Genomic DNA, 72,089 nt, shown 5'->3' with positions numbered 1-72,089 from the left:
ATTGTATGTTTATTATGTTCTTGAAAAACCGTCAACATCATATAATTGTTAAAGTAATGATTTTGACATTTTAATGGTTTCTAAGCAAATATATTCTAAATAATATTATTGGCGTATTAAATTACATGCATAGTCTAATAAAAAAAATCATTAAGTTTTTCATTAGGATGAATGCATTGTTTTTTGAATGTTCTTCTTGTGTGTTTATTGTTTTTTTTTTAATAAATTTTGTAATGGTTTGGTTTATGTAATTTGACAAAAATGTTTATAACTTTGGGTTGTAATTTTATTGTAAATTTTTGTATTTTTTATTGTAATTTGTAACATATGGTTCGAGACTAGGGTAGGTGTTGCCTATTCGGCTCACCACTATTTGACCTAACATCATGATATAACCTAGCTCTCCTCTTAGTCTTGGAGTGGCCCAACGACAATTAGGTTCCGTTTAGACACCAACTATTCCTGAAGGCGAATAACCACAGTGAGGCCCACCACCCTCGACCCAGCCCAAGTCAGTGAGTTGGTGGTGCTAGACTGCTAGGCGGCGATGCTTCATAATGACAATAAGATAAGTTCCAGATAACATCTTCCTACAGCCACGGCCCACGGTGGTGGTCTTTCCGAGAATAAACTAGTAGAGGGGACGAAATTACCACATGGACGATTCATGTAACTTATCATATAGCTTCTTTTTTAAATTCTCAAAAGCAAATTTTAAAGTCATTATATACGTTCTCATGATTCCATGAACAATTCAAACTTTCACCATACGTGTCCTCCAGGAATGCTCCATAGAATTAAACTTGAATCTTGCTATATGCGGAACTTTGAAGTTTAAATAAAAGAACATTAGTATTTTTTTGCTTTTGATCAAAATTAGGAATATTTAAGGTTTAAAATTATATACCCTTTTGAACCTTGTAATTGCGACTACTTTAAGTACCTGTACTATATGTACATATTGTTCCACACAAAAAAGAATCATTAATATGACAAAAGTGACCCCATTTTGGGTTTCTTTTCAAGACTTTGATGCGTCAAAGGAACAAAATATATCCTTTTTTGTTAGTAGTATAATAGAATATATGGTTTGGATCCCAAAGAGGAACACATGAAAGTGAATATTTGAACATGAAAACGGATATTTGTTAAGTCAAATGGTAAAATATAAAAATAAGAAAAAAGAAACACATTTAAAAGACTTGATTAAAAATCAACTATTGTTAATCAATTTATGGATGTTGCAATGGAGTTTTAAGCAAAAAAAAAAAAAAAGGCCAATAATCGACATATATCTCTTTGATTACTAGTGACACAAATATTCATTTGATTTTTCTAATCTCACTAGTATTTACAAGGTCAAAAAACTCTTACACACATCGACTTAACAGTTTGTTAAATATGATTAGAATTGATATATCAAATGTGCACTAAACTAAACGAAAGGATCAAAGTTTTAAAAATCTCTAAACTATGACACAGACTACAAAGAAGTTTGTTTTCCATCTTTTTTTTTTTACCTTGAATAATAAATCAATGGCAAAAGGTGAATTCACCTTCTTGGACATCTTTTAACTAATCCTGTGGCTATTCTGCAGAAAAAGAAAACTAAAAGTTAATTTCTAAATGTTAATCAAGTAGTATTTGTTCTTATGGTAAAAGATAAAACATGCTACCTTTGGTACCTCAGTTAATTTTTTACTACAGTATGTATGGAATCCTTCCTTTAGCTTCCATTTGCAATATGAGAACAAACAACACTATACACCACATGCCATTTTCAAGCTGCTATCTTTATTCCCCCTATCTCATCAATCTTTGAGCTCTTATGCTGCAAAATTACATAATAAATCAACACAAAAACAAAAGAAAAAAAAAACAACACAAAACTATGTTTTGATGAAAGCTGTGCATCCAAATTACCTTACTTTTCTTCTGCCTGTGAATGTCATTAACATCTTCATTTCCATCATGCTTCCTTTTCTAAATTCAATTTAAAATAATCCCATTATATTAAATATTGTCCCAATAACTCCACATGTCTTAATGAATTAAGACACCAACCCTTTACTTATTTGCCATTCATTTTTCCACCCAACTCCCTAACGTTAAAATTGTTTGTCAAGGGTAAAATGGTCATTTAGTTTCATTCAGACGAATTGTTCAGTCTAGAAAAGAAACAAACCTTCTCATGGTGTTTCTTTGAGTGTTCAGCACCAGAATCATGATGACTACTTTTATCCTTCTTTTTATCCTTGTCTTTATCTTTACTTCGATCTTTATGTCTATGTTTATGTTTCCTGTGCTCTTTATCTTTATCCTTGTGTTTCTTATGCTTCTTTTCCTTATCCTTTACCTCACTCTTAGATTTTCCAGCTATAGTAGGCATCCCCTTCTCAGACTACAAAACAATCATTTAGATTAAATACCACAAAACTGTATTTGATTGAAGAAAATAAGAAGTCAACTTTCTTACAGATGGAAGGTCAACAGGTGCAGTCTCCTTGAGCTGAAAGGCTTCTCTGAGGAGGTCAAGGTCAAATGGTTGTATGCGTGTGTTTGTATCTCTAGAAAAAGATGTGTTGTATTGTAGGAGTTGATCCAACTGCATCCCTTCACCTTTTCTAATCTCTGTATCTCCAATAACATCATGAAGGTAATGTGTATCTGAAATTGACAAAGGAAGTGACTTCTTGCAGAAGAACTCATAGTGTGGTAACAATTTATAGTAACTTATAAGATCCACAGCACCAGTGAGCTCCCTTGGTCCTAGATTAAACAATTTTATTAATTAGTAACAAAGTTTCATAATTGTTCCATTGTTGTGAATTTTTTGGTGTGGTGATTATAGTATCAAACTATCAATGTCTTCTTGGCCTGTATTGACATTGTTTTAACTGGATATGAAGTGGCAAAAAAGAAAGTATTTGATCTTCAAGATTACCTCTACCAAAATTCTTGCTTTCAGGATCCATTGATCAGTGTCTTGTATGAGGATATACCATTATCACCTGAGAATTGATAGCAAGAATCGTAAATGGTCTTCAATATGAAATTCAGAACAAATATGTACACCATTATAATTTGGCTTTCATAGTTTCATACAGTATGTGCATACCAACGCACTAATTCTTCAGTAACTATTGAAGAAACTAAATATATTATCATCGATACTTTATGCATCATTTTCTTGGATCTGTAGCTATGTAGCTAAGTTATCAATGTTAGCAAGTCACACTTGGCTAAATATAATAGGACATGAATTGATTACAAGATATATCCATATGTTGGCCCCACTATAATGAAACTTTACAAGCCAAGCTTCTTAAGAGGATTGATAACAAGTATTTAAATTGCTTAGATTGGTGTGTTATTCTGTCAACCAGCTACTTATAAATCAAAAGACTAGACACATAAAATTGCTCAGAGTAAATGAACCAAATACATATCACGTATGAGCATATCATAGATCTCAAAATTTGGAAAATAAGAGCATTCGGCTAATGTAATGTACAAATTGCAAAAGTTTAAACTTTGGGATAAGGACAGAAAGCAAAAATGGGCACTATTCTATCAATCTTTGTGTCTATCCAAAAGAGAAACTACTATAACAAAACACGCAACAGTCATGTCCTCATGAGTCACAAAGTCACACTAAAAAGCTACAGTTTTCGAAGTTCCCAATAAGGAAAAAGCAACCCCAAAAGAGAAATATCAAAAACAACCAATTCGTGAATCTTATGATTTATCAACTTAACGCGAAAAGTCAAAATCATATTCTTTTGCTGTCAATATCTAAAACAACATTCATTTAAGCAATCTCCGATTTCAAACTGGACAACACTAAGTTAACTAAATTTCGAATCTCATCCAAAATTCCATCCCCCGGAAACCATTTTTTTACACTATTTCATACAATTCAACACCAGATTCCATATTTGCACACTAAATACTAAAATTTGTGCTTATTTCCTTAGCTTAGCATAAGATAGAGGTTGATCTCACTGTAGATCGAAGTAATGGGTTTCAGCAACTATGACTGTAGTTGTAGAAACTTGTAATGCGAAGAGGTTAACTTACCTGATTTGGAAGATGTACAGCTCAAATGGGATCAATTTGCGTCTAATTTTTGTATGTACTACGAAATCGATGGGTTTTTTTGGGTCTTTCTCGTCGTTTTCCCCTTAACCGAAATAAACCCTAATACGTGTCGAGAGAGTTGAAAAGATGGTGTTCTATCGCGGCGAGGAACTATAAATAGCAAGAGGATTAATCTCAAAGGGTTAAATTGACTATTCGCCTGCTTCCTGAAGTTGGATGGGAGACCTCGGTTTGTTGGGTTAATATGTCTTATTGTAATGTTTGTTTAATTTATGCAAGAAATATACGTGAGTTTTAGACTATATTACATGACTGTTCCTGTGTCTATATGATTGTTACACTTCAAGTCCAACTTTTTTTTTTCTAACCATCCAAACTCCTTTGTTGCTTTCACTAACGGTCCTTCCATCCATTTCCATTTGTTTGCCATGTTATGTAAGATCATGTGCCTCCCACACTAGGGCACAATGGTCTTTTGAGCGGAAGTAGGATTTCATATTAGATGTGGCATAATAGTGGCATATTTTTTTACGTAGTAGCATAGTAGTAGAAAAAAATTTAAAATTTATTACACTACATACACGAAAGTTGGACATTATATGTGCCACTATGGGACACGTAACATAACCATCCTGGACTTTTCATTCCCAGTCTCTCCATTACCTCCACCCCAAGTTGCAGTTAATTATTAAGACTTAAGCTTACGTCAAATTTGTCATCCCCAAACTTTTTCGGCTATTTATTTTCTTCTATATTGTGATGCATTTGCAATTTCATTGAAGTCCAAAAAAATACCAAACTACAATGAAATGATAGCTTTGTTTGCGAAAGATAGGGCTTCAGGGGTGTATGCTGAAACCCCGAAAGAGAAGAATGCTCGATTGAACAGGACTGGGGATATCAAAGTAGAAACAATTGAAGAAGTGGATCAGTTACTAGCAAGCAATAACATAACACTTGAGAAACAACAAGAAAATAATGATGATGATGATGATGGTCTTGATGATATTCAAGTGTTATCTCCTACATGTTTTTCACCGGTGCAAAATTCAAGTTCTAAGAAGTACAAAGGTAAAAAAAGGAAACATGAAATTGAAGATGAAGATGAACTTGAAGCTGAACCTGAATCGTTTGAAAAGGTTATTATGAGAGCAGTTAAAGATGTGGCTTCTGCTATGAGGGAGGGTAACAAAATCTTCGAAAACTCTCATCATCGGGTTTATACTGGTGATGAAATTTATAAAGAGTTAGAGCCAATGGATTTGAAACCCGATGAATTAGCAGAGACGCTCATGTTTTTGTCGCGAAATCAATCTGATGCGGGGACATTATTTAGAGTTCCATTTAAAATACGAAAAAGTTTGCTGAAAAAAATGATGGGGGCAAGGAAATGACTTACATAATTTTTTGATTTTTTATCAGTTTGAGTTCATACTTTTTGGTTTTTGGTTTGAGTTCATACATTGGAATTTGGTTGATTATTCTTGCATTGACTTTAAATTGGTTTCTTATGAATTTGTTTGATTATTCATAAATTTATGTTATTTTTGGTTTGGGTTTATTGACTTCTGTTTCATTTTATATTGGTTTTGTTTGAAAAAGTTAAAAGTTATACAAATGAAGAACATACTAGAATTGTGATTAATAATGAATTATGCATTAATGATTTTTGTATAAATAATCATGTGAAAAAAATAATTAAAGAAGTCGAGATGTAGGCAATAGTTGGCAAAAAAAAAAAAAAGTTTAGGCATAATTTTGTTTTCAAGAGAATCGTGTGGTATATATTTGAAATTATGGAAAAAATGTGACAAGGGTATAATTGTCCACTTTTAGTTTTCATTTCTTTTCCTTCTAACTCGGGAACACAAAGAAAAATAATTTTCCTTTCCTTTCTCTCGAACTCGGGAATAGAAAAATACACTTTACTTTCTTTTCCATTCTTTTCTTTTCTCTCCCCAATTCTCTTCTTTTCTTTTATTTCCTTTAAATGAAAATCGGGAACTGGGTGTAATGTTTGTTTAATTTATGCAAGAAATATACCTGAGTTTTAGACTATATTACATGACTGTTCCTGTGTCTATATGATTGTTACACTTCAAGTCCAACTTTTTTTTTCTAACCATCCAAACTCCTTTGTTGCTTTCACTAACGGTCCTTCCATCCATTTCCATTTGTTTGCCATGTTATGTAAGATCATGTGCCTCCCACACTAGGGCACAACGGTATTTTGAGCGGAAGTAGGATTTCATATTGGATGTGGCATAATAGTGGCATATTTTTTTACGTAGTAGCATAGTAGTAGAAAAAAATTTAAAATTTATTGCACTACATACACGAAAGTTGGACATTATATGTGCCACTATGGGACACGTAACATAACCGCCCTGGTCTTTTCATTCCCAGTCTCTCCATTACCTCCACCCCAAGTTGCAGTTAATTATTAAGACTTAAGCTTACGTCAAATTTCTCATCCCCAAACTTTTTCGGCTATTTATTTTCTTCTATATTGTGATGCATTTGCAAGAGTTAGTGTCGGTTATCGTTTGGTGGTAAAGTAAAGTGTGCTAGTAAGCAAACGGTAACAATAATGTTCACACATTGGAAAATCAAAGGTGATTGGACACACGAGGAAAGCTAGTACAATCTATGGTTTGTCTTATGTCATTGACATTGTTGATTGCTTTGTGGTTAATGTCGATAACCTTATATTAGATTGTATTTTGTATTTTGATATTATCTTGATGTTCATTTTAGTGTTCTAATTATACTCGTTCTTTTTTGTTGTCACAAGTAATAGCCTTTTTGGTATCTAATAGGATATAGTCCGGAAATACCTATATCCTTCCCAAATATACTGAAGCAACATGTTGCAAGGTCACTCGAAGTCACCTGCCTCATACGTCTCGAAGTTGCCCACTTATATACCGAACTGGCATGAAGACTCGAAAAGAAAAGAAAGACCAACGATAAAGTACAAAGTGGCGTCGAAACAGTAACAATAGTACATCGAAACCATGAGAATACAGTCTGTACGAGGATGTGTGGCTGACGGATCGTGGTACAGCCATATGACAGTTGTGTAACGGCATAAAAAGTACAACTAGTCGTACCTTCGAGCATAATTCCATAAATGCGATAAGATGGCATGACAGGGCCGATACGGGAAGAACTTGTTACCTCTTCCTCCTTCGCTATAAATAGGTAATCTGACTCGTCAAGGAGGGACGTACACAGAAGTCATACTTATCTCACTTATTTAACTCTCCACCCCTATAATTGATCGATAATATAGCCTTTCGCTAACTTAACCATCGGAAAGGTGTCCGGGATCTCATCTCGGTCGACTAGCTTACGATTTGTTTGTATTTTTCAGGTCAATCTATTTGCTCGGGTGAAACTAATCCAAGGGTGAAAGTGGAAGACGGACCCGATGGTACATCAAGTGGCGTCATCCGTGGGATCCCGCAACAAATAGTCGGTGCAAGCACACTAGCTGTTGGAGCGAGTCCCGTCGCGAGAATGCAAAACCTTGAAGGCCCAGAAGCAACTCCACGGGTCGCTAGTGTGGTGATACATCAGAACGTAGTCGTCGGAAAGTTTATCAGCGACGAGGGAGTGAATCTGCAAGGCAAAACGGCAGAAGAAATGGAGTTAGAAGAATTTGAAGCATTCAAAAGCTTTAGGGATATGAGGAAATTGCAAAGCGAAAGATAACTCCAGAAAGAGAAAGAATGGGATCGAGTTTCGGTCCACACAGACCAAACGGTAGACTCTGACGAAGAAGGAAAGGAGTCAAGCCCTCGCGAAAAAAGATCAAGCAAGAAGGAGAGAAATGCAGGTCGACTATCCAATGCAGAAGACGCTCATAAAAGACAAGAAACGTTACCCGAAGTAACAGAAGCAAAGCAATACAACCAGGCTTTCAACAACCTAAATTCCCACTCTCCTTTTACGGACGACATTAACGAAACGCCTATTCCCAAAGGATTGAAAGGGCCGAGGGTGCCACCCTATGATGGTACCGGAGATCCAGATGATCATGTGTCTAATTTCCAGTGGGCGATAAAAATGATACCAGTGGATCCAAAGTTATGGAGCCTGTATTTCACAGAAACTTTAGACGGATTTGCCCGATATTGACTTGCTAGCTTACCACATTGAAGTATATGGAACTTCGAAGAGCTGTGTCAAAAATTTTATAACGGTTTCATACAACAACGAAGGTTCCAACAACAAGTGCACGCGATATTCGCTTGTCAACAGTGTAACATCCCAATTTTCAAGCCCATTTTTTTTTTAATTAAGTAATTCTCGACTTAGTTTACCAAAACATTTCCCATGCCATATCACTTGCAAACAAGAATATAACAATGTGTCTGAAAATCATAATGTCAAAGTAAAATCAATCAGAGTACAATCCCAGAAAACTCCATGCGGAAATCATGTGTGTGTGATGCGCTGCTACACTGCCGGCTCCTTCCCCTTAGACGAAGAGGTACCTGAAACCAAACTAAAACTGTAAGCACAAATCTTAGTGAGTTCCCCCATCATACCACATACCATACAGACATATCGCATACATACTGCCGGGCAATTCTGGGGTGCCCGACCTACCCAGTACGGCCATTCTAGGGTGCCGACCTACCCGTGTCAAGCCATTCTGGGGTGCTGACCTACCCATGTCAAGCCATTCTGGGGTGCTGACCTACCCTTCGGTCCTATCAACCGAACCTCGGGGACTATTCCACCCCCTACTGCTACTATCACATATATCATAACATAAACATACTGTCAAACGTTTCTGGGGTGTCCGACCTACCCTTCGGTCCTAACAACCGAACTTGGGGACTTTTCCCTCCCTACTACCACTATCACATATAACATATCATGCCAGCATATAAACATATCATCACATACTGTCAGACATATCTGGGGTGTCTGACCTACCCTTCGGTCCTAACAACCGAACTCTACTACTGTCACATATAACATATCATGCCAGCATATAACATATCAGGTAGTAGCAAACCTAGATGATATCACAAAGACGATCATCTAACATACAATTCCTACTGGTGGGGCGGCATTGTGGCCGTAGACCCACAACTACTGGAAGGTAACTCACCTCGAACGAGTAGCTGCTGATAATCTGTGCGGGAAATCTCTGTCTGTTGCTGCTCCGGAAATCCTCCGGCTATAATCCCCACAAACACTTAATCAGAGTCTGATATCTATTCTTAGGGTAAAATGACCATTTACCCCTGACCAAGTCCAAGTCAAAGTCAAAGTCAACTTCCAGTTGACCCGACTCGCCGAGTTGGGCCGCCAACTCGTCGAGTCCCTATCTCTTCAACTGTCCTCATCCACGACTCTACTCGTCGAGTTGGGCTGCCAACTCGTCGAGTCCCTATCTCTTCAACTGTCCCCATCCACGACTCTACTCGTCGAGTTTAGCAACGACTCGACGAGTTCTCCTTCTAACACAACCTCGGATGAACCTTCATCCGACTCGTCGGGTGGTATGAACACTCGTCGAGTCCATCTTCATCCTATGAACATGTCCTGTCCTCGACTCGCCGAGTTGTATGAACAACTCGTCGAGTTCATCTTCAAGAGTTGGGAGATTGCCTTGGAGTCGTCGAGTCGGCTCATGCACTCGCCGAGTCCTATGAACTCCAGGACTATGGCTTATCCCAATACGTTTGGGTCACTCCCCTGGACCCTCTAAAACCTTTCTTTCACTCAACTGGGTCTCTTGAACCATAACAGAAAAAGGGAAGTCAAGCCTCGGACTCGCCGAGTCCCAAGAACGACTCGCCGAGTCGATACAGTCCCAAGCCTATTCCTTCGATTTCTGGTGTACAACCCTTATCCAAATGATAGATCTAGGCCCCTAAACTCGATCTAGCACGTAAAGTTACGAACTTTAGGTGCATGCATGGGACTTTGAGCCAAAAAGACTCTAAAAGAGGCTCTTAAGTTGCATGGGGGCTTCCATGGGTGCAAAAGCAACCCTTTTCTGCCTTGTAACTCTTCCATGGACCTAGATCCGAAGCCTCAACCCCCAACCATGCTTGCAATCATGGTTGGTTACCAAAAATGGCTTATAAAAGCCCTAAATCTCCCCAAAAAGGGATCTAACGAATAAGCAAGCAAGGTACAAACTTTATACCTTTCAAACACTGCAAATGATGCACCAAACTCGAATCCTTCGGTCTCCTCTTGATCCTTCTATGCTCTTCCTTCTTCCTTGTGGTCAAAACCCACAAAATCACTCAAAAGCCTTAGATCTTGCACCAAAACACTTAGGGTTTGCTATGGAGGGTTTCTGGGAGCATAAAGGGGCTATGGAGGCTGTATAAGGTTGTTTAAATAGGGTGCAAACCCTCATATTAGGGTTTTGTCCAGTCAGAGCCTACTCGTCGAGTCTAGGACCCGACTCGTCGAGTTCCATACTTAAATCCCGCGTCTCATCCCGCTTCTACTCGGCGATTTGGGCCTTCAACTCGCCGAGTCCCAGGCCAAAAATGAAAAATTACTTAAATAAAATACATACCAGGAACCAGGTGCTACAAACAGCGTGAAGGAGAATCGAATAAACCATACTTTAAGAGGTTTAATGAGATCAGTAGGAAAATGCCAACCCGGGACGACCCTATTATCATAGTGGCATTCACTTACGGGCTCCTAGAAGGGGAGCTATTTCGAAAGCAGGTAGGGTGAGAATGGGTTAATGCAGAATAAATGATACGAAAAGTTAATCGGTTCCTGAGGCAAGAAGCTGAGAGCGCTGAAAAAGCAATGATGGAAGGAAAGGCCATGGAGGGAAGAGGGAAAAGGGAAGAACGAATTAAAACATACCCGTCTCAACCCAATGGACAGCCTCGCCATAACTACAGGAGAAGGCCACACCAAAGCGAGAGGGGAAGGCAAAATGGTCGTTACCAGCCATATTGACAGGAAGCATATGAAGCTTATACTCCACAAAGCCCGAACAAGTACAACATAGATAAAAATAGAAAATATCCTCGAGACCCGAACAAGTACTGTGATTTTCACAAAAAGTTGGGTCATGCGATGGAGGATTGTGAAAGTTTAAAAAGAGAAAAGGTGGTAATTAAGAGTCGACGAGCGAACGTCAAAGAAAGACGGTACACCAAAGTATGATGCTGGAATTGCCATGGTACAAGGCGAAGAAGATCCCGGTGACGAGTTAACACGGAAGCGGAAAATGACTAGCATTGAGTTTAGTCTTCATGATCCAATACCTTTTGATCATAAAGGGACGGAACCTTTGATAATAAAGGTGGCGATAGGAAGAACGCTGATCAGAAGAGTTTACATGGATAACGGAAGTTCTGTCAACATAATGTACGAACATTTCTTGAGAGGACTGCCCTCGGACATCCAAAGATACCTCAAGCCTGCCACGGCTGCAGTGGTAGGGTTCGCAGGCCAGTCTGTGTGGCCAAGAGGGAAGATCTTGTTGCCCTTCACACTGGAAGACTATGGAGGTAACATTCGGAAAACCATATTAATGGAATTTGTAGTAGTACAGGTACTGTCTCCCTATAATATACTTTTTGGAAGAATCGGCTTGTGGAAGCTGCAAGTCGTCTCATCCACAGTGCATGGTTAAAGCAAAATTCCTACTAAGACAAGAGTGGCGATAGTTCAAAACACCACCACAAGACCTCCTGAACGTAGCCATGTTGTACGGCCAGAGCAAGTTGAGCCCATGGAAGAAGAAGGAATTTCTTTGGTAGATACAGAGGAGGTAGTTGTCAACGAAAACCACAAGGATCAGACAATTAAAATAGGGGTCAAGCTCCCTAGAGTGTTGTGAGAGGGTTTGATGACGATATTAAGAAAATATCAAGATATGTTTGCATGGGAACCCGCAGATATGATAGGTATCCCAAGGTCAATAATAGAACATCACTTGAACATCAGATCCTCATGCGTACCGGTGAAGCAAAAGAAGCGTATCATGGACAAAGAAAGAAACGAAATCGTCAATAAGGAAGTCGAAGCTTTAGTAAAAGTCGGAGTCATGAGGGTCACACAATTCCCAAAATGGATTGCCAGCACGGTGCTAGTAAAAAAAGCATATGAAACGATGAGAATGTGCGTTGATTTCACCGACCTCAATAAAGCTTGCCCGAAAGACAGCTATCCCCTTCCAGAAATAGAGTAGAAGAATGAGTCATTAGGAAGATACTGATGGAAATCTTTCTTGGATGCATACAAAGGGTATCATCAAGTGAAGATGGCCGCGGATGATGAAGACAAAACAACTTTCCATACTGAGAAAGGGACTTTTTGCTACACAAAGATGCCTTTCGGATGGTGGAATGTGGGGGCGACCTACCAACGGTTGGTAGACAAAGTATTCACGCAACAGGTGGGAAGAAACGTTGAGGTATATCTAGATGATATGGTGATAAGAGCAAGGATGATGATGATTTCCTGGAGGATGTGGAAGAGACTCTCAAAAGGCTACGACAGACCAACATGAAGCTCAACCCAAAGAAATGCATCTTTGGAGCACAAAGAGGGAAGTTCTTGGGCCATATTGTAATAGAAATGAGAATAGAGGAGAACCCTGAAAAGGTTGAAAGTTTGTTGAAAGCAACAACACCATGAACAATGAAGGAGGTACAAAGTCTTAATGACAAGTTAGCGGCATTGGGGCGATTCCTGGCTAAGTTAGTAGACTATACGATACCTTTCTTCCAACATTGAAAACATTCACAGGGAAGAAAGATATACTATGGTCGGATGAGGCGAAAGAAGAACTCCAAAAATTGAAGCGATGCCTCAAACAACTGTCAAACCTGGCAAGTCCTTTAAAGGAGGAAGTGTTAACAGTATACCTATCGGCGAGTCATGAGGCGATCAGTGCAGCGTTGGTTGCAAAAAGAGGAACGAAGCAAGTACCAGTATACTTCATTAGTAGGGTACTGCAAGGGGCGGAACGAAATTACTCTAAAGTAGAAAAGTTGGTCTTGTCTTTGGTATACACAGTCAGACGGTTACATAGATACTTTCAGGCACATCCCATCGAAGTATTAACCGACCAACCAATGAAGCAGGTTCTACTACAACCCGAACGTTCGGGAAGAATGACGAAGTGGGCGATAGAATTAGGAGAACATGACATCACATATAAACCCCGAATTAGCATAAAAAGGCAAACTCTTGTAGACTTCTTGATAGAAATGCCCGACGACCCGCTGCCATCAATGATGACTACTCCTAAAGATGATGATGAACTTCCAAAAGCCCCGAACCAAGCAACTAAAGAAACGTGGGTGCTATATACTGATGGGGCATCAAGCAAAAACGACTCAGGAGCAGGTATTGTTCTCACCGGCCCACATGGGGACAAGTAAACCTATGCCCTACGATTCACATTCAAGTGTTCGAACAATGAGGCAGAATACGAGGCTCTGCTAGCGGGGTTACGGTTGGCAAGGATCATGAACATCTCGCATCTTGAAGTGTTTAGTGACTCAATTTTGGTAGTCAAACAAATTAAAGGAACTTACGAAGTGAATGAGGCGCACATCGAAAAGTACCTGGCTCAAACACAGACATGGATCGCGAAATTTATCAGGATAGGTTATTCTACCTCATGGCTGAAATGTATCACAAATAAAGAAGAGGAAGTGGTAATGCAATAAGTACACTTGGGAATCTGCGGAGCGCATGGAGGGTCACGAGCAACCACCCAGAAGATCCTCCGGGCAGGATATTTCTGGCCTTCCATGACTCGCGACACAGAAGCGTTCATCAAGAAGTGCCTCGACTGCCAGATACATGCGAATGTACCAACACTACCACCACAATATATGATTAGCATCACAAGCCCTTGGTCATTCCTCCAATGCGGAATTGACATTGTCGGTCCTTTCCCTGAAGCATCGGGAGAGCTTAAATTCCTTATCGTAACAATAGATTACTTTACCAAGTGGGTTGAAGCTGAGGCGGTTGCAATCATATCCGGAGAAAGAATTATCAAATTTGTATGGAGACAAATTGTTTGTCGTTGCGGTCTACCCCACACCATCATAAGCGACAATGACAAACAGTTTGACGAGAATCCATTTAAGAAATGGTGCCAAGAAAAGGAGATTCATCAGAATTTCACCTCAGTAGCTCACCCACAGGCTAACGGTCAGGTAGAAGTGACGAATCGAACTTTAGTTAAAGGGACTAAGAAGAGGCTAGGAAAAGCTAAAGGGAATTAGACCGATGAATTAAACACGTATTATGGGCATACCGAACCAAGGTGCGGACACCAGCCAAAGAAACTCCCTTCTGTCTGGTGTATGGAACAGAAGCAGTCATTCCTATCGAAGTAACGATCCGGACCACGCGAACCAACAATCCACAGGCACAGTCAAACACATCGAACCTCCGAACAAATCTAGACCTATTAGAGGAGGAGCGGGAAGAAGCGGCCATATGACAAGCCAGTTATAAGTCACTAATTGAGAGACACTATAACACTAGGGTAAAGAAATCATCGTGTAAAGTAGGTGGTTTGGTTCTAAGCAAGAACGAAGCAAGCAGGCAAGAGCCTATTGGAAAATTGGGTCCAAACTAGGAAGGGCCATATCGAGTGATCGAAGTTCGACATAGTGGAGCTTATGTTCTGAAAACATTTTATGGGACACGCTTACCACGAACATAGAACATGCACAATCTCCGTAAATTCCACTTTTGAAAGCGGTATGCAAGATAATCGGAGGGAAAGGAATCAAGCGTCGACGACATTTTAGAATTCATAACTTTTACTGTTCTTTTTGATGTAATTCGATTACTTATTCTGAAATCATATCTTTCATTCCTTTCAATCCTATCGATTATGAATAATCAAGTCTATATCCTACAAACATCGCCATAATCCTCAAATTATGGCTCAATGTTCTTATTACTCGAACCTTAGGCTCAGACCTAATAGTTCGAGCAACTTACAAACATCGCCATAATCCTCCAAATTATGGCTCGATGTTCTTATTACTCGAACCTTAGGCTCATACCTAATGGTTTGAGCAAGTTACAAACATCGCCATAATCCTCCAAATTATGGCTTGATGTTCTTATTACTCGAACCTTAGGCTCAGACCTAATGGTTCGAGCAACTTACAAACATCGCCATAAACCTTCAACTTATGGTTCGATATTCCAATTACTCGAACCTTAAGTTCAAACCCAATGGTTTGAGCAATATACTAAACATAGCATCCGAGTTAACGAAGGGAGCATTTCAAGGTCTGACGAACGCTTTAGTCAATACAAAATTAGACACCAACTATTACCGATAGAAGAATAATCGAAAACACAAATAACTCTTACAATTACACAGGTAAGAAGAAAAAGGATTTGAGCAAATAGAGGAATATCACATTGTCATTTAGCAAAGTGTCATTACAAGATAACAAAAAACTACCCCACAACATTGGGAAAATAAAAGTTACGCTTACAAGTTCAAAAGTTCAAATCACAAGGAAAACAAACACAATTCCCGACCCCTAGCCTGATCCAACTTCATCTGCCCCAGATGAATCCACAACCTTCAACAATTTCTTCAAACCACCAACATCCATCTCCTCACTCTCCAGAGCAGAAACTAACGAGTACTTGTATGTTGTCATTTTAGCAGAACGTTCCATAATTTGACGTTGCGCATCTGGGTACGAGTACATAACATTTTTACCTTTCAACTCTTCGGGGTACCTTTCTTTCATTTCCATACAGGCTTGATGGAGACTGAGCAGGATAGCGGATGTCTGCAAGGCGACATTCACGACACCAAAGTCGCTTGAAGCCAACAAAGTCTTAACAAAGGTGGGGATTCCTTCCTTTATGACCCATCACAACTCCTCAACCTTTTGATTTGCTCCCGTCTGGTAACTTGTTGTATTATGCTCCATCAGAAGTTGTGAGTCGCTCAATGTGGCAATTCGGGCATCTTTCTCCAACATCAGGAGCTTCTCCGCGGCTAACTCCTCCTCTAGCAATTTAATACTCATATCTTTGCTAGAGCAGGCGATTTCCATCTAAGAAACCTTCTCAGTATATTGTGACTTCAGCGAATGGTACCGCTGAGAGATACCCTCGAGTTCTTTGACGGCAGATACGCGGCGACTCACAACATCATCCAATTTTAGTTGTAGATCTTGATTCAAAATTTTCAACTCCCCCTGTTGACCGATGGCTTGACTCAAATCTCTCACCAAACTTTGGTTTCTCCCTGACAAACCGACTACCTCTTCCCTCAACCCCTTAGCTTCTTCTTCTGTTTGCTCGTGAAGGGTCTGAAGTTGCTTCAACCCTTCCAAAGCTTCCTCAAACACGATTTGACACTGAGAAAGTTGCTCTGTACGCGCCCTTGTACGTGCATACACTTCGTTCAACACGTGCATTCCCTCCATCAAACATGATCGAGCCTTATCTAACGCTTCTTCATCAGACGCAACCCTCGTCTCAAAAGGGCTCTTGGGAACACTTGTCATAGAAAAAGGATGTTGGAACTGGGGAAGTGAAGCAACAAGAGTGACCAGTGTTGGCATCGTGGCCTCCTTTCCTGTAATAACAATATTTACGTAATGAATAAGCAAGTGGATCACATCAAAGATCTAAAACAAAAAAAAAACATCGACAAAGGGAGAAAGGGAACATACGACCCTTCGAGAGGGGAGGATTTGGGATACTGACTTCCATATCTACATATTTTTGTCTCCAAATGCTCTTCATTCCCAGTTGTGGTATCGGAGGGAATAGGAATAGGAATAACTACCTAGGAGTCGGTGGTTGATGCCATAAAGTGACCAAGTCCGGACCTTAAGAGCTTTTGTTGAAACACAGCCGCAACGGACAGACCCTTGGGATCTTCTTTCTCCAAAGGGGGATCCTCAGGGATCTTTTTCGGGAGGCCTCCAGTAACGGTCTCCGATTCTGGTTTGCCCGAGTGACGCACCTCCGCATCATCTTCCACGCGCTTCATCTCGCTGTCCGGCTCAATTAGACATTCGTGAAAAACAGCAGAAGCAGGATCTTCTGAGGCACACTCAGAGCTTATAAAATCGGAAGTCGGAGGATCAGATAGATCATTCAGGCTTCGGCTTTTTAATTCGCAACCAGATCGCTTCCGTTTGGGAGGGGACATCCCGATCAGTTGATCGTCTTGAGCACTCTTCGAACGCTTCTTTAGGACAAACCCTTTTGATGCAGCCCTCGTAAACATCGTAGGAGGCTTGCCAAAATCGGAGTCCAATTTCGCGCTCTTCGAGCGAAAGGGTAAGAGGAATAGGTCTAGAACCCTCTGCTCGAGAAATGTCTAGGGAAGAGTCCATGCTAAACTCTGACCTAGTCAGGGAATCCTACGTTATCACCTCCTCCGTCGCTACGCGGAGTTCGCAATCTGTCTCCGATGAAGTCGGTCAAGAAGGGTTACGTCTTTTCCCTCTAACATCTCCATCGGCTTCTTACCTAAACGGTTCCAATGGGGACTCATGTCAGCCATACCCAACGTCACTTCATCGGGATCCACCCATCGAACAAAATTGTCTGATGACCTCTCTGTTATCAGTTGCTCGTCGGACGATAACTCGGGGCTGGGGTCAGCGGCTCTGTCAGCGGTAGCGTATGCCATGGGGCTTGAGAAAGCAGAGACATGAACGAAAAAGAACTCCTCTTTCCAATACTTTATGGAGGTTGGAAGACCGTCACAAATTTCCACCAAACCATGGCGAAGAGAGAAAGAAACCCAATCCCCGTTGGACATCGGAATGTAGAAATGGCAAAACAGGTTGATGGTCGGCGACACATCCATAGCGACGCATAATAGGGTGAAGCAAAGGATCTTGCGAAAGCCGTTAGGGGTTATTTGGGCGATGTGCAGACCATAATAATCCAAAAACAGTCTCTAGAAAATCGAAAGCAGGAAGTCGTAACCCGGATTTGAAAAACACCTGGTAAACCCCCACAAAGCCTCCAGGGGGGTCAATAATGGCGTCGGTGGCCTCCGACAGGCGGGGATGGAATTTGGGGTCGATTACATACTTCCGAACGAGCATACCCATAGTCCGAACAGTTAACTTGGATTTTACCGTCCCAATGTGAGAAATCCCAGTGCTCGCCATATTCAGAAAAAAAAAAGAATGAGTCTAACTGAGATGGTGAATGGTGAAATGGATGATTCAATACCAAATATTTATAGTAAGTCTAGAACATATGATAATTAACGGGTAGACAATGTGGTTGGTGGGTACTGTAACCCTATTAAAGAAAAAGTAGTCGAAAAGACAGTTATAAGCATCATCATGAGGACTAGCATAACCGTCAGCACGTCACGTCGGATTTAATTTAGGAGTTTTTCGCCCTTATCGGATTACAACAGCTATAATGTCGTTTCTTCTAAAGTTTGCATCCCTACCCCACCGATTACATAGAGATACAAATTGGGGGGACTTAACAGGATATAGCCCAGAAATACCTATATCCTTCCCAAATATACCAAACCAGCATGTTGCAAGGTCACTCGAAGTCACCTGCCCTATATGTCTCGAAGTTGCCCACTTATATACCGAACTGGCAAGAAGACTCGAAAGGAAAAGAAAGACCAACGAGAAAGTACAAAATGACGTCAAAACAGTAGCAATAGTACATCGAAACCATGAGAAGACAATATGTACGAGGATGTGTGGCTAACGGATCCTGGCATAACCATATGACAGCTGTGTAACGACATACAAAGTACAACTAGTCGTACCTTCGAGCATAATGCCATAAATGCGATAAGATGGCATGACAGGGTCGATACGAGAAGAACTCGTTACCTCTTCCTCATTCACTATAAATTGGTAATCTGACTCGTCAAGGAGGGACGTACACAGAAGTCATACTTATCTCACTTGTTTAACTCTCCACCCCTATAATCGATCGATAATATAGCCTTTCGCTAACTTAACCATCAGAGCGTTGTACGTGATCTCATCTCGGCCGACTAGCTTACGATTTGTTTGTATTTTTCAGGTCAATGTATTTGCTTGGTGAAACTAATCCAAGGGGGAAAGATGGAAGACGGACCCGATGGTACATCAACAACTATCAACTTAGTGCCTAATAGATAAAATTGGCAGTTGTGCCTAATAGATAACATCGGTAGCTATGGACTTAGTGTCTGTTAGATAAACCCTGACAGTGACGGACTTCGTGCATTGTAACGACGTAAATTTTTCAAAACAATTTTTCCCTTTAAAAACATACTTTTATTTTCACGATAATCATAAAAACGTAATATATCCACTGTAACATAACAAACATGTCCCAAGATCTCATATACATAAATCCTCTCAGTGTGTACGGATCATGCCGGCGCCTTCCCGCGATCCTCGCTAGTACCTGAAACACATCACACAACAACTGTAAGCATAAATGCTTAGTGAGTTCCCCAAAATACCACATACAACACATACGCCACTCGAGGCTATAATACGACCCTTCGGTCGATGTGTCTCAGCGGGACCCCCCAGTCCCGTAGCTCGTCAGACCCTCTGGTCCAGTCATAGCTCGTTGGACCCTTCGGTCCGGTCTGTATCGTTGGACCCTTCGGTCCGGTCTATATCGTTGGACCCTTCGGTCCGGTCTATACAACACATAGCACACATATATCACAATGCACATAAACTCAAACATACACATAACACATAAGACCCTCCGGTCTGCACATAGATACCACTCTAGGTACTGTATAGTGAGAAGACTCACCTCGGGTATCTCGGATGATCTCGCACACGAATCTACTGATCTAGCCTCCGCCTAATCACATACACAATATCCTCAAATAAATAATGGCTCTCAAAGGCTAGATTAAATCCCCTTCTACGATCCCTCAGAATGGTAAAAGATCCTTTTACCCCTCCTTGACTCAAAAGTCCAACTGTTGACCGAAACCCTAAAAGTCAACGAAAGTCAACGGTCACACTTTGACCCGACTCGCCGAGTGCACTAGAGTGACTCGGCGAGTACACGCCTGCCCTCTTCGCCCCTGGTCCTCTCTTGACTCGCTGGGTCAACCCTATACTCCATGGGTCGTCACAGATCGCGAGTCGCGGGGCAACCCGACTCAACTCGTCGAGTCCACTTATGGACTCGGCGAGTAGCCTCCATGTTCATACTCAAAAGACCTTCTGAGGTCAGATATGTTCCTCTAATCCATAGATCTGACCTTCCCAAGCTAAATAAACACGTAAAGGTTCGAACTTGATACTCATGCAACCTCCAAATGACTCTACTTGAAGATTTAGCCCCAATTACAACATCCTAAGTCCATTTCTTCCATAACTCCTCATAAAGCAAGATGGAATACATTCTCTGGACCACTATGGATCCAGATCTGAAGTCTAACATGATAAGGGACCATATTCCCAACAAATCAACCTAATAAAGGGTATAGAAAACCCTAGATCCATGGATTCTTCAACAATACAGAAAGGAGATTGATATACTACCTCAAGGATGATGTCCTTTGCTTGAAATCCACAGATATGCAACCTCATTGGCCTCCTCCAAGCTGGAATCCACTCCTTCTTGCAAAACCAACCCACAAGGATCAAGTAATGGCTTCTTCTCTCTCACAAACGCTCAAGCACTATTAGGGTTTCTCTCAAGGGTCTGGTAGCCGCAAATGGTAGCTATAAGGGTCCTTAAATAGGTCCCAAACCCGAGAAATTAGGGTTTCATTAAACAGCGTGGACTCGCCGAGTCCACGTATGGACTCGCCGAGTCCGTCACTAAATCAGTCCAACCATGCGCGATCCTACTCGGCGAGTCTGATCGCCTACTCGTCGAGTCCCTCTCCAAAACTCAGTATAAATACTTAAAATGAGATACCTGGAAATCCGGATGTTACAATTCTCCCCCAGTAGAATCAGACTTCGCCCTCGAAGTCCTGCTTGACAAATAACTCCGGATGCTGTTCCCGCATCTCCAACTCCGGCTCCCAGGTCAGCTCGGACCCCTTCCGATGTTGCCACTGGACCTGCACCAGTGACACCTCCTTGTTCCCTAGAACCTTGATCTTCCGATCCCGGATTGCGATTGGCCTCTCCGCATAATTCAGGCTCGCATCCACCTGAATATCCTCCAGTGGTACTACCGCCGACTCGTCGGCTATACACTTACTCAACTGGGACACGTGGAAGGTATTATGAATCTGGCTCAACTCCGCAGGTAGCTCTAACCGATATGCTACCTTGCCCACCCTCGCGGTTACCCTGAATGGACCGATGTACCGGGGCCCCAGCTTGCCCCTCTTCCTGAATCGGATCACTCCTTTCCAAGGAGATACCTTCAAGAGTATAAAGTCCCCCACCTGGAACTCCAGCTCGGATCGCCGCCGATCCGCATAACTCTTCTGACGACTCTGAGCCGTCAGTAACCTCTGTCTAACCTATTGTATCTGCTCCGTCGTCTGAAGCACTATCTCAGTGCTACCCATCACACACTGCCCTACCTCTCCCTAGCAAATGGGAGTCCGACACCTCCTCCCATACAACAATTCGAAGGGAGGCATACCAATACTCGCATGATGGCTGTTGTTGTAGGAAAACTCAGCCAACGGTAGGTACGTGTCCCAACTTCCTCCGAATTCTAACACACATGCTCGGAGCATGTCCTCGAGCGTCTGAATCGTCCGCTCACTCTGTCCGTCCGTCTGGGGGTGGTAGGCGGTACTGAAATGCAACCTCGTACCCAACTCCTTGTGGAATTTCTTCCAGAACCTGGAAGTGAAACGTACATCTCGATCTGACACGATCGAGATCGGTACCCCATGACGCGATACCTGTTGGGTTTTGAGCATTCTAACACTCCTATGGTGTACATGCAACCCTATAAACCTTGGATCTATGTTTTCTCTATTATACATGCAAATATTAACTATTCCAAGGTTTCATCCTAACTAGCATATTATGAAGCACCTATACTACAAAGTTCTAGTTAGATGACATACCTTTTGATGTAGCTTGATGTCTTCAAGCTTTAAGAGCTTAGCCCCAATAGTGTGGAAGCCTCAAATGGAATCACAAATCACCAAAACACCTTGGAAGAACTCGAGAGAATATGTATGCACACTAAAATCGGCCCACTCTTATTTTCACACACTTGTGCCAATTTTGTGAGCCAAGGACCCCTTTATATATTATGGAGGATTAGGGTTACATCCATGTAAACCCTAATACCCATGACCTTTCATTTACATAGGATCCATGGGTTAAAAGCTCCATGGACCATCCATGAAAGCTTAGCCCAACCTAAATGAACTTGGCCCATTCCATATATATAAGAGTCCATATTTAATTAGTTCTTTTTGATCACTTAATTAATTCTAAATTAATTCTTGATCAATACTAATTAAATAATATGATTCCATATTAATATATTAGAACTTATAATATATTAATATAAATCATAAATATACTATTCTCAAAAGACTATCCATATAAATTGTGCCGGTGAAGTGCAACCCAAATGGACCATGCCAGGTCGGGTCAAGTACATACCAAATATAGTTATGGACTTAGACATTAATCCAACAGTCTCCCACTTGGATAAGTCTAAAACTATTATTGAGTATGACTTCAAAACCTAACTGGCAATCGTAGCTCTTAAAGCCGTTGTCGAACTCTGACCTTGCCGATGAACTCTAACCTTTGTCAATGACTTGTCCATTAGATAAGGGATCATATATTCCTCCATTCTAGATATCATATGGACTGAGACATGGATTATCAATCATTCTCTCTGTCCATTTGTTGTTTCCCGATTTCCGATTTATGATGACTGACTGATTGAACAAATCAAATCAGTCCTGGCTTGGCCAAGCACTCACATGTGTCATCGCTAAATCATCGAGGGGCCCACATATATCGCTTTTATCCCGAAGGTAAAAGGAATGGATAAACTTCGACTCATATGGCTTGTTCTACTACTTGTTGAATCATACACAAATGCACGTTTTATAACATCGAGTTACCAATGCGTTTTCGTGCAAACAATGTATAACCAACTCATAGTAACAACTCATATCTCTAGGTTTTAAGAATATAAGATATTATCGTCTCATGATCACTCGTGATAAAATCCATGAAGTGATTCAAATGAGCGTGGGTTGAATCCAATACTCAGAACTTATGAGCACTCATGAGTGTTGTAGCACCGCTTTGTCCAACATCTTAGACCTCTACAAGCCAACCAATGACAGTCTTGATTCATATCTACTTCCAACATATGACCGACTGTGGATAGTTTGAATAACTTAGTCATTCAGGAAGAATGACCTAGTTTATTCTGGAAGTCAAAACATGCAAAATGAAACACAAGAATAAATGAATCAAATATGGTATCAAACCCTATGAATATAAATAGACCACTTTTATTTATCACCATACTGATTACTCATTATTTCATTGTTTCGGTTTTATGAACTTTATACCTGAATTAAAAACACTAGTTGTCCCATGCTCCAAGCATGTACACTATGTTTTTCTAAACAATAGCTTTGCCATACACCAAGTATGCACTCTATGTTTGTCTATGATCCTTACTTTGTGAAATAAACCAATTGAACATAATTTCAATGATTCTAATTTCACACTCCCAAATCCTTATCGAAAAATGTGAGAATTTCAAATTCCTATCATTTATCGAAATCTGTTTAGATTTTAAACTTATATGCACTGACCCTCCTGTAATGAATATGTACAAAGTCACAAAGACTTGTCAACAGTCATTATAAGGTATTCCAATGGAGATCAACTCCATGGAAACTAAGTCTCATATTCAAAGTACATTGCTTTGGACATGCTTCTTGCATTAAGTTTTCTAATCTTACACAGATAACTTCCACCTATGGAGACAACTCCATATTCTCATTTTGACTATCACTTCTGAACAAGAGATGCCTCTTTTCAGAATATGTCAATATGGTCCTTCCAAAATTAGCACTATACTTCCAACTGTCCCTGAGCAACCAATCTTTGGCAAACCTCAGATTGTCCTCGACAATTGCTTAATCATTTTAGTCATATCTAATTCTAGACCTTTTCCCTTCTTAATGCCTCTGGGCATTTGGAAAAATTTAGAAATGACAAATATTATAGCACATGCAATCGATCCTGTACCCAAAGCAAATGGTACACGATTCATGATGTCTCACATAAAGACATGATTCTAGACCAGTCTTTTGCTACAATATTTTTATTTGCCATGTTTTCAAAATTTGACTATGAAGAGGGATGCCGTAATCATAATCGAATTTTGAGAACGCAATATATAGAATTTCCCTAAGTTGAACCAATCCAACATGAAATTCATATATGTATATTCTTAACTAAAGATGATTAAGGTCTCAATCTAAGCCTTTAGAACTGAAATGAAGTATATCCTCTCCCTTAATTATAGCAAAACAACTTTTTCAATCCCTGCAGCCTCACGAATTGAAACTTTTGTTTTCTATAATTAACATTGCTAACTTGCAACACTAACAATAATTAGCATGTTCCCACTAACATGATGATTATTAGCATAACACTTATGCTCCCACTAGCTTTGACATGTACTCAGAAATCAGCTGGACTTCTAGAAATCAATACTTTATTGACTTTCTTACCAAAATTCAGATTTCTAATACGAGATGCTTTGATAAAACTTTATCAAAATCATACACCTTTCCTCAGATAGCATGCATGTGTGTCTAAACAATTTCAGAACTATGAAAAGGGATGTCGTAATCATAGTCTCAATTGTTTAGACCTTTTGCCATTTGCTTCAAATCTACTTGGTGGAAGTGTTTCCTCACCATCATTTTCATGAATCGGAGAGAAACCTTATGACCCTTAGATTTTATGGTGTATGTGTTCTTATCCATGTGAATCGTCAAAACCATAGTCACAAGACAAGGATAATGACAAATCCAAACTCATATGGACTGAACTTATGCAATCTTAACTTCTTGCCACCTGGCAGTATAGGGCCTGCCATTGCTTCCAAGTTGTTATGCAACCAATTGAGAATTTTCAGAATCCTATGCAAAGCCAACTTTAACTGGAATGGGCACAGAATATGTCAACACGATAGGTTATAAACCTCAAATCGTGTGCTATTGAAGAACCTCAGGTTTTATTCTTGATTAGTTCTTGAAATTATTTTTAGGATCTTTAAGACTCCCACTATCCTCTTTACATATAAGACTATGTTGCCAAATATTCAAGAGATAGTGCGGATTCTTTATCAAGACAAACACTTCACACAATTGGCCTTAGTTGGTCTTTGTTTTATCCAAAACATCACAACTTACCAATTTCAAATGTACAAGAGTAGGACACTTTTACTCTTACATTTGACAAGTGTTTTAAACCTTTCTTTAAGATATGTCACTCAAGTTACAATCTTGGAGTATGACTCTAAGAATTGTTTTGGAACGAAGTATGACTCATCTTCCTGATCTAACCATTTCAACAATTCATGACTCCTCTTCTTAGTCATAAGAATGCACTAAGATGACCTTTAGAGGACTAATTGTGATATGATTTCTAAATCATTAAGATGATCACAAACATGATACTAAAGTACTCTCCCATATTTTCAGATTTGAGAAACTTTTATCTTTCTGCCTAATTTGATTCTTCCCATTTGTTCTGCCATACATTGAGACTTTTCCAATGTTTCAGAATTATACTTAAACTTGTAAGTATAACCATATTTACTAAACTTTAGTAAATCAAATAGTCTTTAACGAGCTTTGTGGTGGACATGACCAGTGCACAAGAATGTGTACTCGATCCCTTTAGTCCTTCACTTGACTCACACATCCATGTGAACAAGTAATTAGTCTTGATTTTCCAATGCTTGAAAGTTCTCATTCATCATACTATTCAACTTGAATGATTCCAAGTTTCGGTCCAATTGAAACTTGGGCGATGAGGAACTTTCCTGATTTGGTAAATTTAGACACTACCACAAATGAAAGAATCAAATCCATTTTCCAATATTGCTGTCAGTGGAATCATATAAGCAACAATTTTCCACAAATGCCATTGTAAGGATACTTCAAATAAATAAAATTAAACAATTTTCTTTTATTTTAAAACTTTGCGGAAAAACTTATCCTTACAATCCACATGGAAAATTGTTGTTATCTATTCCTTAGCAATATATCATAACTTCTTAAGCAACTGCTCAAAATTCTGATGCGATCGCAATCCACCTTCGCGATCAGAATCAGCATATACTTCCTTTAAGATTTCTCTCTATTCTTTGATTCTTAAAACATCAACATGTGACCCAGTCACATCATGTAATGAGGATCTCAGAATAGAACTTAACAGAGTTAGATAATGGGCTCTACCTGATGTAGAGTCAAACTTATTGACTTTAACATCCTTAGGTAAATTTGGCAGCTTTGCAATCAACGCCCCTTCCTTTGGCAAAATAAACATATGGACCCTTTGGTAATGGGACTATCTCAGACTTAGCCTTTCTCTTTACCATTTGGTCAACCGGGTTGACTATGGCCAATCCATTTCCATTGGGAAGAGAATGTTTTTTCTGGATTTCCAGTGTCACCATTGTCACTGTCCATAAAGTTTTTGGGAAGTTGATCTTCTAATCAAATTTGCTTTACTATCGTTCCAAATCATTGTTGATTCAGCAGCACCAAGCAAATAGATATGATCATTAAGGTTCATGTCATAGTCTGTTTCATAGTAGTCCCAAAGGAACTCACTATGTGACTTAGAAAGTGATTGAACATCCAACTTTCTCAAGACTTTGACACCCAACTCTCCCGGCTTGTCAATATGTGACTTCATCTCTAAGATGTGATCACACATAGACCTTGCTTGCCATTAGGGTTTGAGTGACCTTGAACTTGTGGGTTAGGGAGAATAATTGGAGGAGGTGGAGGAAGAGAAGTATGACTTCCATGAGCCAAACTCGGGAAGTCATATTCATTAGGAAAGCTTGGTTTGGGAAGATCATTATTGTCTAAACCAGACATCAACAATGGGAGAAATTCACGTAAAGTTGATTTAAGTCCTTAATATAACACCCAATATGATATATTAAGGCTAGGACCCAACAAACTATTTTATAACTTGGAAGAGGGATGCCGTAATCCAAGCTATAAAATATTTGAAGGTAGGTGAATGACGATTCACCAATTTCCACCAAGATAAACGAAATGTATTATTAGGTTTTAATTGGTTTTGAAACTCCTAGATTCTTTTGAGATTCATTGAACTTTTCAATGGCATGTTTCAATCTCGAGTGTGCCCTTCAGGTTTTGTGACTGGGATGCCGAGGATCACAAAACAAGGTGTGAAGTAACCATGCAAATATACTTGGTACCCTTAATATTTACCCCTCAATCGATGTGCCGGTCAACCACACACGCTCCAACGATACTATGATAAACATTAAGTTACCCTTTGCCTACCTTGTTAAGTCCAGGTTAGTGTGCCGGTTAACCACACACGCTCCACTAACAGCTTAAACAAAGTGCAAAGTGTAATTTCATGGATTAGCACCTTATTCACATTTTCCTAAGTAACTAATATTGGGAATTTATAAGTGTTTAGTTACTTAGTATTTATCATTTTACTTATAATGAAGGGAGAATTATAGTCCTTGTCCTACCTGTTCAGCTAACGACCCTCCACCGGTCAAGGAAGCGGTGAGTGAGAGTGGACACCCATTAAACTGCCATTTTATAGGCAGTAACCTTATACCCCCCTTATAGACCGGCTTCGTGAATGAGGCCTACTAATGGTAAGACGACTTGCTCTTATACATATAATATATTAAACTTTTAATATTATAATAGTATAAGGGTGTATTTTAGACATTTAAAATACTTGGTGGTTTAATCTATTAATTAAACTAGACTTTTAATTTAATTAAACTCAAACCATAACTTTATGGATTAATAATACTCTTTTAATTAAACGCTTTAATTAACTATTAATAAAGTCCATAAGAGTTAATTTGAACTATTCAACAAAACATCATAATTCCAATTATTAAACTCAAAATTAAAACCATTTAATTAATTGTTTAAGTTATGAACCCAAGAGTTTTAGAATTCAATTCTTTTTTTCATAAAAAACTTTTCTCAAATTCCAAAACTTGAGGGCAAGTTTTGTAATTCTTGAAAACCTTTGGATTCCATAACTTATGGAATTAATGGTGTTTTATGATGAAACTTTCCATGTTCCATAACTTAAGAACAAGTCATGGAATTCTTTAAAACATTAACACCAAGTTTTGTAACTCCATAAAAAACTTTGAATCATTTTTTTTAAAAACCTTTTCATATCCATAACTTATGGAGGTTTCAAAAAACTCTTTGGATCAAACTTTTAAAACTAATAAAATAATCATATCATTTTATCTTTTACTAACTTTGACCTAATTCAACTCATGTAGCAAATGATTTAAATTTTACAAATAATTAGTTTTTCACAAAAACAAGTAATTATCTTAAAATTTGACAAACGTCATGTTTTTTTTTCCTTTTTTTTCCAACTTGAAAATAAAACATTTGCATCAATGTAACAGAAAACAACCTGGCTCTGATAGCACTGTTGGATTTTGAGCATTCTAACACTCCTATGGTGTACATGCAACCCTATAAACCTTGGATCTATGTTTTCTCTATTATACATGCAAATATTAACTATTCCAAGGTTTCATCCTAACTAGCATATTATGAAGCACCTATACTACAAAGTTCTAGTTAGATGACATACCTTTTGATGTAGCTTGATGTCTTCAAGCTTTAAGAGCTTAGCCCCAATAGTGTGGAAGCCTCAAATGGAATCACAAATCACCAAAACACCTTGGAAGAACTCGAGAGAATATGTATGCACACTAAAATCGGCCCACTCTTATTTTCACACACTTGTGCCAATTTTGTGAGCCAAGGACCCCTTTATATATTATGGAGGATTAGGGTTACATCCATGTAAACCCTAATACCCATGACCTTTCATTTACATAGGATCCATGGGTTAAAAGCTCCATGGACCATCCATGAAAGCTTAGCCCAACCTAAATGAACTTGGCCCATTCCATATATATAAGAGTCCATATTTAATTAGTTCTTTTTGATCACTTAATTAATTCTAAATTAATTCTTGATCAATACTAATTAAATAATATGATTCCATATTAATATATTAGAACTTATAATATATTAATATAAATCATAAATATACTATTCTCAAAAGACTATCCATATAAATTGTGCCGGTGAAGTGCAACCCAAATGGACCATGCCAGGTCGGGTCAAGTACATACCAAATATAGTTATGGACTTAGACATTAATCCAACAATACCACCTCCCTCACATACAACTCTGCCAACCTCTCGGCAGAAGAGCTCTCACTGATAGCAAGAAAATGTGCGCTCTTCGTCAGCCGGTCGACGATCACCCAAATTGCATCGACACCCCTCGCGGTCCTCGGCAATTTGGTGATGAAATCCATGGAAATCTGTTCCCACTTCCACTGGGGAACCTCGAGCGGCTGCAACTTACCATGCGGACGCTGGTGCTCGGCCTTAACCTTGCGACAGGTCAAGCACCTCTCGACAAACCACGCGACATCCCTCTTCATACAGGGCCACCAATAATCCTTCTTCAGGTCCAAGTACATCTTCGTGGCCCCGGGATGGATCGAGAACCTCGATCTATGCGCCTCCTCTATCATAATGGTACGTGCCCCGCCTGCATACGGCACCCAAAGCCGACCTTGAAAGGTCATCAGCCCTCGACTATCGGTAACGAATTCGGACACCAGCCCGATCACCCGCTCCCTCTTGCGGTTCTCCGGTATCACGGCCTCTGCCTAGGCCTCCCGAATGGTGTCCAACACCTGAGTTATCACTGTCAGTCGCATACAAATGTCTCGAATCGGGGCAATCTCCGCCCTACGGCTCAGCGCATCAGCTACAACATTAGCTTTGCCCGGGTGGTACAGGATCTCACAATCGTAATCCTTTACCACATCCAACCATCTCCTCTGGCGCATATTCAGGTTGGGCTGATCCATCAGATACTTCAAACTCTTGTGGTCCGTGTATATGGTACACCGAACCCCGTACAGGTAATGGCGCCAGATCTTGAGGGCGAACACCACTGCCCCCAACTCCAGATCGTGGGTGTGATACCTCGTCTCATGAGGCTTCAGCTGCCTCGATGCATACGCTATCACATGCCCTCTCTGCATAAGCACCGCACCCAACCCTGATATCGATGCGTCGCAGTACACCACAAAATCCTCCATTCCCTCTGGAAGGGATAACACCGGGGATTCGCACAACCTCTGGCGAAGAGTCTCAAACGAGGCCTGCTGCTCAGGACTCCACGAAAAAGTAATGCCTTTCCGGGTCAATCTGGTGAGAGGCACGGCGATCTTGGAGAAATCTTTAATAAATCTCCTATAATAGCCGGCCAACCCCAGAAAACTCCTGATCTCGGTGGGGGTTCTCGGCACCTCCCAACTCATCACCGCCTCAATCTTGGCCGGATCGACCAATATCTCATTCTGATTAACGAGGTTTCCCAGGAACTGGACCTCTCGTAACCAGAAATCACACTTGGAGAATTTGGCGTAAAGCCTCTCCGATCTCAGAACTCCGAGGATCTCCCTCAAATGCTCCTCATGCTGCTCTCTGGATCTCGAATACACCAATATGTCATCGATGAACACGATCACCGATCGATCCAACATCGGCCTACACACTCTGTTCATGAGATCCATGAACGCTGCCGGTGTATTGGTGAGCCCGAAAGGCATCACCACGAACTCGTAATGCCCATATCGAGTCCTGAATGCCGTCTTCTGGATATCCTCATCACGCACTCTCATCTGATGATATTCAGACCTCAGATCAATCTTGGAGAACCAAGACGCTCCCTGCAACTGATCGAACAAATCGTCGATCCTCGGTAAGGGGTAACGGTTCTTGACCGTTAACTTGTTCAACTCCCGGTAATCAATGCACATCCGGTGTGAACCATCCTTTTTCTTGACAAAAAGGATCAGCGCTCCCCAAGGTGAGCTACTCGGTTTGATAAACCCCTTCCCCAACAACTCTTGAAGCTGTGAGGATAACTCCTGCATCTCTGGTGGCGCAAGGCGATAGGGCGCCTTGGCGATAGGTGCCGCTCCCGGAATCAAATCGATGCGAAACTCCACCTGCCTCTCGGGAGGCACACCCGACAACTCCTCGGGGAACACGTCCGGGAACTCACGCACTATCGGCACATCATAAACAGAACTAGGTCTCTCTGCTGCTACTCGTGTGTCCATCACATAGGCCACAAACCCACTACAGCCCTGCTGTAGACTCTGTCTCGCCCTCGCAGCCGAACATAATGCTGACTCTGAACGGGTACCCTCGCTGTACACCGTAAGAACGCCCCCACTAGGGTCTCGTATGGCCACCAGCTGTCGCTCGCAGTCGATAACCGCTCCAAACTTGCTCAACCAGTCCATGCCCACAATGACACAGACATCTCCCATCGCAATTGGAACCAAATCAATCGGAAACTCAACGCCGAAGATCTCGAGTACACATCCCCGGATCACATCAGTAGCATACACTGCTCGCTCGTCGGCTATAGAAACTCGTAGAGGTCGACTCAACGCCTCTCGCTGAACACTGATGTGCTAACTAAATGATAATGACACGAAAGATCGACTCGCACCCGAGTCGAATAATACTAACGCAGGTACAGAACTCACAAGAAAAGTACCTAAACATACCACAATATAAGCACAAAATGCCAACTCAAAATAGGTAAGTAAAAGAATACATACCGGCCACGACATCGGGCGCTGCGCGGACCTCCTCCGCCGTCAACTGGAAGGCTCTCCCGCGAGCCCTCGGTGCCTCGGCCTTCGCTGGCCGGGTCTCAGTAGCTCGAGCAGCAGGTGCAGATCCCTGCGCTGATCCCTGCAGTAGTTGTGGGCACTCGGCCTTCCGATGGCCGGTCTGGTTGCAATGAAAGCAAACCGAGAATCCCTTGGGGCAATCCCTTGCGTAATGCCCCTCCTTCCCACACTTGTAACATACCCCAGCTCTGCACACTCCCTCATGGCTCTTGCCGCACTTTCCGTAAGTGCGGCCCTTCGGACCCCCAGATCTCGAATCAGCGGGCTTTGCCCGCTTGGCTGCCGGCTGAGACTGTGCCGGCCGCCGATCCGTCCTCTGAGACTCGGCCTCCTCCCTGGCCTGAGTCTCCAACTCAATCTCCCACTTCCGGGCATTTGCCTGAAGCTCAACAAATGTCCGGTAAGTCGAGTTCGACACGAACTCCCGAATATCCCTCCTCAAAACGCCCAAGTACCGGCTCATACGTGCCTGCTCGGTAGACACCTGCTCAGGGCAGAACATCGCCCTCTCATGAAACTTCCTGGTAACCACAGTAACAGAATCAGTACCCTGCTTGAGGGTCAAGAACTCCTGAGCCAATCGCTCCCTCTCCACCGGGGGAACATACTCATCTCGAAACATCGTGGTGAACCTCTCCCAGGTCACCGCAGTCAGCTCTGCCATAGTGAAGTCTGCCGTCACAAACTTCCACCAGTCCTTCGCTCCCAAGCGAAGCTGGTTCAGCGCAAACCGAACCCTCAGATGCTCTGGACACGAGCAGGTATAGAAACAACCCTCAATATCGGTAATCCATCTCATAGCAGCAATCGGATCCTGCGTCCCATCAAACTCTGGTGGCTTCGTGTTGCTGAACTCTCTGTACAGCAACGAGTCACCCCCCTGCGGCCTGGCAGCAGCGACGGCTGCGGTGGCCGCAGCAACAGCTGCATCAGTAAGAGCGGCGTACCGCTCATCAAAAGTCTCGATCAACGTGGTCTTGATAGACCCGAACATCTCTGGTATCTCAGCTCGAATGGCCGCAGCCACCTCCTCATGAATCATCCTACGGATCTCCTCATCACTGGTACCACTGGTACCACTGCCTCCTGGGTGATGACGTGTCCCAACCATGATGTCTCTGAAATACAACACAAAAGGAATCAGAGACTCGCTCGAGTATACTCGCACTCGATACTCAACCCTACTTGTTCTTTAGTACCCTAAGGATTCTTACTTAGAGTGTGCACTGCTCCGTTGTCTTCAGTAGTACGGGCCCTATACTACCGTCCACACCGCATCAACACTCACTCTAAGTCCTCCTCCTTGGATCCCAGATCACAAGCACTCTATATCTCCCTGGCATAGGCTACCCTTCGGTAGACCCCTCATCAGCTCCTCACTGCTACCTACTCGCTCTCAACCATCACATAGCAGCAAAATCCTTCCTAGGCTAAGGCATCACAAAATCAGGCCACTCTAGTCCTAATATGAATACCTAGCCAACTCTAGCATTAATATCATATCATAACATATCTCATATCACATAATGTAAGGGCATTTTGGGAAATCACCGTTCGGGCGCTGGCTGATCGTACACACTGCTTCCTTCTGCCTTTCTCAAAACTTTACACTTTTAGAAAAATTGTTTATTTATGAAAAACTTTCTCATTTCCTCAGTTTGAGTTCAGATTCATCCAAAGATGCACCCGAATCCCTCAAACCAAGGCTCTGATACCAACTTGTAACGACGTAAAATTTTCAAAACAATTTTTCACTTTAAAAACATACTTTTATTTTCACGATAATCATAAAAACGTAATATATCCACTGTAACATAACAAACATGTCCCAAGATCTCATATACATAAATCCTCTCAGTGTGTACGGATCATGCCGGCGCCTTCCCGCGATCCTCGCTAGTACCTGAAACACATCACACAACAACTGTAAGCATAAATGCTTAGTGAGTTCCCCAAAATACCACATACAACACATACGCCACTCGAGGCTATAATACGACCCTTCGGTCGATGTGTCTCAGCGGGACCCCCCAGTCCCGTAGCTCGTCGGACCCTCTGGTCCAGTCATAGCTCGTTGGACCCTTCGGTCCGGTCTGTATCGTTGGACCCTTCGGTCCGGTCTATATCGTTGGACCCTCCGGTCCGGTCTATACAACACATAGCACACATATATCACAATGCACATAAACTCAAACATACACATAACACATAAGACCCTCCGGTCTGCACATAGATACCACTCTAGGTACTGTATAGTGAGAAGACTCACCTTGGGTATCTCGGATGATCTCGCACACGAATCTACTGATCTAGCCTCCGCCTAATCACATACACAATATCCTCAAATAAATAATGGCTCTCAAAGGCTAGATTAAATCCCCTTCTACGATCCCTCATAAGGGTAAAAGACCCTTTTACCCCTCCTTGACTCAAAAGTCCAACTGTTGACCGAAACCCTAAAAGTCAACGAAAGTCAACAGTCACAGTTTGACCCGACTCACCGAGTGCACTAGAGTGACTCGGCGAGTACACGCCTGCCCTCTTCGCCCCTGGTCCTCTCTTGACTCGCTGAGTCAACCCTATACTCCATGGGTCGTCACAGATCGCGATTCGCAGGGCAACTCGACTCAACTCGTCGAGTCCACTTATGGACTCGGCGAGTAGCCTCCATGTTCATACTCAAAAGACCTTCTGAGGTCAGATCTGTTCCTCTAATCCATAGATCTGACCTTCCCAAGCTAAATAAACACGTAAAGGTTCGAACTTGATACTCATGCAACCTCCAAATGACTCTACTTGAAGATTTAGCCCCAATTACAACATCCTAAGTCCATTTCTTCCATAACTCCTCATAAAGCAAGATGGAATACATTCTCTGGACCACTATGGATCCAGATCTGAAGTCTAACATGATAAGGGACCATATTCCCAACAAATCAACCTAATAAAGGGTATAGAAAACCCTAGATCCATGGATTCTTCAACAATACAGAAAGGAGATTGATATACTACCTCAAGGATGATGTTCTTTGCTTGAAATCCACAGATATGCAACCTCCTTGGCCTCCTCCAAGCTGGAATCCACTCCTTCTTGCAAAACCAACCCACAAGGATCAAGTAATGGCTTATTCTCTCTCACAAACGCTCAAGCACTATTAGGGTTTCTCTTAAGGGTCTGGTAGCCGCAAATGGTGGCTATAAGGGTCCTTAAATAGGTCCCAAACCCGAGAAACTAGGGTTTCATTAAACAGCGTGGACTCGCCGAGTCCACGTATGGACTCGCCGAGTCCGTCACTAAATCAGTCCAACCATGCGCGATCCTACTCGGCGAGTCTGATCGCCTACTCGCCGAGTCCCTCTCCAAAACTCAGTATAAATACTTAAAATGAGATACCTGGAAATCCGGATGTTACATGCATATTCCTTAGGACAAATCCTTAGGAATGAATATTAAAGAATACCTAGTGACAAGTATTATGGAGGAATCCCTGAACTAGTACTCTCAACATAGATTATCCTTAGGGTAGATCCTTAAGAATAAAAAAGATAATGGGGATGAGAAATTAGGTTACTTGTTTGATGATTAAACATATTAATTATATTATTGTGGGTTGAAAACCCTATGTACTCACCAGGTTTCCCAACCTGACCCACTCAGTTTATTGTATCACAAGTAGCGATATTAAAGATACATTCTGTTGAGAGATTCAATGAGTATTAGGCCATTAGTTTAGTCTATGTAAGACTTGTAATATTTCGTTATGGTTATGTTTCTGTATTGAAGATGACATCCCAATGTCTTAATATATATAAAAATACATTTATTCGGAAATGCTTTGATAATATCATTATCATATTATTTGGGAACAAATTTCGCAATATTATTCTTCAAAAAGATACTCTGATTTTTGAATAAGTATAAACAAATCGGTATTTTCTGGCCGTGAAATTGGGGATGTCACAACAGTCCACACCATAATTCAGTTAGTGAACATGATATGTAAAGCACCCTCGAGCACCCATCCAGAGAGAAAACGGGAGAAAGAGAAGGAAAAAAAGGATGCTACTCATCCAGTAGAACTATTCAAACTTAGTGACCATTCGATCTCGAACGTTGTATAGCCAAACACCCAAGCAATGAGCTCCTTCGATGCAGCACACCCTATAGCCTCATAGCCTTAAAGATTGAAAATGTAGTTTTTTTCTAAAATTTTCCCGAAAAACTAAGAATGCATTTGGTTGCAGAAATTTTTTTAGTTTTTAATGAAAATGAAAATTTTGAAAACATGTTTGTTGATTCAGTTTTCAAAATTTTCACAAAAAAAATAAAAATTTTATATTTTTCAAATTATATGTAAATTAAAAAAATAATTTTTATAGTTTTTCAAAGTTTTTTAAATTTCTAAAATAAAAAATAAAAAGTCGTTCCAACCAAATCAAAAGTTTCCAAATTTTTTTTTTTTGAAAAATAGAAAAATAAAAACAGTTTACCAACAAAACTCACGTTCAAAACACCCAAAAACCCTCGCCCCTTTTTCCCCTCGCCCAAAACAGCAAAACTCATCCCTCCGGGCAACAATCGACGCATCCCTTTCATAGCCTCAACCTCGATCATCCTTCTCGTTTCCGGCGACGCAGCCGCACCGTCCTTGACTCCGGCAACGACGGTCTCCATTCTCATATCGGCCCCTCCCTCTTCATCGCGGCCCTTTCCCGTCGTCCCACTGGTGAAAGGAGGCCCTCGATCTCAGTTAGGTTTCTCGTCTCCAGCAACGACGCCTTACCCTCTCTTTCTCGATCTCAGGTAGGTTAATCGTTTCCACTTCGATCAATTTCAGGGCTCGGTTTCTTAATTTCTTTTAGGGCTCAGGGTTTTTAATTTCTGTTGTAACAGTAGCTGTATTTATGAAAGCATATAGTCTATGGAAGTAGGGAATCCGTATCTGTATTTCTTTAAATCCATTTGATCTAGAATCAGCCTTGAACTTAGCTCTCTCTGTATTGCTTAAAACTTCTGATGTTGATTTAATATGAAATAAGGGCGAACCGGATCTTGTACTGATGAATTTCTTGAATCTACAATTGCCTTTGCAGTGAAAATGCTTTAAATGTTTTCAAGTGTTCTGTAAATTGTGAATCTCTCTCATACTTTTATGCAAACCATGCTTGCCCGAATTGAGCTTAGACCCAAAACACATTCCATGATTTACCATTTCTGTTGCAGGAATAGGAAGTAAAATGAAGTACGGATTAAACCTAAGAGTCCAGTCCTCCCAACAAAAGAAGCAACCTACCAGGCCTCCTCGCCCTCCAGCACCTGGTTTTGGTGAAGACGATGAAGATGACATAGAGAGAGAAATTTCTAGACAAGCCAGCAAGAACAAGGCTCTCAAAGATGTAAGTCATCAATGAAAACAAAAAAGTTACCATTTTGTCCTTTTCCTTTTATCTTATCTTGTTTCTTGTGTAGGTAGAGGAGCAACATAAGAAAGCCCTAGAGGAAGATCCATCAGTGTTCGATTATGATGGTGTATACGATGAAATGAAGGAGAAAGCAGTTCGCCCCATTGCACAAGATCGACAGGAGAGAAAGGTATTATTATATAAAATATTTATTTATTTTCACAAAATTCACATGTTTTTGAGTCTTTTTTATAGAATATAATCTTTTATTTTTGTTACACTTACAGCCAAGGTATATACAAACATTGATAGACAAAGCAAAAGTGCGTGAGAGAGAACATGAGATAATATATGAGAGAAAGCTTGCTAAAGAGAGGACCAAAGAAGATCATCTTTTTGCAGATAAGGACAAATTTGTCACTGGGGCCTACAAAAGGAAACTTGCAGAGCAAGCAAAATGGTTGGAGGAAGAACGTCTGCGTCAACTACGTGAGGAAAAAGAAGATGTAAGTTTTAGGTGCCGTTTGTTTTTTCTAAGGCAAAATGTTTGCAGTCTGCGGACCACATTTGTAGACCTCTGCAGTAGAAGAGGTGGACCAAACGTCTGCAGTCTGAAAAAAGAAGACTGTTTTTTTTTTTTTTTTAACATCTGCGGGCTACTAAAATAAACTGAAATCTAAATAAACTGATTTTTTTAAACTTCAAAGTGGTTTTTTAATATTTTTATAACTTTGTTATAAATAATTAACGAATATAAATCAACTTTTATCTATTATTGTATAAAAAATAAAAATAAAAATAAAAATGGTATGATTTAACGTATATATTTGATAAAAACCGACAACTTTGGTTGCAAAGTTATAACTAAACATTATAATTAGTGATAAAAGAATTTGATACATAAATAGATGGAAATAAACTTCGATTTTTTCAATTAAATCCATTAAAAACAAACCATAAATATTTTCTCGAAAAATCGACGATACTGTATTAAATAATGTTTTATAAAATTTGGCAAAAAAATATAAGAATATATTATGATTTTTTTTTTCATATTTATATAAACAACTTCAATGACTATTATTGTAATAAATCTTTATTTATAAATTTGTCAAAAATATCATGTTTGGTATCGTCGAACGTTTTTTTTTAATTTTTGTAATTTTTTTTTTCAAATTGTTTATCATTAATAAAGTTGGAAAAAATATAAATTAAAAAAAACTTAAAAAAAATAAAGATATATATGTTTTTTTAGGCTAGAAGATGTCTGAAGATGTTAGAAGACTCTGGTCCACATCTGCGCCAAGAAGAGGGCGCGCAGACATTTTTAGGTCTGCAGTCTTCAAAAAAACAAACAGTCTGCGAAGGCTAATGTCTGCGCGTGGTCTGCGAGGCGCAGACAGAAGAGGCCACGCAGATCTGCAGACAAAAAACAAACACTACATTACTTTTCTTTTGGATAATAAATAGCAACAAAGTTTAATTTGTTCATAAGTAATCAATTAACATTTTGTTGTTACAGATCACTAAAAAGGGTGGTGATATGAGTGAGTTCTACTTCAATTTATCAAAAAATGTTGCTTTTGGAGCTGAAGGTAGTGAAGCAAAGAAGCCTGAGAAGCAGAGGGTGGAATCAGCGAATCCGAAAGAAGAAAATCGGGGTGAAAGTGAAACATCTGTGGGGTCCAAGGAAAGATCTGAATCCGTTGAAGCAAAAAAACCTGTTGGTGATACACAAAATAAACAAGAAGTCTCTAATGATTCCCTGAAGGAAGAATCTGGAAAGGATGACATGGCAGGTCAACCTACAACAACGGATCATCATAAAAGAAACCAGGATGCTTTGGCTGCTGCAAAAGAGCGGTTTCTTGCACGAAAGAAGACCAAAGTAAATGTAGATTAAGTGACATGTATGTTTTACAAATGTGATTTTCTAAATGTTATAAAAATTTGAGATTTAGATTGTTCATCTTTATAAATCTTGTGCTTGGTTACATAATTCTAAATTGGTTGTTATTGTGGATAAAAATAATAAATGTTGCCTATTTCTCATAAGACCGTGTTTATCATCGACTGGTTACAACATGTTTTTCCATTAAAAAATATTCTCTTTAAGCCACATGTTCAACCAACCAAATTCATTTCATAATGTATACCCATTTTTTCACTAATACAAACCTAACTACCAGAATTGAAATCGCCTACAATCAAATGTACATCTCATATTCATTGTTGTATCCCACCATGTTTGAGTAATAGAAACCATGGTGCTATGAATGAATCCCTCCATTTCCGAGTAAGTTTTGTAGATACATACATGGATAGTAAACTAGTTAAGTCATTCATTCCTATCAACTATAACAAGGGCATTTACGTCTTTTGTACACACGAGAGCAAATCCTTCTTTTGTACCCTCAATTGATCGGGAAAAAGCCCACTTCATCCAAGTAGAAAAACAATGCTTTGACAAGTGTTCTGGTAAGTCAACCTGCAAAATATCACAAATCATCAAAATGAATGATACATTAATGAAACATAATTTGACACAAATCTTTAGATAAACTAACTTACACTATTCCATGAAGTAGAATAATCATCAGTAGATAGCAACCAATAACTAGCCTTAGATTGAAATTCCATCCTGTTATATGAAAACCCCAAATCCAAAAGATCATCATTATCATCATAATCATAGCTATCATCAAACAGAGACATTCTTCTTCTTTTCTTTCTGCTCTTTCCTTTCTTCCTACTTTTTGATCTAGAAGAAGTCCTTTTATCCGAATCAGAATCACTTTCATCCACTAAACAATTATTAGTATATAACAATTCGTGCTTCCCTGAGTGGCGAAAACTTATTCCATTGCTATTAAACAAAGATTCCCAAGCTTCAGGAGGCCAAAATCCCTCAGATAAGAAACAATGAAGAGCCCAAGATTGCAACCCTAATAACTTTATCCAATTTAAGCTTTTGGTCTTTGAGCATTCTTTAACTAGTGGGACAAAACCATCATGTGACAAACTGCAAATCTGTTGCACAACATTCTTAATTTTCATCGTTTCCTCTATGTGCTCGTTTTCTTGTAAAATCTGCATAAGTTGACGCCCTCGATTTATAACCGCATTCAATAAAAGTAGTTCACTAATTGAATCTGAACCACTGTATCTGAAAAGTATGGCATCCATATACTGACATGTGTCACCAGAATCTTTAGGTCTGAGGAGCTTTTGTAGCAAATCAAGAAAACTACAGAGTTCTTTTTCATCAAGAACAATAAGAAGGTGGGAGCATAAAGATGAGAAAGGCTCTTCTGCTAAAAAATCGTTAATCACTTCCCATATCTCCTTCATGTCTTGTTTGTACATTAAACTCACAAACATGTTTATGAAGAATTTCGTATCCATTAACAAAATGTCACCATTCTTTAACGTATCAGAAAACTCATGAGATGACCAGAATTCAGGAACATTTTCAAGAAAATTGTCTACTGTTTGTTCAACATCAAGATCAAGAAAGTAATGAGGTTTTGTTGCAACCATAGCAGGGGATTGACCATGTTTGCCTTTCCATTCCAGCTCTTCCCAACAAATGTCACGATTCAAAAAGGCAAATTGGGATAATGCCTTTGCACCATTTTTATGCTCCATATCACCACTTCCAGCAAAATTAGAGAACCAAAGAAGAATACGCCTTGGATTCCCTCTAAAGAAATCCTCCAGCATGTGGCTTTTCTTGGCTAAGATAGACCCTGCTTTTTTTGGATGTTTATCAAATATCATTTGCATAAGTTGAGCTGCTAGGTCTCTTTTCTGTGTACTGGTTTTCAGTAAGGTCACAAACAGTTCACGTTTTTGCCGGGAAGATAGAGAATTTACCCCTGAAAGATCTTTGCAAAGCCAAAGTCGTGCCTCTGATCGACTTTGAGATGCAATCAATAAGCGGACTATGGAGTCTAGGTCATTCAAGAGAGATAATCTGTGTTTAAAAGAATCATCACTTCCATCACAACTCCAGTCTGGTTCAGAAAGAAACAAATGAACCATTTTGTCACTTGTGGCGAAATTTCCTACCAAGCCACCTGTAGCAGATGAAAGAAACATAACTACATAAGCATAAGTAATAGAAGCAATCTTTCCTGAAGTAGCTCCTATAAATCCTAACCATTTCATCTAATTATAAGGTTAAATTGTGATCATTGAATAGTTACAAGTTTGATTAATCCGCTTCCGACCACACCAAAAATATACCTAGCATGATAATCTATGCATACAATTAACAACACAAAGACGAAAGCACATAAAATTAACAAAATAATAACGCACATAAACTGAGAGATATATATAGAGAGAGAAAACGTACCAGAAATCGAGGAGCGTGTCGTCGCCGGGGACGATGAATAGTGAACGGTGAACGAGGATTCAGCTTTGAGCCCTAATTCCGATTTCGAGTTTTGGACTTCGGTTATGATGAAATTTGATTTAAGACCTTTAAGTTTGTATTATCGTCAAATATCACCCTCTTGCAGTCTTGCACCATTCAAATGCCTTTACTTGTGAGGTGGAAAAAAAAAGTTAACTTATGTAAATATGAGTAAATGAGTAAATGACTAACGAGAGTAAGCCTATAAATCAATTTTCAAAAAAGGGGAAAAATAGTCACGATTTTTACAGACTATCATCTGTGAAAATCTAGATGTCTTGTAATTTTTTTTATTTAAATTACAAAAACTTCGTTGACGATATAACATGGGTTACGAGAATCATAAGCGGGCTGCAAAACTTTTATGGCCTACGGCCCGTTCGTTTTCAACCATATATAAATGTTTTTTTTATTCATTCTTCATTTTTACACAACATTTTAGCAAATATGCTACAAATTCTCGCTGAAAAAGATGTTTGGAAACAACAACGATCTACATGAATCAGTAAGTTATTCAGCCTTATCTAAATTTATTTATGTTTGTAACCGGAAATTAGAAATCGTTGCTATGTGTATGAGATTTTCGCATGTGGAAATGGATTTAAACAGGTCAATACTTGCGAAAATGAATATTTTTACACGTCATGCCCTGCGAAAATCTAGGTTTTAGAAGATTATAACTTGTGAAAATCTATGTTTTAGTAGGACCTCACCTACAAAATCTAAGGATTATTTTTGATAATTACAAAAATCTAAGAGTTATTTCCAATAATTTCGTTAATCTACGTTTTAGCAGGATCTGATCTACAAAACATCTCGTAAATTACATCAGTTTTGGACTCAACAATTAATAAAATTTTCAAACAATCATCAATATTTTCATAATTTAAAATTATTGATAAGATTCTTATAATTTTTCAAACCTTATGCCAGAATGTATAAAACAATGCTAAATTATCACAACTTTTCTAAAGAAATTTTACTCGAAACAAATTTGTTAAAAATAACAAAAATTTAATGCTTTAATGCAAGTCTTTTATAAAAAATTTACTCAATATATACAAAGAATAATAAAAATTCAAAGCATGATTGATTATCATATAAACTCAATAAACATATAACCAAAATCTGGAATAAATCTTGAGACCGAAAATTGATTATCAAATAAACTCAATAAAACAGATAACTGAGATCTCAAATAAATACTAAGACTGAAAATTGAAACATTGCGTAAAAGCGATAATCAATAACTCGAACTGAAAACTACAGGCCTCCCTATAGTAAATTCCTCCGTTTCCGGGTTAACCTAGATAAAACTCCCAAGATGGAAGGAATATATCCAACTCGTGAATGTATCTTAATAACTCCTAAAACAAGGAAGAAACAAATTCTACATATTTTGGTATATTATACATCTATTTTGTAACAAAAGTATCATTACCCTTATAGTCTTTGATCTCCCTCATTTATGAGGTATCTTGTCTAAGACATTTATCATATTGAAAATGCATCCACTTGAACTCAATATTTAATCAAGGCATAATTTGTCCAAAACTTCAACAACGATTAATTAGCATCCTATGTGCTTTAAGACAAAAATTCATAGCAACGCACTAAATTATAGCTCAAGGCTATAACACAAAGTATGTATTTAAATCTTGTCATGTATCCTATATAAAAATATGCACATAAACTTACCTGATACAATGAATATATCCTTCACCTTCTGCATAGTTTTCCAATATGATTCCTATTGTGTTTAATCGAAAATCCCTTAATTTTCTCTCTTGCTTATATGTATAGATATTTTAGTAATTTGTTTCCTTATAACATGCTCTATATATAACTACATCAAATTCATGGTATCATAAAAAAAGACCGTACAAACAATTAAATATTTTATATTTCGACACGTTTATGCCACTAACCTTTTTTTTTAATTCTAATTCTTATCCACGGTTAATGCATTCATTCATTCCAAACCTTAGGCATTTTAATATTATTGATATATTATCTCGTACTCTTGACATCAAATAAAAGCGTACGTCGTACGTTTTATTTTCTTCTTCAACTAAGTTTCTCAATTCTTATCATCCATGCATAATGCATGCCTACCTACACAATCTTATTTTGTAGCCTTCACTTTGGTCAAGATACACGAGATTCTATTTTAATTTATTTTATCATTTTTATGGTCCATTTACTCATTGAATTACTTATTTATACGTAAAGACAGAGAGTGTTGGTGATTCTAGTGTCACCAACATTTTTGATAATTGGAACTAACATGTGAGCCAATGATCTTATTATTTGTACTTTATATTATATGTTTGGTGAATGCGGAGTGCATGTATATATAAGATCGAATTATAAGTTGGTACGGCAGAATCACAGGAGTCAAGGGGGCTGTGCCCCCTTGCAGGGTCCTGGGGGCAGCTCCTCTACCGGGGTCCAAGGGGCAGAGCACCTGACGGTGGTCTCGTTGACCGGTCAGCGGGAGGGGTCGTGGGGAAACTTGTGGTAAGATTTGAATTAGTTTTATTATGGAAAAATCGAATTCTAATGAGTGATTATGGTAAGATTGATAAATCTTGTCAATTTTGGAAACCATTGATTAAGCCATTAAATTTGTGATTTTCCTAACTAATTTAGAAGATAGAAACTCTAATCTATCATGCATATATTTACGACTCCTCTTTTAAGTCGTCAACATAACCCTTCTCAACCTTTTTTCTTTAAAAACAAACTCAGAATTCGTCTGACAATGTGGCTTGTGTTTATGTGTCTAGATACACAAGTGTCATTTTGGATTATCCTAGAGTGGATTTCCTATAACCCAAACATATGGTGAAAATATTAGTTCGGAAAGTGACCTTACACGATCCATAAGGAATCCGGTTCTCCACCATCACCCTACACATATTCCTCCCCAACAAAGAGTACATAAGTAGTTCGTATGTATTGATTGTTGATTTACAACTGAGTACATGAAGGAATTTATAGAATGAAATACAACTACTTCCTAATTACAAGCTGTAGACTAGGTACTAATATTGACCAAGACTTCTTCTACTCACACGTGTTGAAACACGTGTGCTTATGTTGTTATTACCCCCGACAAGCTCAAAGGAAGGACGAACTTGAAGCTTGTGTTTTAAATTTAACCAATCGATCCTTGTGCAATGGTTTTGTAAAGATGTCTGCTAACTAATCTACGGAAGAGATAGGACTGACTGTAAGACCCTTAGCTTCAATTTGTTATCTGATGAAGTGAAAGTCTAATGCAATATGTTTGACCTTTTGCGAATCACAAGATTTTTTGTTATGAAAATGGCACCGATATTATCACACAACAATAGTGAAGGACGCATGATCAGAGTGTGTAAGTCAGCCAACATTTGTTTTACTCAAATTAACTCCGCAGCTGCATACGCCAATGAACAATATTCCACTTTGATGATGGATTGAGCCACTACCATCTATTTTCGGGAGGTCCAACTGACGAGATTTGGACCATAGAAGATCGCAAAACCATATTGAGATCGATTTTCGTCTTTTTCAGAGATCTAACAACCAACCAAGAAAGCAAGAAGAGATGTGTTGGATGTAGGTTTGAAGTGTAAACAATGATGAAGAGTTCCCTTGATATACCTTAAGATTCGTTTGACAGTCTGCCAATGAAGAACAGTCGGAGAGTGCATGTATTGACAAACCTGATTCACTGCAAATGCAATGTCTGGTCTGGTAATGGTCGCATATTGTTGTGAGCAAACAACTTAACAATAGAGGGTTGGATCGGAAAAAAGGCCACCATCAAGAATAAGCTGAGAATGACTGTCAGTTAGTGTAGATATCAGAGTTGCATCAACCATATTAGTAGGAGTAAGAATGTCATTGATGTAACCTGCTTGACTGAGAGTGATTCCGTTGGGTGTTGTTTGATTTGAATGCCAAGGAATAAATGTAATGGGCCCAAGTATTTAAGAGAAAAAACATCATTGAGGCGAGTAATGAACTTCTAAATAAGGGTGTCATGTGTACCTGTCATTATTAAATCATCAGCATAAACCAAAATGTAAATAGTGGTTGATGAGGATTGATGAACAAACAAGGATGTGTCAGATTGACATGCCCGAAATCCTTGTTGGATGAGATAGGTTTTATGTTTAGTAAACCAAGCTCTTGGAGCTTGCTTAAGACCGTAGATGGCTTTGTGAAGACGACAAACATGTATGGATTTGGTTGGATCTTCAAACCCACGTGGCTGTTTCATGTAGATAGCTTCTTGTTAGTCACCATTTAAAAAAAGCATTGTTGTTCTCGAGTTAGTGCACACACCAACCTTTGGAAATAGCAAGAGATAGAAACAATCAGATTGTGGTAGGTTTTACAATTGGATTGAAAGTTTCGAAGTAATCAATGCCCTCCTCTTGAGTGTACTCTTGAGCCAGTAGTCGTGCCTTGTGTCTTTCAATACAACCATTTGATTTTGCATTTGATCTTGAAAATCCATTTGCAACCTACAAGATTAACATTGGGATGACAAAAGATAAGCAACCATGTGTTATTCCTCATAAGGGCATCATATTCATTTTCTATTTCATCTTGCCAACATGGATACTGAATGAATTGTTTCAAAGTGTGTGGTTCAATCAAGTATGGGGAGGAAATAGTGGAAGAAAGAGCTTTTAGTTTTAGGGAGTTTGTTGTAAGGTTACACCTTATGATTTGATGAGTCAAACACTCTACACTATCTGTCTGCGTCAACGTGTACTCTACAACCAGCACCATCGTATTAAGCTTATCAGCGTCAGTGCATAGCGTAGCTATTCTATGTAATCTTTTTTATATTAGATAAGTATAGAATAGATCACATATCTGGTATCTTTGTGATAAGATCAGTTCTTAGTATAGATTAGATGCAATCCCTTTAATTATGGGATTGATATGTATAGATTAGTATATATACTACATTAGGGTAAACCCTAATGTGGTGAACACGGCTTGGTGGCGTAATCGTCTTTGTGACAACACATCTTCTTGGTGAAGACAAAACCCTTTCTTGGTGAAAGAACAATATGGATAACTCTTTGTGTCATTTAATTTTCGTTCTTTATTTTCTTAGATTAAGTTTTACTTTCGTATTTATACTTGAATTGTATCCGATCAATACAAACCTTCAATTGGTATCAGAGCAGGTCTGTGATACACTCAAGTAATCATGTCGAATCTCAAATCATTTGGCCTCAACAAAATTCCTCCCTTTGATGAACACAATTTCACTATGTGGAAGACAAAGGCCATGGTTCTTGAAACCATTGATTATGAGATGCAAAATATTGTTGAAAAGGGCCCCCATATTCCTATGTACCAACCCATGGTAAAAAATGCTCCCATTGGCCCCCTAAAGCAAAAGCGAGAAACGAGTTATGATGAAGATGACCAAATACTACTTAGTATTGATGTGAAAGCCAGGACTGCTACTAGAAATTCTCTTACCTACCATGTGTATCATCTCGTTCAAAATTGTGAGTCAGCACAAGAGATGATGGATACGCCGATAGTTGCTTATGAAGGCACCGTGGAAGTCCAGGCCACAGCCATCAACAACCTTAATCGGAGATACGAGCGTTTCTTTGCTCAACAAGGCGAGTCACTTACCCAAACCTTCAATAGGTTTAACTTCTTGGTTAATGATATGTGTAGGCTGGGAATCGTCAAGCATTCATCTCAGTTGGGTCTGAAATTTCTTGATTCTCTTGGGAAAAGTTGGGAACATCACGTTGATGTTCTCAAGAATGGTGAAAAGATCGATACCATGGATTTGAATTCTTTGTTCAGTAATCGGCAAAATTATGAAGAGACCAAAGCTCTTCGTAAAGACTCAAACAAGAAAAAGTCTGTTGTACTGGTGTCTCGAAAGGAAGCAATAAAACACATCAGCGACTCAGATAACTCAGATCAGTGTGAAGAGAGTGATGAAGATCTCACCGATGAGCTTATTGCCAGCACTGCACTTATCGTCAAGCACTATGAAGAAAGCATAGAAAACGGGGTTAGAAGAGCTCAGTTCAAGGGAAGCAGTTCAACAAGGAGATCCACTTCCGAGAAGAGAAACTCATGTAATTGCTTTAATTATGGTAGCTCTGACCATTTTTTCAGGGATTACAAGGAGAATAAAGAAGCCCAGAGCCCTGAGAACTATGAAGTCTTATAAAAGAAGTTGGTGGCTCACATAAAGAAGGAAAACATCTCTCTTCCGAAAGCCTTCATTGCAAAACAAGAGGATCATGAAGAATGGATAGAAGAAGAGGAGACTTCTGAAGATAGGGGTTGAATGTCAAGGGTCTTATGGTTTTTATAAATGATTCCCCTGATGGCATATGTGACGTTGATAGTTCTCATGTTGTCAAAGGATCAAGTCCAAATCTAAGACAAACTTGGTACCTAGACAGTGGAAGTTCTAAACACTTGACCGGTTACAAGTCCCTCTTAACAGATTTTGAAGAGAAGGATGATCCAATGGTAACCTTTGGTGACAATAGTGGAAGAGCTGTTACAGGTGTTGGAACTTTTGAATGCAGGACGATTAAGCTGGAGGATGTGTTTTATATCGAGGGTCTGAAAGGCAACTTCATCTCCATCAGTCAACTTTGTGACGCTGGTTACAAAGTTCTTTTCAACCGTCATCAGGGAAAAATGTTTGATTCTGAAAACAAATTCGTGCTTTCTGCACTAAGGGACAACGACATTTATATGGTTTGATTTTTATAGGTTTAAACATTGATACTTTATTTTGTTTTTACTTCATGCTTTTCTATTCTTAAACTTCTGAACATAAGTTGCTTTCTTTCAGTTATTTATTTATTTTTTATTTTTTTTTATTTTTGTGCATTAAAACTTTCTTTTATTGCTTTACCAAAGAAGTATACACTGTACATATAATTTTTGCTACTAACATCGCCAATGTTCGTTTTTCTATTTCCTTTGTATGTGTCTGGACCTTCCGTCTCCATTTCAACATTGATCTTAAATGATTAAGATCAGTGTGTCACTTCTTGAATGCATCACTCTCCGTGTAAGAGCTAGTTGACACTGACTCTGCATCTTTTCTTCAGCAACAACTGCCCTCTCACTGATGCTGATGCGCATGCTGATTGACATGTTGCTTCATGTTGATGAGACAAAATGGGGGATAATTGTGTCACCAGGTGTTCTTCTGGACACATATCTATCCTTTCTTGAACAACCTATTTCGTTTGCGATGAGATAAAGTAATGATAGCTGACATAACACGTCTATTTTCTGTTGACGTTGCCACTACCACTCCATCACCTCAAAGATCCAAAGTCGTCTTCAACAAGACAGTGATCCCACCTTCTCTTCCTTCATGGATCACAATGAATGGAACCTTCGAGTATTGTCTTGGTGACTCTCATAACTCGAATGTTACAAAGATTGGATCCCTCAAACTCGTTGGTTACAAATATTGGTTCATGTTCTTCTTTTGTTCTTGGTGAACATAAAGCTTGGAATCAATTTGCAGAATCTCAATGAATAAAGGCATTCTTTCTCTTTGTTTACTATGAAATTTGTTTCTTTGTATGACATGGTTGATCTTGTTTGTTCTCTTTTATAGCCAAAAAAAATTCAAGGGGTAGATATCTTGGAAAATGGAAGTACATTAATGACCATTCAATTCTAAAGATTTGATGGAACGAGTCTTTATCATCTTTCTGAAAAGGTTGCACATCTTTTGCTTTTAGGAATATTTTCTTGTTTGACTAACTCTTTTGTTTGTATTCTTATATTCTTATTTTGTACCAATTTTTAAAGGATCTAACGGTGGCTTTTCTAAGCCTAGTAAGCAACTCTTGACACATCATCGTCCCTAGAAGCATGTTGTTGTATGTGACAAAATCTCTCTAAGTTTCTCATCAGCGAGACCATCTGCTGAGAACATTGAGTCACCCCCTCACGCTAACTGTCTAGCACTGTCTAAACTTTCTAAATGAGATTGCCTGGTCTAAATAAAAAATTGATAAAAAGGCTAGGATGTTTATATTTTATTCAATCACCTTTACCTGTCCTTGTCCTTGGAAGCATGCTTTCCGTATGCATCAAGTCTCATGTTCTGCTGAAACATTGAGCCAAACCCAATGGCTTACCCCGACTACATAGTCATCAGCGTAAGAGATACTTGTATGGTCCTTAAATGACAAATGGTTGTTCATTTCCCTGGCATCCTAGTCTGAGGTATGACATGGTACCTTTATGAGTTAATGGTGAATCTTTGATTCTAGATTGCAACTTACTCTATGATACGAAAGTTTAAACCACTTCTTGTTGATAAGTTAAATTGTTAATGATTCAAACTGATTTCACCTCAGCATGACTAAAAAAAATCCATTCTTTCCACAAGTATTCTAATATAGAACTTGATGATTCACTGTGTAAAGCCACACACTGATAAAATTTCGAAAGTTTGTGCCGATGGTTAGACTATGTACCGTAGGCTATCACACACACTAATCCATTCTTTCCCTTATATTAGTCTTTAAAATTTTATGATTCAGCGTAATGTACCATACGCTGAAGAGAGCTTAACAAATATGTGCCGATGTGTATATCATTGTTTGTGATATATTACACGCACCTATCCACTCTTGCAATTTTTCTTCTAATAAAAGTGATTTATGATTAAGCGTATGAAACCACACGCTGATGAGATCTAGCAAATACTATGTCGATGAATGGTAGTTTTAATCCACACTATCAGGAGACGTCACAAACCAACTAGATTATCATCATCAACTTACTCGCTGATCGCTTAAGCTGATGCTCATTGTCGCTGGTGACCTGTCTCACTTATGTAACTTCCTTGTCTCAACGATAACTTTTTGGATAGCGTCTAAAAAGATCCACCATTATCTTGGGATACGATATTTTTACAGCGCATATATCTTCACTCATGTTTACGTAAAAAGGAAAACACTTTTTGGGTATATATTGACAATTCTTCATCCTAGGTCACTTTTACAAGCAATTCAAGCAATTAAGCTCTCTCTATCTCAAAAAGACTCCAAATCATCATCTTCCTCACAGCTTTCACCATGTCAAAGCCCTTGTACGGGTTTGCCCCCAACGCTAACATCATCAAAGGTCCTTATGCTCCTGACTCTACCATCATCATTCAATCGACCAATGTGGCGTTCTCGGATGAAATCCCAAAGCAGTTCACGAACTCAGGAATCGAAGATTTTGTCAACTATGTCAAGAGCGGTTCTCTTCGATATGCATTCTGCGACTTCCCGGACCCTTTCTACCTTAAATAAGTATGTGAGTTTTACTATACATGCTTTGTTGACATTGTTGCTCGAACCATCACTGGAACCATTGGAGATAGTCAATACATGGTTACTATTGATGTGGAATCCCTTTGAACTGCTCTTCGTCTTCCTCAATTTGAAAGATACTCTGAAACTCCTTCTGAAGAAAGTTGCAAATCTGTTCGTGAAAATTTAGGGTATAATTTCAAACTTTAGGGCCTCACTCGTGATCCATACAAGAACACTCTTCGTCAATGTTTTAATGTAGGATGGAAGTATTTAACAGGTGTGATTGGAAAATGTCTTGGTCATAAGATTGGAAGTTTGGTTCAATTGAATCTATTTGAGCAAAGGATCTTATACTCTATTTTTTACAACAAAAGACAGGATTTTGCTCAACTTATTCTTGATCAAATGGTTGACTGCATTACTGGCCTTTCCTCAAAGATTATTATTGCTGCTCCATCTCAGGGTGACTTTCCTATTACTGCGAGGATACAAAAGTGGATTGAAAAACGCTATGTGGTTGAATCCTCAGACTCTAAAGAGGATGATGGTGATAATGATGATGTTGGTAATGAAGAAGAGAATAATGAGGATGATGATGAGAATGATAATGATCCAGAAGCTGGTAATAAGGAAGGGGCTGATGAGGAAGAAGACATTGATAATGATGAAGAAGAATCAACCGCTGATATGGGAGAAGACTTTGCGCATGGAATGAATTCTCCTCTAAGGATGAGCAATCACATTCGTTTTTCAACTACCACTTCATACTCTTCCTCTGCCGATGATGCTGCACAACGTGGGTTAACCGCTCCTATTGTGGAAACTGTCGAACCAATGATCCAAGATAAGTTAGCGCCTCTTTCTCCTCAAGCTGAGACTGTTCGTTCTACGCCAACTCCTATCATGGATGCTGCCTTTCATTAGGATAATCAAGAAGAATCCAACACTAACTTTCAAACTACTGTGCTTTCCAAACTTTCTCTAAATGCGCAGATTACTCAATCATTAGATAAAAGATTGAGTAAAGTTGAAAGAGATGTGGCTACAATGAAGCGACTTATGACTTTGGGTGATGATGATGATGATGATATGGTTGTTGATGACACTCCACCAAACTCTCCAAATGATAGTCCTCCTCTACCTCCGTCTCCATCAACAAATCTTCCTCCACCATCTCATCCTCCTCCAAGAAATCCTTCTCCTCCTCCTAACTATCCTCCCCAATCTGATGCTGCCAAAAAGGGGGAGAAAAATCAAGGGGATCCTCAGCCAATACAAATACAGGTGATGATTGTACCAGCTCCATCTCAGCTTGAGATGACTGGAAGGGTTGAAGCTGAAGTTGATCCTCAAAAGCATATTGTTGTTGCTGATATTCCAGACGCTGATGCTACAACTGATCAGTCCATTCTAGACACTGGTGACCAATAAAAGACTGATGACTTTGAAGGGTTTCTTGATCTTGGTTTCATGCCACAAGTTGTTGTTCCTGGTGTTCCCTTAAATGTTGTCTACCCTGGATCTTACTTTGAGGGGGAGATTTCTCAAAAGGTTCCTCAAGGAACTGATAGTGACATTGACTCTGAAAATGATCAGCTCAATCCTCAAAAGAGGAAGGCTTCCTTCTCAGGGGGAGCTCATGATGCTGAAGCTGGAAGCTCTTCTACTGCTGCTGTTGGTGATCCTTCAACATCTCCTCATAAAAAGAAAAGCAAACTCATTTTTGATCTAAATGAATTAGCAGAAACGGAGGTTACCCACTGAGGAAGTTAGAGAAATCATGTTTGAATCTAATGTTGCTATTCGACAAAAGAAACAAGCAAGAAAAGAAGAATGTCTGTCTGCCAATCTTTCTCACACTCTTGCTTCCGCTGATGAGAGTGCTAATGTTCAAAGCAATGATAATCAGGTCAAGAAAATATTCAATAATAATGTGGAGAAGCAACACATTGTTTCAGACCTGAATGACCGGGTTGATAGGAAGAAGTTTGGTGATGTTCTTACTTGTAGGTCAAAGCTTGATCTTATTATCAAAGTGAGATGCACCAAACCAAGAAACAAGTCCCTGAAGTTTCACTTAGTTAGAAAGAAAATAGAATATGAATACACTGAAGTTGTTTATACTCATGAGCTAGTCAAATTTGGCTACGAGTGGATGCAAATTCAAGAAGTTATCGACAAACAAAAAGGTATTCATGCTCAGGAAGTGAAGTTGTCAATTCAACAATGTCACACCCCCGGCCAAGGTGGAACATACCGGGAGTGCGACTAAGTTCATGGATCACGGATAAACCAAATATATAGCACAAGTACAACAATAAACAAAATAGCATTTGTATTCCATAATTAAGTTTGAATACATGGTTCTTAAATATAATAATAGTACAGTAGTTTCCCTAAACAGGTAAGCAGATAACAAAAACTAGATAACTAGGTCGTTTGTAATCCATGACCAATCTTCTGTCTGAACGCATGTCTAATGATCTCCTGAGAATACATGTAAATTTGAGGGTCAACACAAAGGTTGGTGAGTGTGATAGGTTTTCTAAAATAATGATACTTTTAATATAATCTAAAAAGTATTGCATTTGTTGTGAGTAAAACTGTGTTTGGAAATTTTTGATAAAGATAGAAATATAAACTGCGGTTTCTAGATAATGAAGTCTAGTCAAAGTTTATAGTCACAAAGTTGTACGGATAACGGATAAACAAGCATACGAATATACGGAAAAAGTTATCTGCCAAGGTTAGCAACCGCAGATACGGATAAACAACAAGTATATTTGATAAGCGTAAACGTAAAAGTTTACGATACTTGTTTAAACAGTTGATAATCCTAGGGTAGTGTACACAAGCACATGTACGAGTCTAAGATACAAGTTCTATAACTTGTATATATATATATATATATATATATATATATATATATATATATATATATAAACCTATATATTTTTGTGTATGTATGAGATACATTGAAACTACCAAGTTGATAACCGTCTATACAGTCATAGCACATTTGTAGTCATAATGTATTTGTTATTTTTTATTAGCTGTATTATTTTAACAACATAACATATGTAAATATTGATGTTTAAAACAATTTTGTTTACTTATATCGTATAAGTATTTAAACTAATATTTCACAAGCTAGAAACGTGTTTACACAAAATAATGATAAATCATGTGTATTTTGTATGATAAATATTACTTAGTACACGTACTACCATGTACAAACGAGGGTCAGACATGAAACACCGAAGGGCATGACCATTTTAGCATTTAAGTCGTTCTGAAATCTAACAACTCTATGCGGCCCTTCAAACCAGATTCCCCGTACCGTAGGCAGTAGAGTAGTAAATAATACTTTTGTATGACTTATATTGCATAAAAATGATGATGTTGTTTGTATAAACAAAATATTTAGGAACATATATATATATATATATATATATATATATATATATATATATATATATACACACACAAGTAGAACATGTATCCACCCCCCTCCCGAAAATATGTAAAAGTAGGGTCGTAACACTCACCTTAACGTGTGGTGGATGATTTGTTTCGAGTATTTGACGCGAGAAACTGAGAAGTGTCGCTTTGATAACGAATCGTCGAAAGTTATTTAGTTTCCTATGAAACTTTAACATAAATTAATATGTGGAGGGATGTTTGGTAATTTAACCAAAGCATAGGGTTCATTGACTAATTTAAATAAATCAAATGGGACTAAGTTTGTTAATACTTTTTCAATCAAACATATAATTTTTGGAGTTACGGAACTCCGGGAAATTACGTTTGAAGTTTTGTGTCTAAACGACTCGCGGTGTCCGTTTTCGCGACTTTTGTAAATATTTTTGCTAAAAATATTTCGAGTATAGAATTAAATAATATATCATAGTATGAGTCTAAAAACGTTCTCGAAACAGGGGAACATGTACTATAATATTTTAATATTTGCTTTTTTCAAAACTGTTTAATATGAAATTTCAGTTTTCAGATGCATTAATTAGCGTTGCCGTTTAAACGGTTTGATTCGGTTGACAGTTTACACATTTGGAAGCAAGGTATCATCTGACATCATATAATAATTGAAATAAGCTTATTTATTTTACTTTAGAAGCACTAAAAATAAATGGGTCAGATTATCACGAGATTCACGGTGAATTGGCTGGTTATAAGTTTTGCCCTAAATTCTGGGATGTCAGAAGCAACTTCTCAACAAAGTCAAGAAGTTGGACCTTGTACCATCAGCTGGTCCATTTAGACCGTCATCCTCAAGAAGAATAGGTGCTCCCAGACAGTCAAAGAAAACCAATTTTCTTCTTCTTTATGGAACTCGATATATCAACAATGAATTACCAGCGGGTGTTGAACCAGTCCAATATATGTTCATTCCAGAACCAGAGCATGGGATATTTTATCTTGACAGTCAGAATTAAATGTGCTTTCAACGCACTGATGATCTTTCTTCTGCTCCCACTGAACATTTGTTTCATCTTTGCTTGGAAGGACTTGGTCACTATGAACTAGAAAGATGATATCGGGTGTTGATATATTTGGAGCTTAGTAGAAGACTGGATGAACTTAAAATTGATCAATTTAGATGGGTCAAGCCTGAGATCTTGAAAGAAGCTGACAAGTTTTACAATGGCTCTTCCGATGACTCTGAAGAAGAGGATTAGTTTTGACATCATCAGATAGGGGGAGATGGTAAGGTCACACCTTATGATCTGATGAGTCAAACACTCTACACTATTTGTCAGCGTCAACGTGTACTCTATAACCAGCGCCAACGTATCAAGCTTATCAGCTTCAGCGCATAACGTAGCTATTCAGTGTAATGTTTTGTATATTAGGTAATGATATAGATAAGTATAGAATAGATCACAGATCCGATATCTTTGTGATAAGATCGGTTCTTAGTATAGATTAGATGCAATCCCTTTAATCATGAGATTGATATGTATAGATTAGTATATATATTACATTAGGGTAAACCCTAATGTGGTAAACACGGCTTGGTGTTGTAATCGTCTTTGTGACAACCCGTCTTCTTGGTGAAGACAAAACCCTTTCTTGGTGAAAGAACAATTTGGAGAAATCTCACATTTAATTTATGTTCTTTATTTTCTTAGATTAAGTTTTACTTTCGTATTTATACTTGAAGTGAATCTGATCTATACAAACCTTCATTTGTACAAGCTCGTGTAATCAAGGGATGCTGATTATTGTCAGGCGGACGATAGTGAGTGGTGAAGGGTTTTGCTTGGCATGTGAGCTAATAGTAGAATTATGGTATGTGGGACCAGGAAAGGGAGAAACGGAGGTGGAGTCGGATGATAATGTAGGTGTAGGGGAAGGTGAAAGTGGTGTGTGCGGAGGAGATGGTGAGGGATGAGTGGATAGGTCTATAGTATTTTGTAAAATGTTGGAAGTAGTAGGAGTAGGATCGGGTGATGACGAATTAGGAAATGGTGTGGCATAGTATGGAAATATTTCTTCATTAAAGACTACATGACGAGCAATATATATGAGTGAGGAAGGTTGATGGTAGCATAAGTAGCCGTTATGAGAAGTAGTGTAGCCAATGAATACACATGATACTGACCTAAAGTCAATTTTATGATGGTTGTAAGGTCTAAGAAATGGATAACATAAGCATCCAAATGTCTTAAGAAAGCCATAATCTGGGATCTTAGAACAAAGTTTTTGATAGCGAAGGACAGGGGAAATAGTACGATTATGGAGATATATGGCATTTTTGAATGCATGTTCCCATAAAGTGTGGGGATAAGAAGAGTGTGCGGGTAAAGTAAGGCATTTTTCAACAATCACACGGTCTCGTCACTCAACATCGCCATTTTGTTCTTGTGTATATGGACACGAGACACAATGAGAAATACCATGTTGGGTGAGATAAGTAGAAATGTTACGATAATCTCCTCCCTAATCAGATTGTAAGCTTTTGATATTGGCTTAAAATTGAGTTTTAACCATTTGATGAAATTGCAAGAATAATGAAAACACTTGAGATTTTTGGGACATAAAGTAAATCAAAACAAACTTTGTGTAATCATCAATAAACAAAACAAAGTATCAATTTCCATTGACTGAAAAATAAAGGGATGGTCTCCAAACATCCGAAAAACTAAATCAAAAGGCCTTTTAGAAGCTACATGTGAAGTAGGAAGGGGAAATCGATGGCTCTTACCAAGTTGACATGATTCACAAACATTGGGTTGATTTTAGCCAAAGAAGTACATAATGGTCTCGTTTCTCCCATAATTGAAAATTTGGGTTGATTTTTGTGGTTGGGGGAACAGTGGGAGGAGATACATTTCGAGTTTCGGTGGAGGGTTTTGGATCGAGGATAAAGGACTCCAGGTTAAAGGTTTCTAGGGCATAAATTATGGTGGAACACCAGAGATAGTAGTTTTCAGTCTCGAGTTTGGAAGGAGGAACCGGTTGCAATATGTTGGCTATGCTAATTGTTGGCCATCGATGGAGAAGAGAAAAAAATAGGCTTTGGATACCATAAAGACACAAAGAGTACAAAAGTAGTTCATATGTATTGATTGTTAGTTTACAATTGAGTACATGAAGGAATTTATAGAATAAAATACGACTGATTTCTAATTACAAGCTGTAGACTAGGTGCTAATATTGACCAATACTTCTTCTACTCACACGTGTTGAAACACGTGTGCTTATGCTGTTATTAATACATTTTTTCTCTTGGGAAAATTTCGTATATGCCCTTATTAAGCTGTAAAATATCATATTTACCCGACATTAAATCTAAATATCATATATACCCTTCTTAACCTTTAAAATATCATATATGCCCAAATTTATTATTTAATTTTTTTTTAAAAATCTTTTAATCAATTTTCATATTTTATAATCATTTTAATTTAAAAACATAATGTTAATTGACCAATTTGCCCTTCAATACTTAAAACCCTTTTGCCTTGACTTGGATTGACCATAATGTCCCCAACTATCCTAACCCTTTTGCTGATCACGTACCTGGAGGATACGAAATTCATTAATTTGCGCTAACTAATTACATACACACGACGCACGCTTCAAAGAAGTATCCTTTCATTCAACGTCATCTAGCAACACCTATACAACGAAGAATATGTTCCAAGAAGATGTCAACTGAAGTCGAATCAGGTTGGTTAAATGTACTTAGTTGAATAGTTGATTATATTCATAAATATACATATAGTTGATATAGTTGGTTAAATGCATGCAATATATTACTTGCAGCTATGTATACCTCTGTCAAAATTATATAACATATAGCTTATAAAATATATGTCAATAAATTACAAATCAATAACCAAACACGAAGTATTATTAGATATATAATAGGATATTATTTTACGACATATTTAAATTTAATAATCGATAACTAATGTAATAAAATATACCGGGACAATTATTGTCGAAAACACAGGTATTACAACTCCACCTTCCTTAAAATAAATTTTGTTTTCGAAATCAGACTCAATAACTGAAGGTAATGTTTCATCGTCTCATTATCGGGTTGAATTTCATATTAGCGCCTTCCTCATGCTTCTTTCACCGACAACACAAGGCATGGTTGTTAAAATTGCAATCTTGATTGTATGATCATATGTTTTTACAATCTTACCTAGGTAATTGATATCGATCATATGCGAGTCGTATTTAGTAAACTCGGAGTAGGATTGTAGGATCAGATATGAACCCAAGAAAATAATTTTTGAACCACTTATTGTTAAATGATGTATTGGAGATGTATTTTTCATGTTTTCAACTATTTATTGTTAATTGATTGGTTAACTAATGGGCAAAATGTGTTTTTTTATGTTTTAAAATGTTTTTGGTAGAATTTTACGATCACAATCTTGCAAAACATAAAACGATCACATATATATGATCTTGGTCTTGACAACATTGACACAAGGGACCAAACAAATGACGAAGACCAATAATTATCTTCTTTTTATATCTATTTTATCTTTTTATATTAATTCCAAAAATTTTACGAATATACAAAAATGTATTTTCTTTATTTTCCATTACTTGGAAATATTGATAAATAACCCCTTTTTATTTATTTTCCCTTTATTTCTATAAACATGTTTATTTATAAATTTTAAACCAATTAAAAGTATAGACTACGTTTCGTATAGCCTAAACTCATTTATTGTTATTTTAAATATCTTGGAACCTTTACAAATATTCCGGTTTAATGGAATGATTTAGTTTATCTTTGTTTTTTGGGATGTTACAATTCTAGATACATACAAAGTTTTCTTACTATTATGAGAAAATACAATCTACAAATGAGGTGTGATACAATGATATGAAATTATTATAGTTTTATGATACATATGAAGTTTTCTTACTATTATGCGAAAATAAAATCTACAAATGAGGTGTGATACAATGATATGAAATTATTATAGTTTTATGTTATCTATATTGAGGTTTGATAATAGTGGTAGACGGGATATTAGGTGTGTCTTTAATAAATGCTATTAGCTTTGTACTTATAATTATATAGAAAAAAACTGAAAATTCGGATAAAGCATTTAACACTTGTTGAAATAAAAAATTATAATAATTATCTGGAGTTCGTAATCAAAGTGTCAAAAAGACTTTTCTTTGAAGTTTATATGAATTGACAAACCATGATAGTGGTGATTCTTGAAAAGCATTAAAAATTATCGAGTACCTTTTTTGGAGCTAAAAAAATATGAGTTCACGATATTGTGTGTAATATGCCCATGGATAACCTTTGTTACAAAGAAGACAACTTTTTTCTAAATGGAGTTCGTATACGAAAGTTAAGAAGGTTCAAAATTGGCCCCTTTTTCATATTTTTTGTTGAATAATCTCCCTTAGAACTAAAAAAGTATAAGTTATAGACATATAAATTTGGAGTGTCATACGTCCATGTATAGCTATTCCTACAAATAAATAACAAAAAAATTCAGGTCAGGAATTTCTATGAAAAAATTATGCATGTTCAAATATGACCAAAAAATGGTCTTTCGAAAATCATGGTTATTTTTGGAATTAGTTAGTTTATAGGCTTAACCTACTGCCCTTCAAGTTGCCAGTCATATAAAATAGAAACAAACTTTTATTTTTTTGGTTTTTACAATTAGTAACAATAGTTTATTTATAATTTTATAATTTTGGAGTAATCTCAAATGCAACTTTTTATCTTTTGATACGTTATTTAAAGAATTATAATCTTCTAGCAAAAGAAAATTTACACAAAAGTTTTTTTATTCTATAAGTCATTATTAATAGATAAAAAAAATTATACAAATTTATATACATTTGAGTAAAGCTTTTTTTAACTTTTTTTTTTTATCAATTTGCTTTTGGAAAATCTAGTTGGCAAATAAAATAAGTCATTATTAAGAGAAAAAGTTTATACAAATTTATATGCATTCGAGTAAAATCTTTTTTTAACTTTTTTTTTATTATCAATTTGTTTTTGGAAAATCTAGTTGGCAAATAAAATAAGTCTTTATAAAGACTTATTCATCAGAGATGCTCTTATAAATTATTATTTTTATAATTTTTATAACCTTTTTGTTATAAACAAAATACTTCTTGTACTGGCTTTTTAATTTTTTTTTAACATTTTTTTAAACTTTTTATAAACAAATTTAACCTTTTTTAGAAAGTTTTTTTATGACAACTTTTCAAACATTTTAAAACTTTTTTTAAAATGTTTATAACCAACAGAGAAGAACAAACACGTTATATTTCGTAAATTTAACTGAACTGGATGTTAAATTTAATTCAATGTTTTAAAAACCGGTTTTTTAGTTGAATCGGTATGGTGACCGGTTCTCGGTTCAACCGTTTTAACCGGTTCGACCGTCGGGTTAACCGGTTTTTATAATTTTCATACTTTTCCCGATTTTTCTATACATACATACAATCATACATATATAAATCATGAATTTGACGTTTACAAATTCAAACATTAAAAATACATATAAAATAAGTTGTATATCAATCCAAATACATTAAAATAACACATAACCATAAGTTTTAATGTTTTACATCAATCCATATACGTCAAAAAGAAAATAAAGTATAATACCGAAACAAAATATAATTTTAGATGAATACAAACACATCAAAAAAACTTCATAACATTTACCATATGTTTTTATTTAGAAAAAACTAAATAGATTTGAAAAAAATCAACAAAATTTATTATGCAAATGGTTCTTTTCCACGTATTTTTATTTGGTTTAACCGGTTTATTTTGACCGGTTCAACCAGGTTTTTTAAAAACCGACCGGTTCAATTCGGTTCATAAATCAACATAAAACCGGTGATAGTTGAACCGTTTCCTCCCTCGGTTCCCGGTTCGACCGGCGGGTTCAAACCGGTTTTTAAAACATTGAATTTAATGGGTCCAGTTCAGATAAACTTATTACCCGATTAAACCAATAAAAAACATTAAAAACATCTACTCCGACCCACATAATCAGCAGAAAGTTTGTGGATGTTTTTATTACGTTTATGTGTGCTTTAGACCTTTAGTTATGTTTTGAGAAGTCTTTTATACAAAAACTACATAATGTTTATTCGTCAATGACATCAGCAAAAAATTTTGTTTTAAAAAAAGAGAAGAACAAACACGTTATAATAATGGATATAAAATGATAAAAAAAAATAGAAGCCAACAAAAGACGGATATAAAGAACACAACAAAAAACATACTTGATGTCTCTAAAACAAAAATACTACCACCATTTGAAAAGCAACAAAAACAAGTTCAACATTCCTCAAAATGCTGCTAAACATACTTCTTGTATCTTAATCTAAACAAAACAAATTAAACATCAAAATTCAAACTCTTTCACTCGTCATCCTCTTCCTCGTCATCCTCATCATTAGCCCCCGCAGCAGCATTCAAAGCATTCAACCTCTCAATAAGCTTCTGCTTCCTCTCATTATAAGTTAGCTTCTTCAGGTTGTATCTACACAATCAAACAAACAACAAAAAAAAACCCAATTAGATAACAATTTTTTCCAATCCAAAAATCACACAGATTATACAATAAGTTATAAAATATTACCTCTTGTGTTCCTTAGGTGGCTGCTTTGCAATTTTCTTGGGTGTGGGGTCCGCACGAATGGCAGCATGAACCTTTTTGTAAAGCTCCTCAATGTTATCTGGCTCAACTCCAGCCTTAATATATTCAGAGAAGTGAGTCTGATACTTTTCTGGTTCATCTTCAATTAAAGTCTACATAGATTACAAAGTAGAAAATTTGTCAAATTAATAGACGAATAATAGAAAAGGACTTTTATGAGAGATGTTATAAAATGAACTCACATTCATGTAAGATGCAACATGTCCTCCATAGATGTACTTGCGATGAACATCAGCATCAAGGGATTTGCCATCTTTGTTGAAGCCAGCAAACCTCTTTTCACTGTGGGGAATGTCAAGTCCACCATCAAGAGCTCCCTGAAACATATTTAAAATAAAACATTTAATTTTCGGTATTTCAATCATTACAAAATAAAAACAAGCTGAAAAGTAATTAAATAATACCTTAAGAGCACCAAACACACGGTTTCCAGTTGTTGTCCTGAGAAGACCAACATCCAAAAGAGCCCTGAATGGCCTCCTGCTTTCTGCAGGCTCAACTGAAAAATCTTCACCAGTAGCCTGAAATTATGGTCATTTATCACAACTTATTCAAATTATATAAATATCAATAAAAAAAATTAAAGAAATGGTGTCAATGCTGATTACATACCTCAATGTTACCCTGGTATTCTTCATCCATTTCAAGCTTTTTCAAAACCCGGCGAGCCAAAAGAAGCCCAGTGCAATAAGCTATATAAAAATATTGTGAAGAATAAGTGAGACAACTTTTATAAAATATGAGATACATATGAAACTAGACAAAATTTACAATAGAAAAAGGTAAACCTGCAGCATAGTTTGTTAGCCCAACTTTGAGTCCATAATGGGGAAGCTCATGAGCATAAGCTGATGCAAGAATCATATCACCAGCAATGCTTGCGGATATAACTTGTGCAGTTATATCCTTGTTAGTCTAATAGCATTGTTAAGAATAACATATATTTTAATCATTGGATTTTCAACTGTGAATGAAATTCAGATTCTTTGAAGCATAAACAAAGGCTGTAATATACTGAAAAGGATACAAATCGCACAACATATCTATATTTTGGGGTGTTGTACTTGTTCTTGTCCTGATTTATGAGACGGATTCTAGCACGGTAATCGGTCTTTCCCTCTGCATCAATAGATTAAAATTAGTTTAAAATAGGGTCAACAAGTATGACAAAACATCAGAGTTAAAACAATGAACAGATTACATAATATAAACAACAACAAATTGCATTGAAATTCATACCTCTCCTTCTCTTAAACTTGACTTGAAACCTCTTGAAGTAGGAACGAGACTTTTGTGACTTGACAAAAACCTTGGGAAATAATAGCAAATGTTGAAAAAGTTAGCTAACAGATTAGCTAAAAAATATTTTAAACCTCTTGCAGATCTAGCCAAGTAACTGCTATAGAAAAATGAGCAACGATGATATACCAAATAAAGTTTTTTCAGTATCATGAAATCTAAAGCTGACAACAAAACTCTTAAACACGCGTAAAGCTATATATCACAACCGAAAAACCCTTGATTTTATGAAGGCTAGTTTCAATTTAAGCGTTTATATTGTACAAAAGGAGAAGAATCTACCTGAATAATATCAACAGCACACAACCGAATACCTCAAAAAACACATGCGTCATGTATAGAAGATTAAACACACGGTGAAAAGAACTAACAACCTATGCTCAAACCTAAAATCCAAAGACTGATAACTAAAACCAATTCGAGCTAACTTAACATCACCAATGTCAACAAATAAAACCCAAAATAGAACGCCATTTCATATGAGCAAATCATCACTGATTCAGTAAACAACATTGATTTAGAACAAGAAGATGTATTGAGAGCATTACCATGGCTAACCCTCGATCAGCTTCGCAGGAGGCGGGTTAGAGATTACGGAGGCAGCAGAAAGAAACGTATGAAGGCGTTCATATAGCAAAAACCCTAGGGTCCTTTAGGATTGGTGTTGGGCCGTGAACTGGTCTTTAAATTTTTTAGCTTGGCCCATGGATTTTATAACAGATAACGATGTTAGATCCGTCCCGTTAGTGGCTAATAACTACACTCAAATTAGCTTTGGATAATTTTGGATTGGCTCACATTTAGCATGATATATAATATAATTCAAAAAAATCGTTAAATATATAAGTAAAATAATTAGGAATAATAAAAAATAAAAGTATTTTGCTTCAAATTAATATTACTAATATCGTTTTTATTATGTGAAAAAAAAGACATATCTATTTGATGGAATACGAAATGAAAAAAAGTTAGGTATTTTCTATTATAGGATGTGAAAATTTATGTTAAAATTATTATGGTTTTGAAGCTCACTAGCAAGCTAGCTTATAATCTATATTATTTTTCAAACTTATTAGGTTATCATTTTTTAACTAAAAATAGTTTATAAACTAGTTTTTTTTTTAATTATTCAGACTAACGTTTCAATGAGTTTTTTGATTTTTTTTTTCCTTTTTAATATTTCATTTATTAATAATAAAAACAATCAATCTTCTACATCTTTTTGTTATATCATTTTATATGTTTAAACTAGTTAATTATTTACTTTTACCAAAGGTCATTTTTTATAGGCTAACAATTAGTTTTTCGGTTATCAGTTAATTTTTCAATTAATATGTTGTCTAATTATAATAAAATTGTACATGTACATAAAAGGTTAAACATAACTTATAATCTAAATTATTTTTCAAACTTTTTAGGTTGTCATTTTTTTCTTAACTAAAAATAACTTATAAATTTGCTTTTTGAAAAGTTATTCAAACTAACGTTACAACGAATTTGTTGAGTTTTTTTCTTAATTATCCCAGTTAATTCATTTATTAATAGTACATAAACTCAATCTTCTACATATTTTTTATGTCATTTTATATATTTCAACTAGTTCATTATTTATTTTTATCAAATGTCATTTTTAGCAAGTAACTTTTCAGCTACCAACTAACTTTTCAACTAGTGTGTTGCATAACTATAATAAGTTGGCAAGATACATGTACTTAAAAGGTTAAAAATTTAATGGGTCAAGAATTACTACATTGATGAAGCATATTATTCTCAGTATAATATTTCAACTTAAGTTATGTTATTGTATATTTGTATCTCTTGTTAGGCTTTATGCATGTGTTTTATTTTAGAACATGTCATCGACATTTGTATTGCATGTTATGTGGTTATCGCGGTCAAAATTTAAATAACGGTCACATGGCGCTATTTGAAATCGCAGTTATAGCGGTGGTATAAAGGTGGTATAACGGTTTTTTAATATAATTTATAATTTATATTATATATTTACATAGAGTTTATATATTTAAGAATTAATACTATATATAACTAATATCATAAGAGTCATAAGAGCATAACATAAACCATATCTAATATTCTAATATAGTAATATGGAAAGTAGAAAGTGTCGAAGTGTCAAATAGAATTTAATCACATTGCACGGCGAGTCAACATCATCCAAGGCATTCACTTCTTCATCAAGATCATCCCCTACATCTTTAATATCATCGTCCTCGTGTCTATAACGCTCTTGTTTTCTCCTAGTATTTGGCCGAGCGTCTACATTCCCTCTCATTGCTTCTTGCACATCTTACGAAAGAAGACCATCACCACCATCCACAAAGTCTTGAAGCTCAACCTCCGTTGGTATTTTCTAGTCATCATTCTCCTCAACATCTCTTAACAAAATAGGATCCAAAGTTTTGTTTTATAAAAACCTTCCTTTCTCGTATGTCCAAAACGGACATAATGCAACATCCAAATTTCTTTCATTGTGGTCGAAATAAATCCACAAACTTGTTGGTATCTTCTAACACGTCCTTCAACAATGTCACCCCGGATATTATGATAACTTTAAGCAGACGTACCTAACATTTGTATAATTAACAAAATTAGTAAATACTAAGTAGAAATGTGTTAAGAACTTAACACTAATCAAATATGAAAGGTAATAAGTTGACTAGCCCTCCCATAGTCTCCAATGGAATCAATCATATCTTGGAAACCCTCATTACATATGACATTAAAAGGTAATCCTAACGCATAAGCTCAAATCATAAACTTTTTCCAAGCTACCTTCCTCAACTTTTCTTTAATCATATTATTTCCATGGTCCGGTTATAAAAAAGTATCAAGAGGACCTCGTACATTACTATCACTTACAAACTTTCTTTTTTAAGTTGTGTGGTATCTTCTTCCGCGTCCTCATTTCCAGAAAAGGTCTATACAACTTGTTGATCTAAGTATTTACGTTGTTCTTTTTATTTCCTTTTTTCTCTTTTTTTTAATTGATTCAAGCACTTTCTTGGTGATCTTCGTATTCACCTTAGTGCAAGCAACTACATTTCCTCCTGTATGAGTGAGGTGTTCTTTCAACCTTGTAATCCCTCCACATACTCTATTGTCACACAAGGTGCACCAAATATTTGCTTTTTTACTGGATCTTTTTGAACTCCCCATTCCCAAACCATATATATATATATATATATATATATATATATATATATATATATATATATACACACACACACACGTTAGTGCTAGTTGTACCAACATCCGATATCGTATTAGTAGGAATGGTGTTGGCCGGATTCATAGAAGCGTGTGAAGAAATCCCTTCCATATTTGTCAATTCACAGTTGGTTAACCGTGTTTCACATTACATTATTTACGGTACACAAACATAAATGGACACAAATTAAGATCATAACTTCATAAATTCACAAATTAATAGCTTTATGTTCCTAACATATTAACTGATCAAGATCATAACTCATAAGTTCACAGATTCACAATTTCATAGTGAGTCATATCTCTTCACATAATCATAGTGTACGGGTCACAAACTCGGTTGTATGTGGACTACTTTTGATAAAAGTTTATTAAATATGAAATCTTAAATTATAGTGTAAACACATAAATTTATAAATAAAACTTAACTGAAGAACACAATTTTAGTCAACACATAAAATTTGCAATAACTTACAACTGAGTGACTGACATATAGAAGGGTTATTCTGATAAAAATATAGAAATGGATCAAAGGATTAAAGGAAACATCACGTACCTAGTAGTCGATTGTGTGAAAGTCGATTGAGGGAGAGACGTTGATGTTGTGGAGGTCACTTGAAGGAGTGAAGTCTGAATTCAAGTTGTAACAAGTGTATGTCGTCAATTGACTGTTCGCTACTTACTCCCCATTCACAAACCTTGGTCGATTCAGAAAGATCGACAATGAGGGATGAACATCGCATTGATCGCAACTCATGTGTTCCTGGTTTTCATATAATAACATATTTAATATAGAAGTAGCCCATTATGGATGAAATTGGAAAGTCATGTATAACGGTGGTATAACGTTGATGGATTTGCGGTAAATAGCGGTCAATAGCGTCGATAAGAGCGACAACGTAATTACAAAATGCTATTTTGAAAATGTAGGTTATCAACCTCCGCGAACCGCTATAGCGCACAATTGATAGTCCAAATCGCATGCCTCGTTAAGAGACGAGCATCGTTACAACCATTTATGCTTTGCTTACCTATTGGAGAATCTTTTCTATTTAAAAATAATAAGTGGGTTTATTTTTTATTTACAACATTCAGGATTATAACGAGCATAAGGTAATGAAATTCTTTGTCGGGTTAGTTATGGCAAACGATCAACGTCGGTTAATGTCACATTATTTTTTTTTACCATTCTAGATTATTCTTCGATCCAATTTATATGAGTGCACTTGTTACTCATATATAATATCAACAACACTTAATAAAATCAGTAAACCTATACTGTATTTTTTTCGTGTTGAATAGGGTTTCTTTCTTGGATGCATGCTTTTCTTAGGGTTTACTTCTCAACGACCGTAAAAGTTTAAACATGTTTCAACATTGAAGCATTGTAAGACGAATTGTTGCTTAATCTTGTGGCAACAAAATCCGATCAAAACAAAAATGGAACCATCAGTTTGGTAATAATCCTAATTTCTCCAAACATAACACTAAAATCGGTTTTTTTAACTGGCCATTGTATATATCTCTAGTTAAATCTAAAAAAACGCCAAAAATCATCATCGTCGCCGATTAAATAACGATAGTTATAACACATGAAACAACCAAAGACTAAAAAAATCGAACCAATTGTTACCATCATTGCTCTCACATAAACAGACAAAATAGTCCATTTGTTCACAATAAAATTTGACATTAGGCGTGATAGAGTTCAACAAATGTGGTTTATTTTTAGTTAAATATTCATTTAATAAGAATCAAATATAAGATTTGCGTGAACCATATTTAAATTTTCTTATACCATTGCATTGTCAACCCCTAGTTACTCATTTTAACTAGTTAACATGTTATTATGTCACATCTGAAAACCTGATGGGTCATCTTTGCCAATTTGCGTATCTGTTGAAGAGGTGAAGAAATCCTTTCATACACACACAACACCATTACATTACGTATGTATGAAAGCAAAGCCTTTTTTCGCGAAATCCATCCAAGAGATCATCTGGAACAAGTAAAGAGCAGTCGTCAGCTGGCGCTGATCCCTATCTCTTTCACTATCCGATTCTTTCCACTTGGCAAGAACATTACAAACCCTACTCCCAATATAAGAAACCCCCATCGATCACATGAAGAGAGAGAGGAGCAGCATTGTTGATTCAACCATCCAAGGATGTCTCAAGCTGATGTATCATACAGGTATTCAAATCGATTTCAAATCTCGTGAATTGGTTCGTGTTTTAATCAGTCATACATTCTTTCTCTTGATTGTTGTGGTTTGGTTGCCGATCTTCGTTTTGGAAAGAATTTACGTGAAAATCGGTGCGTCTGTCTGTGTTGATTTCGGATCGATTTGATTGTTTGATACTATAATGGTTCAACAAGTCTCGTTTAGGTTTAGATCGTGTAAATCTGGATGGGGTTCTTGCTTCCTCTTTAAATTTACTGTGATTTTGGTGTTTGCCCATAAAATTACAGTCATCTGATCATCTCCATGGCTTGCAAACTAGATCAAGGTGTTTGCCCATACACGTATATAACCATTTCTTGCTTGAATTTTAACAAAATGGTTCAGGATGCTTTTTTGTTGCAAATTTTGTTCAAAGTCGATTTGTCTTGAATAAAAATATAATTTACAAGCATATGATATATAAAAGGTATGTAGATCCATGAGTGTAGCACAAGGAAACACTAAAAGAAGTGTAATGTATTGGTCATAAAGGATTTCTTAGCTATATAAGTCGATGGTGAAGGTAAATTGATTTGCTATGGAAAACACACAATCTTCTACTAATAAGGTAAATTCAAGGACCATTATTCGAGTAAAGATGAATGATGCTTGGTATTTGGATTTTGGGATTGATTTTGTTTCTATTAATGTTCGGTTGCAATAATATTCGTCTAGCTTAGTTCTTGGTTCTTTTTTCATCAAAGTATATATAAAGTGTTGTATGGATGTAAGTAATTATTATTTGTTTCCTTCTTTCTAACAGTTGTTCGTGTGGATACCAATTGAACTTATCATCTGCGAATCGGATAATCGGAACAACCTCCAAATACCGTGAATCCATGAAGAAAGGTGTGATCTCCTTTCAATCCATTGATCTGAGTCGCTTCACTCAAGTTGATGAGGTGTCTTGCTTTCCATTTTATTTGGGTCGTAACGATTCAAAAACCAAGCTTATGTGTCGCCAGTGTGGTGTTCATATCGGATATGGATATCGAGATGGAAATGCTCAATGCGTTTTTGATTCACGGGTTGGATCCGACCCATCTTACAAGAAGGTGGTGATGAAGATTCGAACGTTACAACCTTCAGATATCGATGGCTAAGTAAAAATGGAAGTAATGGTCACTTTCTTATAAATATAAATATTTCAGTTTCAAACATAGTATTACTTATGTTGTTAGTGGGTCTATCAGTATATGTCAGTATGCAACTTTTTATCGATTTCGGTTTGTTTGCTATTATGAGTTTAAAACTTGAGAAATTAAATATCCTCCTACATTTTTTTCCTACTTATGTTCCTACCCATGTAAAATGGTGACATGTGTCATATTTGGATAATATTATCATTAATTTAGTACACTTGTCATCATTTCAAATAGGTAGGAGGATATATAGGAAGAAAAGTAGGAGGATATTTAATTTCTCTTAAAACTTTAATATTTTGAATTTGCATGTTGATATTTTAGTGTGGATCCTTCTTTGTTATGAATTTTCTGTTATTGATAAGTCTATAAATGGTTTTAGAACATTAAGGTCATTGCGATTGTCACGATATATGGCTTGAACTTAAACTACTATGAATGTTGTCTCTTGTTAAAGATACAAAATATTTTTTCTAGTTGATTTTCATTCGATAAACTTTGTGCTTGATTGGTATATGTAATTACTTATCTTATTATTAACATAGACGGATTCAAATATGTTGCAAAAATGATCTTCAAGATCCCACCATCCCTCCGATGAAAATAAATAGACAAAATTACAAAAATGGTCCATGTGGTAATTTTTTTTGATGCAAACGGCCCTTGTGGTTTGCAAAACTTGCACAAATGACCCTTTTTACTAACGCCGTTATGGACTGAATCTGTAAGGGCATTTTCGTCTTTTCGAGTATAAAAGGACTGAATTCGTAACATTTGGTAAACCTTAAGGACCATTTTTGAAATTTCTTTGAAAAAAGACAACTAAATTGCTAGGAGGAGGGATGTAACTCATGACCTCCACCCCCTTAAATTACCAATGATCTTTTTGTTCATTCTTTACTAAAACTAATTTATATAATAACAAAATCGTTAAAACATAAACAATATATAAATTATAAAAAACTTTTTTTTACATAATTTTTTCTTAAATAAAACAAAATATATTTGTCGTATTATAAAAAAAAATAGTTTTTAGAAAAAAAATTGTATGTATTTTTATATATTTATTTTACGGAAAATATATTTTTTGTCTTTAAAAAATACGTTTTCGTATAAAATATACGTTTTCGTAAAATATTTTTTTTTTAAAAAATAGTTTTTTACAAACAATTTGTATGTATTTTTATGTACTTATTTTACGTAATATATATATATATATATATTTCTTTAAAAAATACGTTTTCGTAAAATATATTTTTTAAGAAAACACGTATTTAAAAAAAAATACGTTTTGAATTATATGTATTTTTTAAAATACATACTTCATATAAACTATTTAAAATACGTATTTCATATAAATTATTTGTTATTATATAAATTATTTAAAATACGTTTTAAAAAATATGTATTTCATATAAATTATTTAAAAACGTATTTCATATAAATTATTTGTTATTATATAAATTATTTAAAATACGTTTTAAAAAAATACATATTTCATATAAATTATTTAAAATATGTATTTTTAAAAAAAGTTGTTATAATATAAATTATTTAAAATACGTTTTCAGTTATATGTATTTAAAAAAACATAAAAAAACCTATTCGGTTATATATCTTATTTAAAATACGTATTTCATTTAATCGCAAATTATAAATCGTATGGTTAAAATGAAGATTGAAATACCTAGTGATATATCTTTCTGAAATAACAATTATTAACATTACTCTTGACATAAAAAAACGAATAAATTGTTT

General features: G+C 37.2%; 4 protein-coding genes across 5 annotated transcripts; 1 reads left to right on the top strand and 3 right to left on the bottom strand.

The window, feature by feature from the left end:
• Positions 1 to 1,281: 1,281 nt before the first annotated feature.
• MED19A (mediator of RNA polymerase II transcription subunit 19a-like protein) lies at positions 1,282 to 4,323 on the bottom strand. Of its 2 annotated transcripts, none has more exons than XM_079049857.1 (7): positions 4,081 to 4,323; positions 2,945 to 3,011; positions 2,477 to 2,769; positions 2,186 to 2,401; positions 1,924 to 1,983; positions 1,686 to 1,831; positions 1,282 to 1,592 (listed from the first exon to the last, which is right to left on the bottom strand). In XM_079049857.1, the coding sequence occupies exons 2-6, from the start codon at positions 2,973 to 2,975 to the stop codon at positions 1,781 to 1,783; spliced, it is 651 nt and encodes a 216-aa protein (XP_078905983.1). In that variant the 5' UTR covers positions 2,976 to 3,011; positions 4,081 to 4,323; the 3' UTR covers positions 1,282 to 1,592; positions 1,686 to 1,780. The 2 variants fall into 2 exon arrangements, with proteins under 2 accessions (XP_078905983.1, XP_078905982.1); XM_079049856.1 differs by having other exon boundaries at positions 1,677 to 1,831; positions 4,081 to 4,322.
• Positions 4,324 to 36,581: 32,258 nt separating this feature from the next.
• LOC145113804 (uncharacterized) lies at positions 36,582 to 39,448 on the top strand. The gene is made up of 5 exons (XM_079049855.1): positions 36,582 to 36,880; positions 37,301 to 37,473; positions 37,547 to 37,669; positions 37,767 to 37,985; positions 39,002 to 39,448. Exons 2-5 carry the CDS (start codon positions 37,315 to 37,317, stop codon positions 39,380 to 39,382), a joined length of 882 nt encoding a protein of 293 aa, XP_078905981.1. The 5' UTR covers positions 36,582 to 36,880; positions 37,301 to 37,314; the 3' UTR covers positions 39,383 to 39,448.
• A 152-nt stretch (positions 39,449 to 39,600) lies between these two features.
• Positions 39,601 to 41,951, bottom strand: LOC145113803 (uncharacterized). The gene is made up of 3 exons (XM_079049854.1): positions 41,840 to 41,951; positions 40,051 to 41,558; positions 39,601 to 39,967 (listed from the first exon to the last, which is right to left on the bottom strand). The coding sequence occupies exons 2-3, from the start codon at positions 41,521 to 41,523 to the stop codon at positions 39,818 to 39,820; spliced, it is 1,623 nt and encodes a 540-aa protein (XP_078905980.1). The 5' UTR covers positions 41,524 to 41,558; positions 41,840 to 41,951; the 3' UTR covers positions 39,601 to 39,817.
• Positions 41,952 to 61,977: 20,026 nt separating this feature from the next.
• Positions 61,978 to 64,408, bottom strand: LOC145113800 (large ribosomal subunit protein uL18z-like). Its single transcript, XM_079049851.1, has 9 exons — positions 64,286 to 64,408; positions 63,678 to 63,747; positions 63,466 to 63,557; positions 63,227 to 63,353; positions 63,051 to 63,130; positions 62,843 to 62,959; positions 62,621 to 62,755; positions 62,361 to 62,530; positions 61,978 to 62,261 (listed from the first exon to the last, which is right to left on the bottom strand). The coding sequence occupies exons 1-9, from the start codon at positions 64,286 to 64,288 to the stop codon at positions 62,141 to 62,143; spliced, it is 915 nt and encodes a 304-aa protein (XP_078905977.1). The 5' UTR covers positions 64,289 to 64,408; the 3' UTR covers positions 61,978 to 62,140.
• Between the last annotated feature and the right edge of the window lie 7,681 nt (positions 64,409 to 72,089).

The sequence above is a fragment of the Lactuca virosa genome, chromosome 5, assembly GCF_052849685.1.
Source record: "Lactuca virosa cultivar CGN04683 chromosome 5, Lactuca_virosa_CGN04683_v6, whole genome shotgun sequence".
Lineage (NCBI taxonomy): Eukaryota > Viridiplantae > Streptophyta > Magnoliopsida > Asterales > Asteraceae > Lactuca > Lactuca virosa.
This window is presented reverse-complemented; position numbering and strand designations above follow the sequence as displayed.

Bases quoted from the DNA above. Each gene is read 5' to 3' on its own strand.
- LOC145113804 (XM_079049855.1), top strand. From the start codon at position 37,315: ATGAAGTACGGATTAAACCTAAGAGTCCAGTCCTCCCAACAAAAGAAG. The intron at 37,670-37,766 runs GTATTATTATAT...TTACACTTACAG, and splicing joins AAGATCGACAGGAGAGAAAG to CCAAGGTATATACAAACATT. The intron at 37,986-39,001 runs GTAAGTTTTAGG...TTGTTGTTACAG, and splicing joins TACGTGAGGAAAAAGAAGAT to ATCACTAAAAAGGGTGGTGA.
- LOC145113800 (XM_079049851.1), bottom strand. The intron at 62,756-62,842 runs GTATTATTTAAT...AATATGTTTCAG, and splicing joins GTGTGTTTGGTGCTCTTAAG to GGAGCTCTTGATGGTGGACT. The intron at 62,531-62,620 runs GTGAGTTCATTT...TAATCTATGTAG, and splicing joins ATGTTGCATCTTACATGAAT to ACTTTAATTGAAGATGAACC.
- LOC145113803 (XM_079049854.1), bottom strand. From the start codon at position 41,523: ATGGTTCATTTGTTTCTTTCTGAACCAGACTGGAGTTGTGATGGAAGT. The intron at 39,968-40,050 runs GTAAGTTAGTTT...GATATTTTGCAG, and splicing joins ATTCTACTTCATGGAATAGT to GTTGACTTACCAGAACACTT.
- MED19A (XM_079049857.1), bottom strand. From the start codon at position 2,975: ATGGATCCTGAAAGCAAGAATTTTGGTAGAG. The intron at 2,402-2,476 runs GTAAGAAAGTTG...ATTGTTTTGTAG, and splicing joins CACCTGTTGACCTTCCATCT to TCTGAGAAGGGGATGCCTAC. The intron at 1,984-2,185 runs GTTTGTTTCTTT...AATTGAATTTAG, and splicing joins CAAAGAAACACCATGAGAAG to AAAAGGAAGCATGATGGAAA.